Consider the following 72,089-nt stretch of genomic DNA (forward strand, 5'->3'; position numbering starts at 1 on the left):
CCAGCCAGATACCTGCCATGGACTGCCTTGTGCCAGGGCTTGGGGGTCTCACTGCAGGTTCATGATAGGGCTTAGATCTTCAAGGGGTGAGCATGGGCTACTTTTCTGTTAACATAGGCAGGATCTCAGGCTCTAGAAGTTGACTTGGGTCCAGGTTCAGAACCTGGAGCAGTATGGGTGGGTGAAGGCCTTGCTGATGGCTTCAGCCAATACTTCTTAGTGTGGTCTCGTTGCTGTCTGGGTGGCCTTGTTGCTGGCTGGGTAGCCTTGTTGTTGTCTGGATGGTTTTCCTGAAATTCCCTCTCACCCTCAGGTAAACAGACCTTCTCTGCCCACCTTTCAAATGGTTTTCTGCAGGAAAACTGCTTCACTCTGTCTCCTTGTTGGTTATATCACTCCAGTGTTCATTTTGAAGTATTATTTTAATGTATGTGTGGAGGATTCTCAGAGCAGGTTTGAGCTTTCCATGTTTTTACTCCACCATCTTGGCTCCACCCCTTTGAAAATCACTATGTATATTTTTATGTATATATTTTATATGTCTATTACTATGTCTATATTTTAGACCAGTCCTATATTAGTTTTTTTGCTAATATGATCAAGTAAATAGGAAAAAAAAACCCTTTAAGTATTTTGAGTAATATGTGTATTATTTAACAACATGACAAAAAAGAAAATGTGTACTATGTGGTAATATATGTGCAACCTATATCATATTACCTATCTCCTTAGAAAGGGGGTAGTGATGGAATGGAAGTAGAAAAAGAATGAAACAGAATTTTGGTCATAGATAATGTGATAATTTTTTTCTATTGGATAAGAATATTTATAATAATTTATTCCATGTTTATAACAAATCATAGTGTTACATATTATACTATGTGATATAAGTGAAAAACTTAAAATCACATTATAATAATAGATGTAGAGAAAGTTTGTGGAGTGCAGTACCAATTTATATATATATATTTAATATTTTATTTCATTCCAATCACATGCAAAAATAGTTTATAATATTAAACATTGAATTTCAAGTTCTCTATTTCCCTTCCTTCTCTCCTCTTTCCTGGAGAAGACAAGTAATTTGATATAGGCTATACATGTGCAGTCATATAAACCATATTTCCATATTAGTCATGATGTAAAGGACAACACAGACTCCCAAACCCAAACAAATCCTGAAAGAAAGTTATGAAAAAGTATGCTTCATTCTTCATTCAAATTTCATCAGTTTTTTTTCTCTGGAGATGGATAGCTGAACTAATTGAGGTTATTAGGACAAGTAGTTCAGAGTGGGAATTGAATGAATCACACTGAGTCCATCTTGTGATTCAATTCAGGAGCCAATTTAGTTGCTTTTCTGTTCAGTTATGGGTCTAGTCCAACTTCTTCCTGTGAGAAAACTTTATCCAACTGTGTTAACTGGAAGAAAACCTTTTTTTTTGTTTGTTTGTTTGTTTGTTTGAACTTAGCTCTGAGTGCCTGGGAACCAGAACCATTCATGCTTTCTATTGAGAGACATTTAACCAAGGACATAGTTTAAGTTGATTAGAAATGCAGTCAGATTCTAAGATTGACGTAAGGATTTTTCTCATAACTGCATGTCTCAAGTAAACCATATATTTGTTTTATCTGAAAACTGGCCCTATACTAATAAATCAGTTATTGTTTCCATGCTCTTTTGATTGCTTATAGTCACTTAGGAGAAGCAGGACACATCATTTTCCTGAATTCAGGGAATTGCACCTATTCACTTTCTCTCATTTTGGAAAGTTCCTAATCTTTCATCCAATTAGACATAAGATTACTTAATAATGTATTGTTTCATTTTAGTTAATTAGTCTTAATTGACTATTTTTAATATAAAAGTCTATCTCCTGCAGTATTGCCAGACTAAGTTAAGGAAGGGGTCTGGTCCCAATTTGGTAGGTAATAAGCATTCATTGCTTGATAAATCTTTATGTGTCAAAGATCAAACCTTCAATTCTCAGTTACTTTATCTTTTGCTTTTAAGATAGCATTTTTTCATCTCAAGTCCTGGAATAGTAAAGTGTTTAACATGACTAAAACAACTAATTAACAACTACAAACATTCCTACAATATTGCTGTTACTATGTATACTTTTATGCTCCCTTCATTTTCCATCTTTTTTCACTTTCTATCCAGTCCTTAGTAGATGTTAAAATTGATGTGAAAATGATTTTCTTAGCATAGCTGCAATGATTTTGTTGGTGCAAGTTTTTTAATGCTATCTAATTGAGATAATCTATTTTCCTTTAAGCTTAACTATAATTATGTGATTTTTTGAAGATCACTTAATGTTTCTCAGTTTTATTTTTTTACCTCTAAAGTGAAGGCAACAAATCCTACCCTAGTTTCCTAATAGGGATGTTAAGAACATGAAATGAAATGATGGATATACATTATTTTTCAATTGTAATGAATTATGAAAAATTTAGGTTTTATGATTATAAAGATGATTAATATGAAATCCATTTTTCTTTTTTTCCTCAATGTGACAGTCTAAGAACTGAATCTAGTCTTCTGCTAAAGATAATTTCTTTTTGATGGACTGGTTCACAGAGGGAATTAAACTTTTTTATCAAGGAGTTGGCATTTAAAATTGCTTTTAATGAGTGCCAAAGACTAAAATGGATGCCAGAAAGGTATATGACAAAATGCCTGATCTCAAGGGACTTAGAATCTAATCTACTTACATTTGTTTGGAGCAGAGAATAATACATAAAATTATATAAATTCAAAAATTTTAAACATTTTGATCTGCAAAGCATCTAATATATGTTATCTCATTTGATTCTCACAAAAACCCTGTGAGGTAGGTGCTATTATTATCCCCACTTCAGTGTTGAGAATAATAATGCTGAGAGAAGTTAAGGGACTTCCCCAGGGTTACGCACCTAGCACCGTAATGAGGGATTTGAACTTAGGTTTTCCTGATTCCAATTCCAACACTGTCCATTGTGACATCTAGTTGCATGAAAATAAAACATATAAAAAATATAGTTTCTGAGAGAATTTTGGTAGTAATTTGAGGTGACGATAGAATCAGGGCTTTATGCTACAGGATATAGGAATCAAGTTGACCTTTGGATAAAACTAATGATTCTTCAAAATGCTGATGAAGAGGAAGTGAATTCCAGGCATGGATGATAGACTGCAAAGTCATAGAGATGGGAGATGGAAAATTGTGTATAGGGAACAGCACATAGGCTACTTTGCATTGACAGTAAAGTGCATAGAGAGTATGCTATAAACATTGGGGTTGGTTATAGCTAGATAGTCAACTAGAAAGGTTTGCATTTTATCCTAGAAGCAATATGGAGTCCCTGGAGCTTCTTGAGCAGTGAAGTTGTATGATTAGAGCTGTGCTTTAGAAATATCATCTAGAAGATGTATGGAGGATGGAATGTAAAGGGTCTATAAAAACAATTTGACAAGATGCAAGATTATTAATAATGAAGTTGGTATATATGGAAAGGGAGAGAGAGAGAGAGAACGAGCGAGCGAGAGAGAGAGACAGACAGAGACAGAGAGACAGAGAGAGACAGAGACAGACCGAAAGAGACAGACAGAGAGACAGAGACAAGGAAAGAAAGAGACACACACAGAAAGACAGATAAAGAGACAGTGAAAGAGTAAGAATACATAGTACAGTGGAAAGAACTCTGAAAATGTAGGCAGAAGACCTCAATTCAAATTCAAGTTTTGCTCATTTCTACCTCTGGGGGAAATCCTTGGGAAAGCCACAAGTTTTCTGTAGTGATTGATTCTTTCTTATAGATCATTGGTGGTGATTGATGATATATCGAAAATATAAAAAATATATAATTTTTGAGAGATTTGTGTAATTTGAGGTGAAGATGTAATCTTCAGGAAGATGGAATCAGTCAGGGAAGCAGGGCTATTCATCTCTTTGACTCCACTCCTTTTCTTGAGAAAGCCTGCTCTTTCCTTGGGATAAGACTTCCTCCATAGCTACATCTTTAGCCTCTCTCCTTTAGTAGAGCAGTGTTTTTCCTTTAAAATTAACTTGAGGTAGTGACAAATGCCTGTCTTGAGCCAAGTGCATATAGTTTTCAGCCCTGCCGTGATTGATAAATCATTTGTCCAAAGAGAAGGTTGTGTATTTTCCACTACTGGGAAGTTGTAAAAGTGAATCAGTAATACTCTCCAATAACTAGGCACCTAGCCAGAAATGTCGCTTTGGGAAATAAAAAAGTTTTCATTCCAGAATTTGAATGCAAGCCCAGAGACTTCATGTTCAGTTCTCTTTCCATTGCATCATGATGTCTTTTAATTTGGCTATAGTCCAAATAGACTATAGAAGGAATTCTCCAATTAAAGAGGTTACTCTTATTTCTGCCTTGATTTTTTAATGGTTTCCTGAATTTCATTGTCATACCTAGCAAGGAATGTTACATTTCTTTTATGTTAGCCCATTTCTCTGAGGACATTTCTACAGCTGTCTGTGATAAGAGATACAAGAGATGGATGGGCAAGGCTGGAAAGAATCACACACAGAATTTTAAAATGTTGATTCTGAATGTTGATTTTTTTCTTGTTGTCTCTTTTGACTGATATACGACAGCCTCATGTTTTCTGTGAGAAGACATTTTTGCTGAGCTTTTTCACAGCTGCTTTCACATCCTTGTTCCTCAGGCTGTAAATGATGGGATTCAACATGGGAATAACCACAGCATAGAAGAGAGCAATCAGCTCATCTGTTGCATGAGAATCTTTGGATTTGGGCTTCATGTACATGAAAAGGATGGTCCCATAAAACATAGTCACCACAGTCAGGTGTGCTGAACAAGTAGAAAAGGCTTTTTTCCTTCCCTCTGTAGAATTGATCCTCAGAATTGTAAAGAGGATGAACAAGTAAGAGATGATTATAAGCAACACTGGAATAACCAGTAAAATGACATTTGATATGACCATAATAATCACATTGAGGGAGATATCTGTACATGCTAGTTTCAATACAGCCAGGATCTCACACGTGAGATAATCGATCACATTGTTTCCACAAAAGGGCAGCCCCATTGCAAGAATTGTTTGTACCAGTGAGTTTAGCACACCTGTCATCCAAGAACTGGCTGCCATCCATCCACAAAGTCCCTTGTTCATGATGATGGGGTATCTCAAGGGCCTACAAATGGCCACATACCGGTCATAGGACATTACAGTCAGGAGCACACATTCTGTCGACCCCAATGCAAGAGAGAAGAACATTTGTGCTCCACATGCCACAAAAGAAATGGATTTTTCATCTGAAAGGAAGTTTGCAAGTATCAGTGGAACAGAAGAAGATGTGTAGCAGATATCCAGGAAAGAGAGGTTACTGAGAAAGAAGTACATGGGAGTGTGGAGATGAGAGTCCAGGATGATGATTGTAATGAGGAAACTGTTACCCAGCAATATTATAATATACATGACAAGGGACAGAAGAAAAAAAACAAAATGAAAGATGGGGTGAGCAGCCAGACCATGAAGAAAAAATATGGTCATCAATGTTTGGTTTTGATGTTCCATTTATTGTTTCTTTTACCTGTAAAATTTTAAGTTTGAAAACATGAATTTTATCTAATTAAAATGAGTTAAAATGTAATTTATACTTTTTTGAGCTAAATTTCTAGAATAGGAACATACTTTTAAAATTTATATCCCCTATACCAAATTAGCCATTAGGTTTCCCTCTTCAGTAAACCATGCTCAGAAATACCTATCCAGAGAACCCTATTTTACAGTAATCCTCATTCAGAAAGCATTTTTGGAGTTCAGTATACTACCTCTAACCAATAGCCACTTCTGGGTATGTTTTTTTTTGCAAGGGCAGGCTGAGTTCTATTTCCTACATAACTGAACAGTCCATAGGGGTATAGATCTAGAACTGGATGGGACCTTGAAGGCAATAGGTGAGAAAACTGAGGTCCAGGGTGGTCAAATGACTTTCCTAAGGTTATAGTCAGCAGTATAGGTGGGATTTGAATCTTAGTGGTCTTACCCCAGAGTCAGAATTCTTTCCATTGTTAAATATGCTTGAAGGAAACAGAGAGAGATGTGGAAAGGAAGAAAGGCATTTAATGAAAAAAAAAGCCTATAAGTAAAATGACTTTCAGGAAAATTTCTATCTTACTACAAATATGAAACTAAGATAATTCCTATATAGTGAAAATATTATTTAATGACATTCTGAAAGATAATAGATCTTGTAGTCAGTCAGTAGGGAATATCTGGGTTCAAATCTTTGACACTCAGTAGTTTTGTGACCCTAGAAATAATGCTTTAACTTCTCTAACTTAGGCAAAAAAAGCACATATTAAAATATTAAACTGAGTCACAAGACTGAGATTGAATATAAGCTTTGTTAATTAGTTTCTCAGTGGCTGCTAAGGTTCATTTCAATTTTAGAACTATGACTGTGTAAACAAACCTATGAGCTACTAAGTTTTGGGCATATTACAAGCTGCATCAGGGGAGGGGATTCCTAGAATGGAAAATATCCGCCAGAATAACTCCTTCCTCCTTTCCATATTTTGGCTTAAAAATGTACCTTCAGAGATATTATTAAAAATAGGATGGACTTAAGTCCCAAATTAATATTATATTATATATCTTTAAGATATAATTTTCCCACGCAACTTCTGCCTTATATCTATGCATATAAGAACCCCTAGACTAATTGATTTTCAAAGTTCCCTCCTAGTTGTTAAAGAATGAATGAGTGTTATGGGTGCAACTCTAAATGGGAACAAGAATTCCCAACATCCTAGCACTGCAGAGCATTGTTTAACATAATCTATGTTATGCTTGTGTTTGGCACATAGCATATACTTAGTAAATATTAGTTGCTTGATATTTTTCTATAATAATTTGCTATCTGTGAGCAGAAGCAGGTGGCTAGGTAGAACATTTGCCCCATGTCTTAAGTTGCTAGATTTCATTCTGAGCTAGTGTGGAGGTGGGGGAAGGAAATTGCCTCTAGATATAGACTCCTCAACTATGTGATTCCTTCTGCTTTTCTTGAATATTCTCATGTAATGTTTTCCATCTCCCAGCTAGTTTTGATAACTTCTTCCTCGTGTTATCCTTGTTTAGTGTAGTTGTGGCTGAGCTCATCATGGTTTCCTGGCCATTCACTTTCCCCATAATTCAGTCCTGTAAGGTAGATAATGCATCTATTCATTTATTGTCTACACCTGGGATTTCCTCCTAGTGAGCGAACTAGCTTTACCAATGCTTAGGATTGGCACCTGCTTTAGAATTACAATTATAGAGGTGCCTGCGACCTTGTGAGTTTAAGTGACCCAGGAAAGGTCAATAAGCTTATTTATATTGAACCTCAGTATCATTACACCATGCCACCTATTCTTCTAAACATGATTATCCTCATTTTTATAGATGTGGGTCCCAGCACTAAAAGAGGGTAAATGGTCATAGCATTATGAAGTGATGAATTCAGGTTTTAAATCCAAACTTCAGCTCCGATGTTCTTTCTACATTTAGCCTTTTGCAGAGCGTGAATTGCTCTTGAGAGGCATGCAACTTTTTAGATGTAGTTTGTGATTTTGGGGACTCCAAATTTCTATTTTAGAAGTTTGTATTTTTATTAACTTAGTTAATAATGATGGATAATAGGGTCCAGGATTATTAACTAAGATTCTTGCTGTAACAACTGGTACTGAGTAGCTCTGCGTTTTGTTAACATCAACCTCTCCTGGATGTTAATGTGTCCTACTCTTTCTTTCTTTCACCTCTCTACCCCCAATTCTTTTATTGCTTTGAGACATCTCAAATGAACATTTTGAAAGTTTTGTGCTGTTTTATTTTCAGCTCTCATGTTTTCTCCTTCCCTTCCCACCTTCAAATTCACTACATCTACTCTAGCCTTCTGTTCATCATTTGGGCATTCAGGTAATTGAGGAAAGTTGAGCTGTAATAGTTCTGTCAGGTGGCCACTTTCATTCTGGAATCAACAGGATTACTGTGGGAGTGACTCAGGGGACAGAGAATATGGGAGGTCCTGGGTTCAAATTTGACCTGAGAAACTTCATAACTGTGTGATCCTGAGCAAGTCACTAATCTCCCATTGCCTATCCCTAACTTCTTTTTTTTTTGCCTTAGAACCAAAACAGTATTCATGCTAATACAGAAGGCAATCAAAAATGCCCAGCATTACTGGGAGGATCTAGCATGCTACTAGCTTAAAAAGAGCTAAGGTGGTCCTTTCTCCTTATCAAACTCACTGTCTTTTAGTCTTACAAAAAAGTAAAAATCTCTCTCATCAAGTGATGTGTATGAATGCATTTTCCACTTTCATCAAACAGTATTCTATTATTCCCCATGTATAATTCAATAATTTATAACCTGCAGGTAGGATAAATATTTCCTTTTTCTATTATTCAATGTGATGAAGGAAAAGTGATAAGAAAATACATTGAGGAACTTGGAAACAAATGACCAGAGTTTGGTCCCAACTTACCTGAATGAGCTTCTGTGACTTCAGTTTTCTCATCTACACAACAATCTCTATAAAACCCCTGGTCTTTTCAATATCTATGTACTATAAGTCATTTTTCCTGATTAGTAAAGGAGGAATGATCTTTCCTAATCTATTTTGAGCATCATGTAAAAGGTCTCATTGCTGCATTAGGATAAAATATTTGCAATGCACTTAGTATTGTTTGTGTTGTAGCTATAACTTATTCTCTATTTGTTCCAAGTGAAATAACCTGTATCCTTTTCTTTGCTGATATCGAACTGAGACAGTCTGGCCAGAGGTGGTTGAAAAAGCCATGCTATCCTCACACACAATAATAATTCCCAAGAAGGGGCAGCCTGACACACACACAAATTCATTAATTTCTGCTGGATGGCCTCAGACACTTTCTATCTGTGTGGCTCTGGACAAATGAATTTAACTCCTTTTTTTCCTAGCCCTTGCAGCAATTCTGTATTAGACTTATTTAAAAGGTAAATGTTTAAAAACTTCCTTTGGGCTAAGTTTTAGAAGCTCTACTTCATCTGTGCTGGGTTTCTGATTTTCATTTCCTTTGAATCTGCTGGTACTGTGCCTTTTGTCATTCTCCAACTCTCCTCCTATACTCTCTGAATAGTCCTTCAAGCCAAATTTCTTTTCCTTGCTTACAAAGTCCCTCCCACCAAGGGAAATTCCATCATCAAACAATATTTTAGTTTAAGAACACTATAAGTTAGTCTTGCTCAGGCTTGAGTGATCAGAAGCTATGTGGCCATCATAATAATTTACCTTTAAGAAAAATGGTGTCTCACTTCCTGGATTCAGCAGACAGCAGATGGCTTTTCCTTGTCTCAAAAAACTGATTTTTGCCTGCTTTAGAAATTCTGGGTGATGGATTTTCACAGGCAATCCTGATGGACAGTTATGAAATTCAATTTCAAAGCCTTAGAGACATATCGGGTGAAATAGTTATTAGGTCAAATGTAACTCTCTAAATTGAGGGATTTACTTCTTCCACAGTTATAACTATCAAATGTAGAATATTAGACTTCTGACAGTCAAAAATAGGGAATAGAGAAAGAAAAGAAGACTGATTTGTACTTTTGTTGAGTTGGACCCATTTATTTTTCAGTGGGCTCAGGTAGAATCACCTGCCCCAAAATAGAAGCCTGACAATTTTTGAAGAGGCACACTCTGGAAAGCCATTTTAACTTCTTCTTGGGGGACATCTTTTGTCCCTGAAGCAATTTAAAATTCTGACATGGAAATGTGCCAGAGTTGAAAACTTTTAGATACTTAAGAAATAATACCCTAAAGGTCTAATTACTTGGAACTAATTATATTTCTCCATTTCAAGCAAAAAACTTTTCTGAGTTTCCATTTTAGTTTCTAATTCTCAAAAAAACTACCAGCAATTGCATTCTAAGGACATTGACTTCATACCTATTCTGTGGTTGACTATATATCTATTATACTAGATTGAGAGGTGGTTGTTGGTGACAAGGAATCAATCTAAGATTAAATAAAGCATCAGCCCTTTGAAGCATCAAAGAACTTTAGTAGGGGCAATTAAATATTTCATATAGTTTTTGAAAAGCATTAAAATTTTAAATTACATGTAGAAACAATTTTTGACAACTGTTTTCTGGCATTTTGTGATTCAGATTCTCTCCTTCCTTACCTCCCTCCTTCTCTCCTTTCTTGAGGTAGTCTGATATAGATTATGACAGTGTCTTCATATAATATATATTTCCATATTCCCCATGCCATTTCAGAAGACACATATCATACATACAATAAAAACTCATAAAGGAAATGAAGGATGGCATAAATGCTTTTATCTGCAATCAGATTTCAACAGTTCCCTCTTTGGCTGTGAACAGCTTTTTTTTTTAAATTCTCAAACCCTTGGGGCTTTGTTTTGCTGATAATACTTTAGTTCTTCACTATTAATTTTTGTATAATATTTCTATTACTGTATATACTCTTTTCTTGGTTCTGTTCACTTCATTTTCTATCACTGAATATAATCCTTTCCATGTTTTTCTGAACTCATCCCATTCATCATTTCTTATGCCACAATAGCATTCCATTGCAATCATATATCACAACTTGTTCAGTCATTCCCTAAGTTATGGACATTCCCTCAGTTTCTAATTCTTTGTCACTACAAGAAGAGCTGCTAAAATATTTTTGTATGAATAGGTACTTTGCCCTATCTCTGATCTCCTTAGGCTACAGACCCAGTTGTGGTATTACTGTGTCAAAGAGTATAGTTTTATGGTTCTTTGGACATGGTTCTATATTTCTTTCCAGAATGGTTATATCAAAAGTATATATGGGCGAATGACTTGAATATAAAGAAGGAAACTATAAGGAAATTAGGTGAACACAGAATAGTATACATGTCAGACCTTTGGGAAGGGAAAGATTTTAAAACCAAGCAAGACATAGAAAGAGTCACAAAATGCAAAATAAATAATTTTGACTACATCAAATTAAAAAGCTTTTGTACAAACAAAACCAATGTAACTAAAATTAGAAGGAAAACAACAAATTGGGAAACAATCTTCATAACAAAAACCTCTGACAAAGGTCTAATTGCTCAAATCTATAAAGAGCTAAACCAGTTGTACAAAAAATCAAGCCATTCTCCAATTGAAAAAATGGGCAAGGGACATGAATAGGCAATTTTCAGTTAAAGAAATCAAGACTATTAGTAAGCACATGGAAAAGTGTTCTAGATCTCTTATAATCAGAGAGATGCAAATCAAAACAACTCTGAGGTATCACCTCACACCTAGCAGATTGTTCAACATGACAGCAAAGGAAAGTAATGAATGCTGGAGGGGATGTGGCAAAGTAGGGACACTAATTCATTGCTGGTATGACAAGGAAATCACTTTAAAAGACTGATATATATTAATTTAAGGTTGCCAAGGAATTCAACTATGTAATTCCTAAATGAAACTCAAGTCAGCAGTCAACCTTTTATGGAGTTTTTAATTACAAACAGGAGGAAGAAAGGTATGAGAGAGAGAGAGAGAGAGAGAGAGAGAGAGAGAGAGAGAGAGAGAGAGAGAAGGGGAGAGAAGGGAATAGGGGTTAAATACCCCCTCTGTTTAGGCTGGGCCAAAATGCCCAAGCCCTTAGATAGCTGAGGCAAAGAAAAGAGATCAGTCCCTATCACTCACGTGACAAAAATGGAGAAACAATCTCAGGGGCCTCCACCTTCAGCTTCCTTCAGAGCAAGCTTCTCAGAGCACAACCTCTCAGAGCAAAAACTCTCCAACCAACTCCCAGTCCTCAGACCCTGCTCTCTTTAAGGAAAACATCCAAGTTCCTTCCCCTCAGTTCTCACATCTCCCAATCACTGTCCATGTCTTCCCAGTGCCAATGGTGGCTCTAGCTTAACCCAGGACTGCCCAGAGGTCTGTGGCTTTGCACATGTCTGTTGAAGGTCATATTCTCAAATAATTAAATCTTGATCCTTTGCTACAGCCCTTCCTAAATCCTGTTATCCTGAGTAGGGTGGAGATTGGAATAATTAAATTTTGATCTATGCTGCAGCCCTTTCCATTGTTCAGCAAAAGGTTTCTGTCCTAAAGTAATCTTAAGAAGGGAGGAGGAACCTCCCTTGCCAATGGGGTTCACATTCCAATAGAGTTCCCACTATCAGTAGGAAATTCCCTACAAGCATGAAACCTTCCAATGGTGAAATTTCCAACATTCACAAGGCTAAGAAATTTTAAGGTTTACACTGGTGGAGTTGTGAATTAATCCAACCATTCTGGAGGGCAATTTGGAACTATGCCCAAAGGGCTCTAAAAGACTGTCTGCCCTTTGATCCAGCCATAGCACTGCTGGGTTTGTACCCCAAAGAGATAATAAGGAAAAAGACTTGTACAAGAATATTCATAGCTGCGCTCTTTGTGGTGGCAAACAATTGGAAAATGAGGGGATGTCCTTTAATTGGGGAATGGCTGAACAAATTGTGGTATATGTTGGTGATGGAATACTATTGTGCTCAAAGGAATAATAAAGTGGAGGAATTCCATGGAGACTGGAACAACCTCCAGAAAGTGATGCAGAGCGAGAGGAGCAGAACCAGGAGAACATTGTACACAGAGACTGACACACTGTGATACAAGAGAACGCAATGGACTTCTCCAGTAATGGCTTTGCAATGTCCCTGAACAACCTGCAGTGCTCTCTGAGGAAAAAAACAAAACAAAACAAACAAAACAAAAAATTCTATCCTCAAGCAGAGGACAAACTGAGGGAGTAAAAACACTGAGGAAAAGCCACTGCCTGACTACAGAAGTTGAGGGGACATGATCTAGGAGAGATGCTAAATGAGCACCCTAATGCAAATACCAACAACAAGGAAATGGGTTCAGAGCTAGGACACATGTGATACCCAGACGAATCGCGCCTCAGCTAGGGAATGGGTGGCAGGAGGTGGGGGTTTTGGGGGGGAAGAAAAGAAAATGATCTGTTTCCAATGAACAATGTATGAAAATGACCAAATAAAATAATGTTTTAAAAACTAAAAAAAAAAAGAAAAAGAAAAAAGTATATTCGTATTCCTATTTTGGCATATCACCTCCAATATTTCTCATTTTCCTTTTTGGTCATATTAGACAATGTAACAGGTATGAAGTGGTATCTCAGAGCTGTTTTAATTTTCAATTTTCTAATCAATACTGATTTGGAGCATTTTTTCATATGACTATAGATAGTTTTTTTTTTTTTAAATTAAAGGGGACAGTTGGGTATGTCAGTGGATTGAGAGCTAGGCCTAGGCCTGGGTTCAAATTTGACCTCAGACACTTCCCAGTTGTGTGACCCTGGGCAATTCACTTGATCTCCATTGCCTAGCCCTTACCACTCTTCTGCCTTAGAGCCAATACACAGTATTGATTCCAAGATGGAAGGAAAGGGTTTAAAAAAAAATAAAACCTCCTACCTTCTGTTTTAGAATCAATATTGTATATTGGTTCCAAGGCAGAAGAGTGTTAAGGGATAGGCAATGGGGTTTAAGTCATTTGCCCAGGATCATACAGCTAGGAAGTGTCTGAAGTCAGATTTGAACCCAGGATCTCCCATCTCTAGGCCTTACTCTCAATCCACTGAGCCACCCAGCTGCCCAGCTGTCCCCTACTATAGATAGTTTGAATTTCTTCATCTAAGAACTTCTTGTTCATATCCTTTGGCCATTTATCAATTGAGGAATGCTTTGTAATCTTATAATTTTGAATCAATTCTCTATATACTTAAGAAATGAGCCCTTTGTCAGAGAAACTTGCTGTTCCCCATTTTCTTGTTTCTGTTCTTATCTTGGTTGCATTGTTCTGTTTGTACAAACCCTTTAAAATTTAAAGTAATCAAAAGTATCTATTTCATTTTTCATTATATTCTCTATGTCTTATTTGGTCATAAATTCTTATCCATAAATCTGGTAGCAAAATTTTCTGTATTCTCCTACTTTGTTTATAGGGTCACCCTTTATCTCTAAATTGAATATCCATTTTCATTTTATCTTGGTGTATGGTGTGAAATGAAGTGAAATATTGATCTATGCCTACTTTCTGTCATACTATTTTCCAGTTTTTAGAAAAGTTTTTGTCAAATAATGAGATCTTCCCTCAACAGCTTGTATCTTTGAGTTTATTGTATACTAGGTTATTATGGTCATTAACTGCTATATGTTGATTTCTTAACCTATTCTATTGACCTACTATAATTCTTAGGCAGTGCCGATTGTTTTGATGATGATTGCTTTATGGTGTAGTGTGAGATATTTTTTCTTTCAGATGAATTTTGTTATTTTACTAATTCTAGGAAATAATTTTTGAGTAGCTTGATTGGTATGGCACTGAATAGGTAAATTAATTTAGGTAGGATTGTAACTTTTATTGTATTGTATTAGTCTATCCATGAACGATTAATATCTTTCAAATTGTTTAGGTCTGACTTTATTTGTATGAAATCCATTTTGTTATTATGTTCATTTGACTGCTAGTTTTCATGTGTGTATTTTATATAGGATTTTATTGTCTACAAGTATTTTATATTGTCTACAAGCATTTTAAATGGGCTTTCCTTTTCTAAGTCTTGCTGTGGCACTTTGTTGGTGGTAAATGGAAATGCTAATGAATTATGTGGTTTAGTTTTGTATCTTGAAACTTTGCTAAAGTTCTTAATAGTTTGGTTTTTTTTTTCCTAGGGTGCTCTGTGTCTACCATCACATCATCTGCAAATAGTGATAGTTTTGTTTATTCTTTACTTGTTCTGATTCCTTCAATATCTTTTCTGCTCCTATGACTATAGCTTGAACTTCTAGTACAATATAAAACAGTAGTAATGAAAATGGGCATCCTTGTTTCACACTGATCTTATAAGGAAGAGTTCTAGTTTTGCCCCATTATGCCATTTATCATTTTAATGAAAGCTCCTTTTATTCCAATGCTTTCTGCTTTTTTAATGTGAAAAAACTATTTTGTATGTATATATATATATATTACAGCATTGATACTTCATTGAAAAATATAAAAAAATGAAAATTCTAAATTCTTAAATTTTTTAAAATTTTAATAAAAAGTTTCACATAACTTTTCTGAAATTATATGGTCGATATTATCTCCCTTCCCAGAACTGACAGGCAGTTCAATGTATGTTATACATGTATTATCATGCAAAACATATTTCCATATTATCCATTTTTGTAAGTGAATAATCTTATAAAACCCTAATGTCCAAATATATACCCAAATAAAGAAGTGACACATGATATGCTTTCATCTGCATTCCCACTCCACAAGTTCTTTCTCTGGAGGTGGATAGCATTTTTGCTGTTAATAGCAAAGTCTGTCACATTTGATCATTCCACAATATTGTAGTTACTGTATATAATGTTCTACTGGTTTTGCTTATTTCACTCTGCAATCATCTTGTTCATCATTCCTTATAGTATAATAGTAGTCCATCACCATCATATACCAGTCGAATAGTGTTTTTATCCCCAAATCTGTGATCTTTGGGTTTATCAAATACTAGATTGCTGAAGTCATTTACTCCTAGTAATGGAATACCATTAATCCAACTTTTATTTCTTAGCAAGTACCAGACTGTTTTGATGATTATTGCTTTATTGTACAGTTAAAGATTTGGTACTGCTAGACCACAATCCTTCACATTTTTTCCCAATTAGTTTCTTTGATATTCTTGACTTTTTGTTTTTCTAAATGAATTTTTTATTTCTTTTTCTAGTTCTATAAAATAACTTTTTGGTAGTTTTATAGGTGTGGCACTGAATAACTAAATTAATTTAGGTTGGGTTGTCATTTTTATTATATTAGCTTGGCCTACCCATGAGCAATTAATGTTTTTCCATTTGTTTAGATCTAGTTTTATTTGTATGAAAAGCCTTTTGCAGTTGTGTTCTTATAATTCCTGAGTTTGTCTTGGTAAATAAATTCCCAAATATTTTATATTGTCTAGAGTAATTTTAAATGGAGTTTCTCTTTCTAATGCTTGCTGCTGAATTTTGTTGGAAATATATAGCAATGCTTGTCTACTTTAATTCCTTCTATTTATTTTCTTCTCTAATTTCTACAGCTAGCATTTCTAGTACAGTATTAAATAATAATAGTAATAATGGGCATCCTTGCTTCACTCTGATCTCATAGGGAAGGCTTCTAACTTATCCTCATTGCAGATGATACTTGTTGATGGTTCTAAATAAATACTACTTATTATTTTAAGGAAAGGTCCTTTTATTCCTATGCTTTCTAGTGTTTTCAATAGGAAGGGTGTTGTATTTTATCAAAGGCCTTTTATGCATCTACTGAGATAATTGTATGATTTCTGTTAGTTTGATTATTGATATGGTCAATAATAAAACAATATATAAAACAATATAGTTATCCTAATATAAATAAGCCTTGCATTACTGATACAAATCTCACCTTGTTATAGTGAATAATCCTTGTGATATATTATAGTCTCTTTGCTAGTATTTGATTTAACATTTTTGCTTCAATCTTTATTAAGGAAATTGGCCTGTAATTTTCTTTCTCTGTATTTGGTCTTCTTGGTTTAGGTATAAGTACCATATTTGGGCCATTAAAAGAACTTGATAGGACTCCTTCTGTGCTTATTTTGTCAAAGTATGTATGGCATTGTGATTAACTGCTCTTTTTAAAAAGTTTTATAGAATTCAGTTTTGAATCCATCTAGTCCTGGGAATTTTTCCTTGAGGAATTCTTAGTGGATTTGTTCAATTTCATTTTCTGGGATGGGATTATTTCAGTATTCTACACCCTCTTTTGTTAATCTAGGAAATTTAATTTTTTGAAAATATTAATCAATTTTACTTAGATTATCAGATTTATTGTCATATAATTGGGTAAAAATAGCTCCTAATAATTGCTTTAATTTCCTGTTCATTAGAGGTGAAATCATTTTCATTTTTGAAATGGGTAATTTGATTCTCTTCTTTTTTTGTAATCCAATTAAACAATACTCCATCTATTTTATTTTTTCTTTTTCTATAGAATCAGCTTGCAGTCTTATTTATTAGTTCAATAGTCCTTTAACTTTCAATTTTATTAATTTCTTCTTTGATTTTTAGATTTCCAATTTAGTCTTTAATTGGGGATTTAAAATTTGTTCTTTTTATAGTTTTTTTTTATTGTATGCTAGCAATTGTCTGTCATAGGCCTTCCTTCCCCACACCCAATCCTTAAGCGGGAGGGGGGGTGTAAATTCTAAAGACTAATCAGGGTGGAGTGAAACTAAAATTCACAAACCCCTGATGATGATTGGAGGACCAGTCTCCCCAACTGATCACTAAACATAATCATCTTGTATGTCTGAAACCTTCAAACTGCAGGTGTATACAAAATTTTACCTGCTAAGAGGAAACTACAATAGAGATAAGAGGGAAATAAAAGAGAGAGACAGTAAAACCAATGTTTTGCTGGGCACATTGACAAAAACCAATTAGGGGGCAGTCCCCTTTTGTCATAAGAGTGTATATTCAAAATAAATGTTCAATCAACCTTCATTTCAATCAACCACACCCCAAAGTTCATTCTGGATCCTCCTGATGTAGTGTAGGGCTTCAGGTATCTTTCTGCAAACAGTTCATTCTCTGGATTTTAGTAGTTAGCAAGCTTCCTTGAAGATCTTTCTTGAACAAAATTTTAAATCTTGGATTTTATGAAAATGCATCATATTCTAGAAGAATAATAAATAGAAAACCTAAATAAAATGAATATCTGAAAAATAAAAATAAATAAACAATATTGAAGACAATGTTTAATTGATAGAGGTTTTTTTTTTTATTAAAATAGGACTAATTAGACAAACTACTAGTTAATTTGGTAGAAAGAGAGAAAACCAAATTACCAAATGAAAAAAGGAGAATTTATATAGGAAGATAAAGGAAATAAACTTATTAGATGATATTTTCTCCAATTACATCAATACATATAAAACTTATAAATAAAATGAGGTATCACAGAACATAAAGCATCTAGATTTAAGAGCAAAGGAAAACTGAAGAGAACTTAACCCAATCTCAGAAATTTAAATAAAAATATGAATCTTCAAAGGAAACAGAATGAATTTATAAGTAAATTTTATCAAACACTGAAAGAAAAATATTAAAGAAATTATTTTTGCAATAGTAGGAATAGAAATATTTCTTTTAAGCAAATATGACTGTGATGCCAAAAATAGAGATAAGCATAAAAAGAAAATCTCAGACTAATATCTAATGGATATTAATGAAACATTTAAATTGTAATAAAGAAGCTACTGTATCATAGTAAAAAGGTTATACATTTATACAGATTTTTTCATATATTGAGTTGAGTCAATATTAGGAAGACTAATAATATACCAAATTAATAAAAATTATAAAAATAACTATAAATTTCATCTAATAACAGATGTAGAGAAAGTTTGTGAAGAAAATAATACCAACATATAGACATTTTAAAATATATTTTATTAGTATTTTACAATTTTTAAAACATTTTTTAAAGATTAATTTGAAATTCTTTATCTCCTTCCCTGCCCTCTAGTTATGTGATATAGCAAGCAAATTCATATAGGTTATACATATGTAGTCATGCCAAACATATTTCCATATTAGCTATGCTACAAAAGGAAATGCAGATAAAAATATCTAAACCCAAGAAAAATAAAGAATGTAATAGAAAGTATGCTTCAATCTGAATTTTGACTCCTTCAGTTATTTCTTATATGTTGATAACATTTTTCATCATTAATCTTTTGGAGTTGAATTGTATCACTGTATTTCTTTTTTTTTTAAACCCTTACCTTCCATCTTGGAGTCAATACTGTGTATTGGCTCCAAGGCAGAAGAGTGGTAAGGGCTAGGCAATGGGGGTCAAGTGACTTGCCCAGGGTCACACAGCTGGGAAATGGCTAAGGCCAGATTTGAACCTAGGACCTCCCATCTCTAGGCCTGGCTCTCAATCCACTGAGCTACCCAGCTGCTCCCATATCACTGTATTTCTAAGGTTAGCTCAGCCTTCACAGTTGGTCATTGTACAATATTACTTTTACTGAGTATACCATTCCTTTGGTTCTGCTCATTTCACTTGCATCAGTTTTTTCAAGTCTTTCCCAGTTTTCTACAAATATCCTGCTCATCATTCCTTATAGCATAATGATATTTCATCACAATCATACACCACAATTTATTCAGCTGTTCTCCAATTAATGGGCATCCTCTCAATTTTCAAATCTTTGTCACCACATAAAAGATCCCTTTAGAATACAAATCTAAGTATGACTGTGTGAAAGGGTGTGCATAGTTTTATAGCCCCTTGAGAATAGTTCTAAATTGTTCTCTAGTTCTAAATGCTCTCTAGAACACTTGTATCAGTTTATAACTCTACCAACAGTTCTTAAGTGTCCCGATTTTCTTATGTCTCCTCCATTTATTAATTTTCCTTTTCTCTCACATTAACCCTTCTGACAGGTCTGAGGTGGTAACTCAGAGTTGTCATCTTGACTCCACCCCAGTACCTATTTGTATTTAAATTTCAATCATAAGAATAAATGGTTATTTTCTTATTACTATAGGCTATCTTAAACAGAGAGTTAATATTGTTTGTAATGGAAAATCCTAAAGCCTTTTCAATAAGAATAGGGGTAAACAAAGGGATTGCCAAATTTGCCAAACTGAATAACTGAATAATTTAGTTCTAGAAGTGATATATATCGTAAGAAGACAAAACAGAAAGGAAAATGAATGAAATATCCATAGTAAAAAAAGAAAGAAAATAATTTCTTTTTGCAGATGATATGGGTAAATTAAATAATTTTATAGACTCAACTGATTTTAATTAAAGCAATAATTTCAATAAAGTAGCAGAATAGAAAATAAATTCACAAAAGCCTCAGCTTTTCTGTATAATACTGACAAAACTGACAAGAAATATATCCTGCTCAAAATAACTACTAAATGAATAAGATATTTAGGAAACTACATAATGAATAAAGTACAAAACACTCTTCACACCATTTAAGATATTTGGGAGAATACCTGTCAAGACACCTCCAGTAGACATAAATCTTACACCACAACATTCATTACAGAGATAAAGATAGGTCTAAATTGAGAAATACCAATTACTCAAGGGCATATCAAGCCAATATGATAAAAATGATAATACTGTTGCATTAATTTATTTATTAAAACTTGTACCAAACAAACTACCAAATAATTATTTTATGGAGATAGAAAAAATAATAATGACACTCATTTGGAGGAGAAAATAGCCCAAAATCTTAAGAGTATTAAAGAAATTAGTTGTGAAAATCTAGAAAATGAATTACAATGAAACACAATGGACTCAATTTAAATAGGTCTTCTTTTTTTGACAGGGTTATGGTCATTGATGGTTCAATGTCAGTTTGGTAAAGGACCTCTTAGGGATCTTTTTTTGTTTCTGTGTTGTTTGACAGTTTTATCAATGACTTAGATAAATGCATAGATAATATAATTATAAAAAAAACTGCAAATGACACAAAGTTGGACAGACATCTAACACACTGGATGGGACAAACAGAAACCAAAGAGAACTGGTCCATATTGGTCCAAAATGAATAAGTGAAAACAATAGGGTCTAAATGAAAGTCATAATAAGATAAAATAGACTTAGCAAATGTGGTCAGGCAACTATTTGGAAAAGATCTGAGAGATTTAGTGGAATTCAAATTCAATATAAGTCAAATAGTGACTTAGAAGGAATAAACATTTGGTTAGTTTGGGATGCATTGAAAGGTATAGCTTGCAATAAGAAGGAGGTATTGTACTCTGTCCAGATCAATTTTTTATCTGGTCTATTTTCTTTAATTTGACTCCAAATTATAAGAGGGAGATAGATAATCTTAACTATATTCAGAAAAAGGCACCCAGCATAGCAAAGACCCTCTCTTTTGTGCCAGATAAGAACCAGTTGAAGGAACTATTTGTCCATTCTAGAATAGATTAGACTTGAGTAGAAACATCACTTCAAGTACTTGAAAGCAAAAGAGATATCTGGCTAGTTTTCTTTGGCTTCAGAAATCAGAACTAGGAATAGTGAGTTGTCAGAGCAAAAGAAGTGAACTTAGTCCTGATGTCAAGGAAAATTTCCTAAAAATAAGTAATGTCTATAAGCATAATGGACTCGGTTGATGTGGTAGGTTGTACACAAAGTACACAAAGACCTCTTGTTCAGCATCTTGTAGGAGAGACATTGTGAAGTATGAATTACACTCAATTACCTCTTAGATTCCTACCAACTTTGAGGTCCCCTACAATAAGGTCATAAAATATTCCTTAACATATGTAAGTTGAAGTTCAGTGACTTTTCTGAGTATCATTACTTGACAATGCTTAAAATAGAGGGTTATTGAGGATGTTGCAGAATATAGTTAAAATATGGGTGAGTTTTGGACCAGACACCTTTGAAGAACATTTAAATTCTAAAGTTCTATTATTATTAAATGATCTTTTAGTCATTAAATCTCCTATTTCATTGTTGAAGTGAACTGGATGTAGAATTCATGTTTCTACTGACCTGTGTTTGGTGAAGTCAGATTTCTTTGCTTACTCACATAAGAACTGGAAATGTTACATATAATTATTAAAGGGGAAGTAGTTCATAGAAAAGGACACATTAACCACAGATTGTTTCATTACTCACATTTCCTTTATTGACAGGGATTCCAGAATTGTGACATTAGGCTATAATTTGAGTTGTGTTGTTTATAAGATTATAGAGATGGTATCTTCATTAAAATGCCTTTTCAGGCAACATATGGAATATTGCATTAAGTACTGCTCATTATATTTTAGGAAGGAGGTTCATAAATTATGGAGTTCACAGAAGAGAGTGATTAGGAGGATGAGTGATATTGAAGTCAACACATATGAGAAAAAGTTGAATGTGGTGGGAATATTTAGCCTTGATTAAAGAAGATGTGGATGAGATCTAATTGCTCTCAATTATTTGAAGGGGTATTATATAGAAGAGGGTTTAGATGAAGTGTACTTTTTCAGAGTGAAGGATATATTTTCATACTATATTCTTTTCATCTCTAATGCTCAGTATAGCGCCTTGTGCATATGTATTTAATAAATGTTCATTTATTGACAGAATGTTTTGACTTGGAGAATAGAACAAGGAACAAACAATAGGAGCTGAAAAAACAAGGTAAATTCCCTCCTACTGTTATTTCCTTAAACAGTAGATAGGTTTAGAGTTATCTAAATAGGGGATGAGTTGATTTAGTAGGTAGTGGGTTACTCTTACTCTAAGATGTGAAATATGGTTAAAAATTGTTTTTTGTATGATAGACTTGATTATTGGTGGAATATGAAATAGACTAATTGGAATTAGAAATTGTTGCTAATTCTGACTTTATTTGGTTGTATGACTTGTCTATATGATAAACTACAGAAGAGAAGCCATATCTTTTATTATTTTATTAATATTTTCTTTATTGTTTCCTTTTTAAAGACCTAATACATTGACACATCCAGTAAATGAATATATACATACAAACCATAAGTTTGACACAGAAATATTTTTAAAACTCTTTCTAATACTTTTATGAAATCAGAAATTATGTCTTTAGAAACAATGATTGGAAAGTACAAAGGTAACTTCTCAACTAACAAAAAATTGTGAGCAACATGTGCATGGAGATATGTGTAACAGTTTAAAGAAATATATCACAAAGACCAGAAAAATCAGCATAGGTAGAAGTGGGGGAATTAGCAGGCTCTAATCACATAACTATACTTCAGAAATATTCATTTTGTATGAAAAAGAATGAGGATCCCATTTGAGATTTTTCAGTCACTCTTACACTACTGATCCTAGGTATAGGGGTGTTGGGTTTGAATAAAGAAGACAAAGTTCCTCTGCACAATATGAGCCAACAGTCAGTCTCAAAGTTCACATTCTCCTTAAGTACAGATTTCTGATTAGTACTTTCTCTACAGCCTCTTTTACCTCCTTGTTCCTCAGGCTATAGATGATGGGGTTCAGCATTGGAGTGAACACCCAGTAAGACAACCCAAAAATTTCATCAAAAAGCTTAGTGTCCTTAGATTTGGGCTTCATGTACATGAAAAGAGCAGACCCATAGAACAAGATCACCACTGTCAAGTGGGCTGAACAAGTGGAAAAGGCCTTTTTCCTCCCTTCAGTAGAGTTAATTTTCAGGATAGTCAGGAGGATAAAGACATAAGAGAAGAAAATAAGCACAAGAGGAGTGATTAACAGAATAATGCTTGCAATAATCATAATAAATACATTGAGAGAGATGTCTACACAGATAAGCTTCAAAAGGGCTAGAATTTCACAGACAAGATGGTCAATAATGTTCTGACAGAAAGGTAATATCAATGTAAGTACGGATTGTACCAGAGAGTTCATAAATCCTACTATCCAGGTCCAAGAAGCCATCTGTACACAGAGCCCCTTGTTCATGATGATGGTGTATCTTAAAGGACTACATATGGCTACATATCTGTCAAAAGCCATTACAGCAAGGAGAAGACACTCGGTGGACCCAAGTCCAAGGGAAAGAACCATCTGCAGGCCACATCCAATGAAAGTGATGGATTTTCTTTCAGATGCAAAATTAAATAGCATTTGTGGTATTAAGGAAGAGGTGTAGCAGATGTCCAAAAAAGAGAGATTCCCAAGAAAAAAATACATAGGGGTATGGAGGTGGGGATCCAGGATGCTGATGATAATGAGTATACCATTTCCTACTAGAATCACCAAGTACATCAAGAGGCAGAGCACATAAAGAGATATCTGGAGGCCTGGGTAATTAGAAAGACCCACCAGAAAAAATTCTGTTACAGCTGTAAAATTCCCCATTTCCAAGTTATTGCATTTAGATCACCTAAGGGATTTAGAGAAAGAGCTTATATAAATTTTTCAGTGAAAAGTAACAATAATTTACATTGATATTATTTTTAAATTTTTTCTCTTTTCTCCATTATAATACTTTATCTTATTGCTATTTTTATTGATGAGTTAAAGCTACGTATATACAAGCAAAACTATAGAAATAAAGAAAATAAAACAATGAATATGCTGATGATTGAAATTAAGGTAGACTGAGGCACAAAGTTCTGAGCATGATCAATTTATTGGTAAGGCTAGTAATTTATCAATAAATGGTCTGTTAGCCTCTTGGTAAGCCAAAAGTGGAGTGAACTAGTTTTTTTTCCCCTGTGGGAAGCATAGAATAAGGAATAATATTCATTGCAGGTAGAAAATAATGTGACTGATTACAAAGTCAGAACCATCAGAAGTGGTAAAAACAATATTATACATTGAACATTTGTGGCTAACAACAGTTTTTCTTTCCATTCTATTGTCAGGAAAATCTGATTGTTTGATTCGATTTACTTTTTAATGGAACCGAGATAACAGACTTCTTTGATATGGAATGATTCAGAGGAAAGCTAAAGTTCAGAATATAAGAAGTAACACAATTCTAGTAATAGTCCAAATGCAGACAGAGGTATAGGGACAACATATTTCCTTCAATTAAAAGTGGCATAGGAAAACTATACCATGAACAGAAGCTAGGCATAGACCAAGATCTCATACTATACACCAAGATAAAGTCAAAATGGATAGATGATCTAGCAATAAAGGGTGATGCTATAAGCCAATTTGTTGAACAGAGTAATTTATCTGTCAGAATTATGGTAAAGAGAAGAAATTATGAAAAAAAAACTATAGAGAACATTAGGAGAATTAAAACAAATAATTTTGATTACTTTAAATTTAAAAAGGTTTTATACAAACAAAACCAATGCAACTAAGATTAGAAGAGAAATTTAAAAAAATTGGAAAAAAATTTATAGCAAGCAACTTTGGCAAAGGCCTCACTTCTCAAATATATAGAAAACTCATTTAAATTTATATTAATACAAGTCATTTTCCAATTCTTAAATGGCCAAAGTATATGAACAGGTAATTCTCAGGTGAAAGAAAAACTATATATAATCCTATGAAAAAATATTTCAAATGACTATTGGGTAAAGAAATGCAAATAAGTAAAATTCTGAAATACCACCTCATATCCAATAGATTTGCTAATATGACCAAAAAGGAAAATGACAAATGTTGGAGGGGATGTGGGAAAATTGGAACATTAATCCACTGTTGATGGAACTGTGAACTGATACAACCATTCTGAAAAGTAATCTGGAGCCATGGCCAAAGGGTCAAAAAGCTATCTGTATATTTTAACCCAGCAATGTCATTATTAAATCTGTATGTGAAAAGAAATAAAAGGAAAATGAAAAGAAACTATATGTATGAAAATATTTTAGCAGCTCTTTTTATAGTGGAAAATTATTGGAAACTGGATATTCATCAATTAGAGAATGGCTGGACAATTTGTGGTATTTGGTCATAATGGAATATTCTTATTTCATAAGAAATGACAAACAGGTCGAGTTCAGAAAAACCTGGAAAGACTTATGAACAGAGTAAAATGAGCAAAACTAGAATACCATTGTGCATGCTAAAGAAATACTGTGTGATCCAGTATGAAGACCTATACTCTTACTAGCAATGCAAGTTTCCAAGTCAATTCCAACAGACTCAGAATAAAAAAATGCTATCTACAGTTGTAGGAGGAGCTATTGGAGTCTGAATGCAGATAGAAGCACATCATTTCCCACTTATTTTCCTTCATAAGTTTTTTCTTATATGCACAATATATGTCTTCTTTCATGACATGGGGAATGAGAAAATTTGTGTTACATGACAGCACTTGTATAACCTATATCAGATCATTACTGCCTCAGTACAGGGGATGGAGGAGGTAAGAGAAGGAGGGGAGAATTTGGATTACAAATTGTGAGAAAATAATCATTGAAAATTATTTCTACATGTAATTGAAAAAATAAAACAAGAAAAAAGTGACACACTGAAACTGAACTCTTAAACTTAACAAAGCAGAGCTTCCTTGAAGCTCTTTTTATTCTATTTATTATTTATTTATTATAAGCTTCCTTAAAGCATTTTAAATGGGAAATTGAATTTTTAAACATAGAGACAAAAACTTAGTCTTTGAATGTGTGAATTTATTAGCTGAATTAAAAGATAAAGAAACATGGTTTAGACAGTTACAGAATAGAATGAAATAAAAAATATCAAATCAATATCTTATCTCAGCAAGGTGAAACAAAAAAAGAATGCACATTATTCTACATGCTATTGTTTATTGTTGCTCACAAATCTTCAAAATAATTGTATATTGACGTAAACATAGAAATTCTTCTACTCTCTGATTCTGTGAGTTTAGACTTCCCTTGATATTTTAAGACACTGGTTCATTTTGAATAATTTAATCTGTAGCTCTGTATTTAATTCAACTCAACTCATCAAACATCTTTTGAAAACCTGTTATGAATAAGATCTATACTTTATTTTAGAGTTATAAAAATGACAGAAGATATATTTTACCTTGGAATAATTTCTAATCTAATTTGTTTGGTGGAGGTGGCAGGGATAAGATTTACATGCAAATAACTATAAGATGACACAGGTATCTTTAACTTCTTTTTTGTGAAATGGTCCCCTTAGAAATTTTGGTGGTTGTGAGCAGATGGGTGGGTGGGTCAGTGGATTGAGAGCCAGGCCAAGAAATGGGAGGTCCTGAGTTCAAATCTAGCTGCAGACACTTCCTAGCTGTGTGACCTTGGGCAAGTCACTTAAGCCCCATTGCCCAGACCTTATTACTCTTCTGCCTTAGAACCAATACACATTATTGACTACAAGATTGAAGGTAAGAGTTTAAAAAAGAAATTCTGGTGGTCTATGCACCTTCTTAGAATAATCCAGTTAACTGTATAACAGATAACACACTGGATTTCAAAGGAAACCAGTTATGTTGAAATAGTTATCAAAATATTGAAAAAATATTTACAGATCTGTTGTTATGAAGCTCTGACAAAAGGTTTGATACACATATAAATACGAATGAGTGCCTGGCAAAACATCAATAGAAACTGGAGGAACATGTTTAGTTTGGAGGATGGGCAAGGGAAAATTAAGGATGAATTCTTGGATAAAATTATACCAGAATTGTACCTTCAAGGAAGTGTGGTATTTTGACTGGCAAAAATAAATAGGAGGAATCCATTCCACAACTCTGGGACAGAGTGACTAAAAAGGATTGGGTAAAAGCAGATAATAGTGAGTATTCCACATTAGCATGAATGGAGAATATGGGAAAGTTAAAAGTGAGATAAATCTGATAGGTAAGTTGGAACTAGATTACAGAGGTCCTTGAATGTCAATCTAAAGATTTAAATTTTGTTTAACAGTGGTCACATATCAAAGGTTTATAAGTAAAGAAACTACAAAATAAAAGCAACATAGATGGGAAAATGTTTTTGTGGTAGTATTTTGAGGTATGAATATGAGATGGGAGAGAGTAAAGTGATAGAGATATGATCAAAGGAGAGAAGAACTACAGAAAATGGAGATGGCATCAAGAGCACAGGTGGAGAAATTAGTCTTGGGAATAAGAAGAGGAACCTATCCCTCTGATAATATATTGAGGAGAAGAGAGAGCAGGACAAATTCTTATGCCATTGTACTAGCCCAAGTCAGAGATGGGAAGAATAAAAATAAAGATGTTGTTTGTATTGTGGAAAGTGGGGAATATATGCAGAAGATAAAACAGAGCTCAAATTGATAGTACTCAGCAACTGATGCATGAATAAAGAAAAATTAAAAGTAATTGATACATTTCAGATATTTATTATGAAGAGAGATGACAGGAATATCAATAGGAAGAAAAATTTTAAAAAAAGGATTTTTTGGGTTGAGTATGAGTTCAGTTTTGGAATATTGAATTTAGGGTGATGGCATGATGATAAAAATCAAGGAAGTGAACACAGAAGATGCAAGCTTTTGGAAGAGGTGGGAGCAGGAGATAGAGACTTACGAATCATCTACACAAAAGAGTTAATTAAAGAAATAGGAGCAAATGACATCAACAGGAAAGAAAATGTGGAAGTAAAGGAGAGAATGAGTCATGAACAGTTAGAAAGAGGTTGAAGAGCCAGGAAAAGAGAATCTGGTTGAAGCTAGAAGTGGAGAACTGTGAATCCAGTACCATCAAAACCAAGGGAGTTAAGAGTATTTGGTAGAATTTGGTGATCCACAATATTAAATACTTCAACAAAATCAAGGATATGACAGAATAAAGGTAATTTCATATTAAAATAAGTTGAACATTAGTTACCTCAAAACAGAGATTCTTAACACTCATGGGAACTATTGGAAATTTGATTGTCTATTGACCTCTTCTCAGAATAATGTTTTAAATGTATAAAATAAGACATAAAGGAAACCAATTATATTGAAATATAGTTGTTAAAATACATTAAAAAAATTCAGAGACCTCTTGAAATTTATACATGGACCACGTTGGGATTTGTGTATATCAGGTTAAGAACCTCTGCAATAGAGAAAGAATTTTCAGCAATGTTGTTGGAATAGGAACCAGATTATCAGGTTTTTAGATGTAAGTGCTCTTTAGAAATATAGACAAGTTTTTCAGAAGTTATACAATGCAGAGAAACAGAAAAATAGGTTGAGAGGGGGTAGAATGGAAATTTTTTCTTTCTTTTTAAAATATTGTGATGTGAAGATTTATTGAAGACAGATGGGAAGGGATCTATAGAGAAGGAGATTTTGAAGATGCAAAAGAGAAAGAGTGCTTATTGAAAAGGGATCAGGACTGTTTCCCCTGAGAAGAGATTTAGGAGAAGAGAAAAGAAGACAATGGAAGCTTTAGAGGAATAGATATTCAAAGTTGAGACAGTTCAAGTCATATGAAATTGATCCTTGTCAAGTAGGATAGGAAACATTATCTTCTAAGAAGAAAGGAAGGTGGAACTGGAGCTTTAAAGCAAGAAGGTAAATTTTACATCATCTTCTGTAGAAAATGTGATAGGATATCAGTCAGAGATTAATAAAATCCTGTATTTTAGGAGGAGCCTCATTGAAGTTATGGAGGATACCTCTGAAGGAGATCTAGTTAATAAGGTTGCATGATTTCCTTCATGACATTTGTATGGTTCTGTCATCCAGCAGGGAGTGAATGGTACGTGGGTAAAAGCAAAATATTTTAATGGAGTGAATAGATAAAACTATCAATAAGCACAAGAAAAAGTGTTCTAAATTATTCATAATTAGAGAAACGCAAATCAAAACAACAATGAGGTACCACCTCACATATAGCTGATTGACCAATATGATGGTAAAGGAAAATAATAAATGTTGGAAGGGTTGTGGAAAAATTGGAACACTAATGCATTGCTATTGGAGTTGTGAATTAATCTAACCATTCTAGAAAGCAATTTGAAATCATGCACAAAGGGCTTTAAAAGAATGCATACCTTTTGATGTAGCAATGCCACTACTGGATCTGTACCTCAAAAAGAGAACAATGAAACAAGTTTGTACAAAAATATTCATAGCTGAACTCTTTGTGGTGACAAAAAAATTGGAAAATGAGGGGGTGTTCCCTCAATTGGTGAATGACTGAACAAATTGTGGCATCTGATGATGATGGAATACTATTGTGGTGAAAGGATTGATGAACTGGATCATTTCTTTCTGAACTGAAAAGACCAGCAGGAATTGTTACAGAGTGAAATGAGCAGAACCAAGAGAACATTGTACACTGAAGTGAAACATTGTGGAACTAGCCAATGTAATGGACTTTACTACTAGTAGTAATATAATAATCCAGGACATTCCTGAGGGACTTATGAGTAAGAATGTTATCCATATCGAAAGAAAGAACTATGGGAGTAGAAACACAAAAGAAAAACTTATGACATGACTTATCACTTGTTTATATGGGTATACGATTTGAGGCTTCAGCTTTAAAATAATGCCCTATGGTAAAAATGAATAATGGGGAAATAAAATTTGTACAAGCCAGTGGAAATGTTTATCGGCTTTGGGGAGGGAGGGAAAAATGAATCATGTAAACATGGAAAATTTTTTTTTAAATTTAATATAGAAAATAAAGCAGTGGATAGAATTGTTGAAAATGGATATTATTAGGTAAAGGTTGAGTAGGGAAGAAAATGAACATGGAAAGCCCTCCTTGCTTTTGCCTTTCCTCTGGGAGAAGTAGCAGAGAAGGGCTTTTAGGGGGCTGTATTTATCTTAGCATACATGTTCTGCACTGTGCTGTTGAAGAAGATGAAGAAAGTGTGTCTCTGTTCTCCAAAAATCTTTTCTAGTGTTCCCAATCATTTTTTCAGAATAGGGCAGTGTAAGAAACAAAGAATATGTAGTAATAATAATGATAATAACAATTAACATGAAAGTATAAAAATAACTTTTAGTTGGAGAAGTCAAAAGAATGTCTACTATTTCACCTTTATTTGGTCTTTTCTTGAAGTAAATGGTATCTTCAGACTTTCATAAATAAATCTCCTCTGCTAATGATACCATATTCTTTTATCCCCCCCCTTTCATAGTCTTGCTTCATGAATGAGTAACAGTTTCTTTTTCTCTCTTTTTCCACTGGATCCTTCTCATCTCAAATATCTGTTCCATACCATATAGGAAACTATTACATGACCTTGTTACATTTTTTGTATTTTATCCTATTTATCTCTTTCTCCTTTGCCACTCAGTTTGTTCCCATTACTCACAAGAAATTATTTCTAGATGCCTTGTCCATGCCCTTGATTCAGCTAATGTTCATGATTTTTCTGATTTCTATACTCCAGTTCTTACATGCCATCATTACATCTGCTAACCCTCCAAAACAAAAATAAAATCTCACTACAATATTTTTGATCAGTTCTTCTACAGGTTTATAAAATACTCTGTGTGTTCATTGGAAACAGGCTGATTTACAACCATATACTCTCCCATAAAATATGATTATAGCAAATACTTGTTGCTATGCAGATTGTTACTATGAGGATCACATGAAACAACATATCTTTGTTTAGTAAAAACCTTAAAATTATATAAATGCTAGCTATTATTAAAATTATTATACTTGTCTCATCAAGTGAGAAGTGAGACCTTAAGAAGAACCAAGGATAATCACTTTTTTCCGTCTGAGTTATTGCTACCTGACCTCTGATTTAGATACCAATTTCTTCCATTCAGTAACAGTGAAACAGAATAATAAAATATTAGAACTAATGAGGAAACTAGAATATACAATATTGTATGTCATACCTAGAAGGTGTCTTAGAGTCCAAAACACAGAAAGACAGACTATGGGGAACAAGAGTATGGAAAGAAATTAAAGATCTAGAAGGAAAATAAATGTTAGATGTAGAAGGGACCATAAGACATAGAAAATAAAATTTCACAGCTGAAAGAGGTTAGAGAATTATGGAGTTTTCCAACTCCATATTTCCAATGTGATTAGCATAAGGAATGCCAGAAGTTTTCCAACTCCATGTTTCCAATGTGATTAGCATAAAGAATGCCAGAACTCAAAGAAACCTTAGAACACACAATTTAGTGCTATATGAAAAGCAGCTTGATATCCTTATCCAAATAACTAATTTCATAGAAGAGAAATTGAGGACCAAAGAGAATCTAGGGTTTAGTTAATACCAATGATATAATTTAATAAAAAATGATTTTATATTCTAATTATTCATGAGTGCTATAGAATGAAGAGATCTCATATCAACTGGTTCTTTCTGATTCAGAAACAAACATTTATGTATGCCTCCCTTAATTTTCTTTGCATTTTTCTTTGCTTAGAATTTAGATGACTTCTGTATTAGTTTTTTTATTTCATCTAATCTACCTTATATTCCCATTCTTCTTAACATTTCTAACCTAATTAAATATCCATTCCCAGTTGACAATACCACTTTCATCCTTGGAAAGTGTCCTTCCTAGTAAAGTACCCATGAACCTCATCCACCTTTTTTAGCTCAGAAGAATCTTCAAGTTATCTTCTATTCATGTTGTCATTTGTTGAAAATTGTCCAGCTTATTAATAAAGAAGTTGTTTGAAACATTTTAATGCCCTGGTGCCTTTAAACACCACAAATGTGTAATTTGAAAACTTATTTGTGTTACTTTTAACTGAATTGTATCTGATTAAATTTCTACACTTTGACCATTCCAGTTTGTATCTAATTTCTCATTATGTAGCATTTCATAAAGTCTGTGTGTCATGTTCACTGGTCTTTATGATTTGATTTTTGTGCTATAAGTAAAAACAAAAGGACTAGGTACATTACCGTGTAAAGATTGCACATAACTATATCCTATTGCACTTAATCAGAGGTATGTCAGGAATTGCAATCACTTGCATTGTCTCATAGAATAAATATCTCATGTCTAAAACCTGAAAAAAACCATTCAGATTAAAACACATTAATATATCCTCTATGTTTAACATTCCCCAGACTTTTATGTTGTTAAATACTGAATTAGTTATAATTGCTTCTACAAAAAATTATTTTTTCCATATTAACTTTTCTTCTGTCATTAGCTCTCTCATGATGTCAGACAAAGTGTTAGATTTATATAATTCATTCATTTGGCAAATTATTGCCAGTTAAGAGAGTTTTTCAACTTCTAAATGACTATATTAACTTGTGTGGGTCGGAACCCTACCTTTCTAGTTCTTCATTCCATGCCTGCTCTAGTCTGCTGCCTCTGGAAAGTTCCAAAGGCTCAACTATTGTATCAGCATGTCAATTTGTCCCTCCTCCCACTTCCTCCCCAATGTTCTTAGGGACTCTGTATTCCCTGAAGTAATTTAAAGTTGTAGGCAGGAACTGTGTGGGTTATAACAACTTTTAGAAGATTGAAGAATAATATCCTAATGATCTGATTACAACAAGCTTAGTAGGCTTTTCTACATCTAACCTTTTTTCCTATGCTCTTGATATCATCTTATTTTTAAAAAATCATTCTCCCTAAACTGTTTTCTGTCAAATATTACAATTAATTCCTAAGTCTCTCTTTCAACTGCTTCTTTGTTTCTGCAAAAAAAGTTCACATCCCTTCTATCTTGTAGAAACTTTTTCTTAATCATATCACTTTCTTCAGCTATTATTATTAATTTTTAAAAATGCCAAACCTTTATGGACTCAACTTCTATATTACCATTTAGATCTGTTTAAAAAAATTAAATCTAAGTATATCTGTTTCTAGCAAGTAACACTGACTTCTGTTTCTGTCTACTTGCTTTCTCACTGCCCATTCCATGTATAGAATTTGCACTTTTCAAAATTTGGCCTCATACAATTCCCCTCTTCAAGATAGAGCTTAACTATTATGTTATATGTGATTCTATTCTGTAAACTTCTTCTGACTTCTAGGATGTTGTACTAACTAGGCTGTATGTGGGATTTATGCATTCATGGGGATTGTCTTAATGTCATGATTGGTTTGCAGGTGGCACTGATAATTCTAATCTAAGATCTGACCCACCTCTCAGGACAGGAAGAAAGCAAAAAGCCACACTCATCCTGATGGGATGAGCAGGCAATGCCAAAGGAGCATCACTAAGGCTATAAACTTTTTTCCCGTTTCCCAGAGAGGTATTGAGTTAAACTGTATAACCTCGCTCTGACAAGTATTCCCCATGTTTGTGGGTTTTGTGTGCTGATTCATGCTACCTTTCATAAGTACTTGCCAGGATTCTAGCTTCTATGAACATTAAGCCAGAAAATTATAAGAAGACAGTCCAACTCTTTAGTGAAGAATTGCATCTTCAGTGACCTTTCTCCTCTTGGTAACATTTCTAACAAATACAATCAATCTTTTACTTCTTTTTATTGGTGTGATAATCTACATATTATCAACATTGCTAGATTTTCTCCAATATTACATCAGCTCCTGAATTCTAAATTAATTCCTTATAGTTATAGTCCAGGCTCTTAATAATAATTAGAGTCACTCCCTTTTAGGTTCTATATTAAAATGTGAAATTAAACTTACTGGCGTATAGTCTCCTTACCTTATGGTAAGTTTGGGCATCAGAAATCTGACATTTTTTTTCCATTCATGATAGGTCAGATATCATAAGAAAGTAGGCTTTGAATTATAATATACATATAAAACAGAGAATAGAGATCATAAATATTAATAGATTTCAGGTCCACACAAGGAAAAGTTACTTATAATTAGAAATGCTCAAAAATGGAACTAATTAATTCAGAAAATAATACTTTTCATATGAACAGAAGTATTCAGTCGGAAGTTTGCTACATATTTATTAGGGATTTTGTAGAGAAGATTCATAATTTGAATAGAAGTTATAGTAGATGATTTATGACCTTTCTAATTACCTGGTTTCTTTCTATCATTGAATTATCTTTTTAAAACAATTCAATTCATGGTAAATGAGTTAAAATTATATAAAAGACATATTTTTATTATTGATCTGTGTTTTTTAAGGTAAAATTCTTTTGACCCTCTCTCTTATTGAAATTCATGTCAAATGAAGATCCTACATATAACCTCCCTGGAAATATTATCTTACTTATGATATAACACCTCTTAAACATCTACCATATTCTTATTTGCTTCCTGATTATTTATATGCCTGTCTTCTCACCTTTTTTTTCTTTAGGGTGGAATAATTATTGTTTAGGAAAGGAAAATAAAAAATAATATGATGTTCAAAACCAAGATAAAGAAGTAGATAAGAGGAGGTAATATTTGCTTTATGTGATGAATTCAAATTCCTTGGTCCATTTGAAAAGCATTTATTGTTGAAGACTGTATAGAACCCAAGAGAGGTTATGAGACTGGAAAAGGAAAAAAATGTTCCAAATTTAAAAAAAAAAATCAGTTAAGGTGGAAACTACAGCCTATGGGTCAAAGAGTTTTATTTTCATTCTTGATTAAATGGTCAAAAATGTTATCAAAATGTTGGTCATTAAAGGGATGGTAATGGTGATTTCAAGCCTAGAGCAGAGAATTTAAAGGAGGAAATTATTTTGTGATACTTTTTACCAGGATACTTTTTGTCAGTTATTAAAGACTACCAGTGGCATGGATTAGAACTCACTCCACAGCCAAGGCACTTTGCTGGTACCACATTGCCTTAAGCTACCTACATTTGACCCATATAAGAGGAATTTAACCATCCACCTTTCCATAGCACTTTAAAATTTATGAAGTGCTTACTGAAAAATCATCCAGGAGGTAGGTAGTGTATCCATATTATTTCAGTAGTGTGGGTATTTTCCTTAATTTATGGATAAGAAAACTTGGTTTAAAAAATTACAACAGGAATAATTTGCCTTTTCTTTTTTGACAAGGTTAATGGATAGTTAGCCCAAGAGAATTTCAAAGACGTCATTTTCCTGGATTTTGTTAAAACATGTGATAAAGATTTTCATGCCTTTATTATGGATTAGATGAATGGTATCTGCTAGACTATAATCCAGTTAAGTGGATATACACCTTGCTACAAGACCAAACCCACAGTAGTCACTAGTGGTTCAATGTCACTTGGCAAGGAACACTCCAATGGAATATCCCAGGATTCTATATTTTTCTCTGTGGTATTTAACCTCTTTTCAAATGACTTGGATAGCGACATTGTAGATGATAGACCACCCTATCAAAGTTGTAGATGACATATAACTAGGTTTCTAAGTAGATGACAAAAATCAGAATTCCAAAATCCCTTCAGTAAGCAAGCATTCTGAATTGAATCTACAAAGATGAAACTTTAAGGAATAATATAAAACATTAGACTTGGATTCAAGAATCTCCTTTTACAACAATACTGTGAGGGAACTTTTGCTATATAGCAGTAAGTCTGAAACGTATTTGGTGGTTTTAAAGTACTGAAAGACCAAAATTTGGACCTTATGGCAACAGAAAAAGTTAACTTGTTTAGAAGTCTTTGAGAGTTCTACTGTCTAGAATTCAGGAAATAACAATCCCATTGTCCAAGCTAGAACAAGTCTAGAATATTGTGTTTTATTCTGCCAAACATATGTTAGTAAGAAGATTGATAAGCTACTTTTACATGGCATTGAGGAAGAATAAAATGTTAAAAAAGATTGTCCAGTGTTCAGAGGAAGAAGGCAAAGATGTTGAAAGGTCTTTAGATCATGCTAGTTCAGAATCAATTGAAGAAATTGAAGATTTTTTTATAGAGATGAGAGAAAGCATAAAGGATATTACCTGTCTTCAAATATTTGAAAGATAGTCAGAAGGAACAAGTATTAATCTTGTTGTGCTTGGCCCCAACTGTTAGGACTAGAACCAGTGCTTTGAAATTTGAGGCAGAGTTAAGCTTGCTGTAGTGAACAATTTCTTTATAATTAAAGCTATGTATAACCACTTATATCAGACTATTTACCACCTCAGGTAGGGTGGAAGGAGGAAGATTGGAAGACAATTTGAATTGAAAAACGCTAAATAATAGTTGTCAAAAATTGTTTCTAAATGTACTGAAAAAATGTTTAAAGTGAAAAAAGAAAAAATAATAATATAGAACCTCAGCTATCTAAATGTGAGATGGTTTAATTTAGTTGGTAATGTGTCATACCTCTTTGTGAAGTAATTACTGAAAAATGATTTGTTTGGTATAATGTTGATTGGATTCTTGGTTTAGTATGATATGGACAAGTTGATCTTTGAGATTTCTGCTGATGCTGACTTTATTTGGTTGTATAAGCTAACTATATTATAAACTTCTGAAGAATCAGTTATATTTTTCATGATTTGCTTTTTATAAGATAGTACACTGGTCATGCTCAGCAAATGTTGACTAAATGAATATACAAATACAACCCATACTTTTATGTAGAAATATAAGATTTAATGACTATTTATAATAACTATGAAAGCAGAGATTAGGCATTTGGAAGAAATGAATGGAAATTACAAAGGTAATCTATTAGCAAGAAATTATAAACAATATGTGTTATAATTTAATGAAAAACATTGTGAAACCCAGAAAAATCAAGCAGAAGTTGGAATAGGGTTATTAGCAAATTCTAGAGTAGAATTATGCTTTCAGAAATGTTTATTCTGTATGAAAATGGATGAAGATCTCATGGGGGTTGTTTCAGTCACTCTTACACTACTAATACCAGGAGCAATGACACTGGGTTTGAAAGAAGACAAGATTCTCCCATACAACAGAGGCCAACAGTCAGTCTCATAGTTCACATTTTCCTTAAGTACAGATTTCTGATTAGGACTTTCTCCACAGCTTCTTTTACTTCCTTATTTCTCAGACTATAGATGATGGGGTTCAGCATTGGGGTGATCACCCAGTAAGACAATCCAAAGATTTCATCAAAAAGCTTAGTGTCCTTAGACTTGGGTTTCATGTACATGAAAAGAGCAGACCCATAAAACAAGATTACCACAGTAAGGTGTGCTGAGCAAGTGGAAAAAGCTTTTTTCCTTCCTTCAGTAGAATTAATTCTCAGAATAGTGGAGAGGATGAATACATAAGAGAAGAAAATAAAGACCAGAGGAGTGATTAACAGAATAATACTTGCAATTATCATAATAAATATATTGAGGGAGATGTCTACACAGATAAGCTTCAAAAGGGCAAGAATTTCACAGGCCATGTGGTCAATAATGTTCTCGCAGAAAGGTAGTATCAAGGCAAGCACAGATTGTACTAAGGCAATCAGAAATCCTAGTATCCAGGTCCAGGCAGCCATATGTATACATATTCCCCTGTTCATGATGATGGTGTATCTTAGAGGACTGCAGATGGCTACATATCTGTCAAAAGCCATTATTGCCAGCAGCAGACACTCTGTGGACCCAAGACCAAAAGAAATAACCAACTGCAGGGCACATCCAATGAAAGTCATGGATTTTCTTTTAGATGTAAAATTAACTAGCATTTGAGGGATTGAGGAGGATGTGTAGCAGATGTCTATAAAGGAGAGGTTCCCAAGGAAAAAATACATAGGGGTGTGAAGGCGAGAGTCCAGGATGGTGATGGTAAGGAGGGTGCCATTTCCCAGGAGAATCACCAAATACATCAAGAGACAGAGCACATAAAGAAATACCTGGATTTCTGGGTAGTTTGAAAGCCCCATCATAAAGAACTCTGTTACAGGTGTATAATTCCCCTTTTCCATTTTATTGTATTTAGGTCACCTAAAGGATTTAGAGAAAGAGACAGTCCATATAAATGATAATGATAAGTAACAGTAATTTACCTTTCATAATCCTTTCTCTTTACTTTTTTCTTTTCTTCATTATTATGTTTCTTTTACTATTTTCTTGACCAGTTAAAACTATTTATGTTTAATTAATACTATAAAATATATACTGAAGCTATTCATATATATGCATATATGTGTACAAAATGAAAAGAAAAATAAAAAAAATGTATTCGAAGTTGTGATTGAAATTAAGGAAGAATGAGGTACAAAGTTCCAAAACTAATAAAATAATTTGTAAAGGCTAGCAATTACCTATGAATTAGATGTCTTAGCTTCTCAGTAAACCCAAATGGGAAGAAATGAAGTCAGCTAGCTTTTATAAAGGTTTCTAGAAAGCACAGAATAAAAATATATAGGAATTTTTAGGTGGGGATCCAGGATGCTGATGATGAGCATGCTCTTTCCCATTAAAATCACCAACTACATCAGCAGGCAGATCATATAAAGAAACATCTGGAGGCCTGGGTATTTAGAAGGCCCCACAAGAAAAAACTCTGTCACAAGTGTATAATTCCTCTTTTCCATGTTATTGTATTTAAATCACCTAAAGGATTCAGGGAAAGAGACAGCTCATGTAAATGATAAATTACAATGATTTACTTTGATATTATAGTTTTTTTTAAAAAGCCTTTCTCTTTTTTCTCCATTATAGTATTTTATTTTATTATTATTTTCTTTGACAATTTAAAGCTATTCAAGTATAAACAAAACTATGAACAAAGGAAATATAAAAAATGAGTATGCTGATATTGCAATTGAAATTAAGGTAGCCTGAGGCACAGAGTTACATGACTATTAATTTGTTGGTAAAGCTAGCATTTATCAATAAATGAGTTTTGTTAGCTCCTTGGTGAGGTGGAAGTTTCCAGGTGAGGAGAACTAACCTTTTTAATATTTTTTCCCTGAGAAGAACAGGTTAAATCACAGATGAAAATAATATGATTGGTTAAAAAATCAGAAACATCATAGGTGGCAAAACCAATATTATTAGTTGGACATTTGAGGTTAGTAACATCCCTTCTTTCTATCCTGTTATCAGGAAAATTAATTTGATTGAGTTCATGTTCTTGTTGGTAGAACAGAGATGACAGATGAACTTGTTATGCAGTTATTGATAGGAAAGCTAAACTTTGAAGCTAATAGATAACATATTTCTATTAATTATAGGACACTCAGAGGTGTAGAGAACATAGGTTTCCTTCAACTAAAAGTGAGTTGTAGCAAAATTAAACTCTTCAACTGAAAATAGCAGTCTTCTTTTAAATAAAGCATTTTAAAGGGAGCAACTTTTAAACTTATCCTAGAGAGGAAGACAGAACTTTTGAACCTGTGAATTCTGAATTGAACTGAAAGACCAAGAAACATGGCTTAGTTACAGAACTGAATAAAATGCACAATGGGATCAAATATCAAATAAATTGGTCTCAGCAACTTCCAACAAAATATATAATAGAAATTACTCTATTTTGCTGGTAGTCATTTTTTGGTTATGACAGTCTTTTTGTGACCCATTTGGGGTTTTCTTGACAAAGATTTCAGAATAGTTTGCCATTTCCTTCTCGAGTACATTTTACAGATAAGCATACTGAAGCAAATAGGTTTAAGTGACTTGTTTATAATCATATAGCTAATAGGGGTCTAAGGCCAAATTTACAATAAGGTCTTTCTGGCTCCAGGCCTAGCATTCTATACACTGTGCCTTCTATTACTATACAGGATCCTAGAAATTGTTTGTATGTATCTAATTTATTTTATTTACTTTCACATATTCTCAAAATAATTGTTTGTTTGCTTGAACATAGAAATTACTCCACACTCCATGATTCTCTGATTTCATGCCTTCCCTTGGTATCTTAAGACACTGGTTCATTTTAGATAATTATAATGTATTTAATTCAAATTATTTCAACAAGGGCCTTTTGGAAGCTTATTATTAGTAAGACCTTTATTTGATAATAGGAACATAAAATGAAAAAGCATATATTTTGCCTTAGAAAAATTTATAATCTAATTTGTTTGGTGGTGGTTGTGAGGGTAAGATGTTCACATAAATAACTATAGTATGGCACAGGGGTCTTTAATCCATTTTATGCATAATGGATCCATTAGAAATTCTGGTGAAATGAAGAAATCAAAATTATCAATAAGCAAATGAAAAAGTGTTATAAATCCCTCCTGATTAGAGAAATACAAGTTAAAACAACACTGAGATACCACCTCATGCCTAGCAGATTGGCCAATATGACAGCAAAGGAAAGTGATAAATGTTGGAAGGGATGTGGCAAAATTGGGACACCAATTACAATATTTATTGGGAGAGATGGGGAGGATATGAAAAACCAGGGAATATTGGGAGGTTTGTATGTGGGTATGGAGGAGTTGCGGGGAGAGAGGGAATATTGCTTGGTGAATCAAAGGAGAGAGATTCCCCCTGCTGAGAGGAAGCAGCAGGGGTCCGATAAAGACTGTTTGTTGTTGAATGACTGAACTAAAGTTCAGCTCCCTCTATGCCTCAGAAAAGATAGTCCACTTATCTGACTGCAAATTCAAATAATATAAAGTTTAATTACCAGTTGGGATTGGAGATTTTTCCTCAGCTTCAGAGTTGAGGTCAGGCCCCAGAGGCTGGTGGAGGATTTCTCCCACTCCCATCTACTCTATATTAGTCCTCGCTTTGTCTAATAGCAGTAGACAAAAAAGCAAACAAGAACAGTTCTGACCTTAAGAAGTGATTGCGCCTGAATCTTCGGGGCTGAACCAAGAAGAGGCACACCACACCAGACTGGGCTGAACAAGCTCCTCCCTCCTCCAACATCAGGAAGCCACTACTGCCCTGCAGGAAGAAAGTGCTAGTCACAAGACCCAACTGCCACTCCCAGTTGCCCCTTCCCCCACCAACTATCAGTCTTGTTTCCTTTCCATACAATACACTGCTGATTGAGTTGTAAATTGCTTCAACCATTCCAGAGGGCAATTAGGAATTATGCACACAAGGCTTCAAAAGACTAACTGCTCTTTGATCAGACCATCCTACTGCTGGGTTTGTACTCCAAAGAGATAATAAGGAAAAATACTTGTACAAAAATATTTATAGTTACACTCTTTGCGAAAGCAAAAAATTGGAAAATGAGGGGGTGTCCATTGATTGGGGAATGGCTGAATAAATTGTGGTATCTGTTGGTGATGGAATACTATTGTGTTTAAAGGAATAATGAACTGGAGGAATCCATGTGAACTGGAAAGACTTCTAGGAATTGATGTAGAGTGAAAGGAGCTTAGAACCAGGAGAACATTGTACACAGAGACTGATACACAGTGGCATAATCAATTGTAATAGGCTTTTCTACTAGCAGCAATGCAATGATCCAGGACAATCTAGAGGAACTTATAAGAAAGAATGCTATCCTCATCCAGAGAAAGAACTGTGGGGGCAGAAATGCATAAGAAAAAAACACATAATCGATCACAAGGTTTGATGGGGAGATGATTAGTGTTTTGATGTCAAATGATACTTGTTACAAATATGAATAATATGGAAATAGGGTTTTGAACAATGGTACACTTATAAATCCAGTGGAATTTCTTATTAGCTCCGGGAGCAGGGAGGAAAGGGGGTGAATCATAAATCATGTAACCATGGAAAAATCTTCTAAATAAATAAAGAAAAAGAAAGAAATTCTGGTGAAATTTATGGAGCTTCTCAAAATAATGTTTTTAATTGTATAAAATAAAATACATTGGATTACAAAGGGAACCAATTATGTTGAAATAGTTATAAAATATTTTTAAATATTCATGGATCTTTAATTATGGACTAATAGCTATAAGGGAGTGCCTCTGACAAAATACTAAGAGAAATAAATTTGAGGAGGAAATGTGGAGGTTGGGTGAGAGGAAATTAAGGATGAATTCTTGGATAAGATTACACCAGAATGAATACTTGAAGAAAGGTTGACATTTTGATTGGCAGAAATAAATAGGATCAATAAATCCCACAAATGGGAAAGAGTGAATAAATAGTTGCTATGCATAAAAACACAGGATAGTGAGTATTCCTCATTAGCAGGAATTGAGAATATGGGTAAGTTACAAGTGAGATAATACTGGCTAGATGTTAGAACCAGATTATTGAAGACTTTGAATGTCAGTCTAAAGAGTTAAAATTTCTTTTAGAAAATGGGCATCAAAGGTTTATAAGTAGATAACCTATAGAATAAAAACAACACAGTAAGAAAAAGGTTTTTTTTTTTGGCAGTAGTGTCAGGTACCCATAGGAGAATGGAAAGAGTAGGGTCAGAGAGTGCTCATTAAAGGGATAAAGTTCTAGAGGAAATGGAGATGGTGTCAAGCGCATGTGGAGAATTTAGTCTTGGGAGAGAGAAAAGAAGCCTATTCCACTGAGAATATAATGAGACAAAAAAACATGAGGACAGAGTATGAGGATAATGCACTTGCCCAATGCAGAGGTAGTAAGAACCAAAATCAGAGTGGTGGAAGTATTGTGGAAAGGGTGAAAAAATGTATAAGATAATGCAAAACACATCTTGATTACATTCATCAATTGATGAGGGAGAGAGAATAATTATACATGACTGGTCAGTTTCAGATATGGATGACTGGGAGAGATGTCAATAGAAATAAAGGAACTGAAAGATGAACAAGATATTTTTAGGATGAAAGGTGTTTAGTTTGAATTCAGGATGGTTGGCATAGTGATATAGATTAGGCAAATGAACTTGGGAGACTGGAGCTTTTGGAAGAGGTGTGAGCTGGGAACAGAGACTTAGGTATCATTTATACAATGGAGTTAATGTCATAGGAGTAAATTACATCATCAGTGGAAGAAAATGTAGAAAAGAGACAGTGAACCCTGAACACTGTATTTAAAGGATAGATAGATATTTAAGAGCCAGCAGAAGAGGGGGTTGAAGATAGTGGAGAAATATGAGTACAGTATCATCAAAGCCAAGGGAATAAAAATATAATATAGAAACTGATGGTCTGCAATATCAAATGCTTCAATAAAGTCAAGGATAAAACAGAACAAAGGTAATTTAATTTGGCAATAACTCAAGGAATGACAAGATAATGATAATTTGGATTTGGTATTAAACTGAATTTGATTTACTTCAAATGAGGGGTTCTTGCTGTGTGTGTGTGTGTGTGTGTGTGTGTGTTTTGTCACACAGGTCTCTTGGGGAATTTAATAACAACTACAGACCTCTTAGAATATTTTAATGTATAAAATATGACCCTCAGCAACATAAAGAAAACCAATTGTATCAAAATCCAGTTGTCATAGATATGAAATTTATGTATAGATTCTTTAGGGATTTATGGACTTCAGGTTAAGAGCCTCTCCTTTAAAGAAAGCAATTGCAGTTAAGTAGTGGCAATGGAAGTCAGATTATCAGGGGTTTAGGAGTGAGTAGTCCCTTAGAAAGTGAAGACAAGTTTTTCAGACTATGCTTTTTAGAAATTTGACAATTCAGGGAGATAGAATCATAGGCTGAGGGCCATAGCATGTGGTGGTTTTTTTTATTGCTTTGCAAAATAGTAAAACATAAATTTAGTTTGAAGAATGAAGGAAGGAACCTATTCAGAGGGAGATACTGAAGATGCATCAGAAAAAGGATATTGATTTAGGGAGTGAAGTCATAGAGGAAATAGAATCAAGAGCATTGATAGAAGTATTGATTTGGGGAATGAGGGAAGAAAAACCACTCTCCCTTTTAAAACATATTGAGAAGAGGAGAGAAGGGGACAAAGGAAGATTTTAGAGTCATGGTTAGAGAGAGTTGAGGCAATTCAGGTCAGATGAAGTTGATCTTCCACAAGTAGGATAGAAAACATTATCTTTTAAGAGGGTAGAGCAGAGCCTTGAGGCAAAAAGTGAAATGAGGTCATTTTCAATAGAGAATGTGATAGAAAGTCTGTTAAAGAGAAATAAAATCCTGTATGTTAGAAAGTCTAGTTGTAGTTATAGGGGATCCATTTTATAGGATATCCTGCTAGCAATATTTCATGATTTCCTCAGACAGTACTGAGTGGCACTAGAGTAGTAGAGAAAGAGGAAGATGGTGGCAGATTCAAGAATGGTAAGTGGGCAATAGGGTGAGGATCCCAAGGTGGAGTGGATAGAACTGTTGACATAGGTAATGACGGGATCAAGATTGAATAGGGAAGATGCTGAGAACAGAATGCTTTAGTTTTCTTTTGCCTCCCCTCTGGGAGGAGCAGCAGAGAAGAGCACCTAAGTGGCTGTGTGCCTGGTTATTTGTATAACAAATGAACTCTTTCCCTGTTATCTTAGCATTTGTGCTCTGGACTGTGTTGTGGAAGAAGATGCAGCAAGTGTGACTCTGGTTTCCCAAATGCTGTTCTCACATTGTCAGCTATTTTGACCAAAAACAGGGAACACTATGGATAAACAATGACTGGGAAAGCATAAGAAAAGATTTCTAGTCAGAGTAGTCAAAGAATTATCTACTGCTTTTTTTATCTTAAATCATTTGGTGGGTTTTCAGTTTAGTTTCTACTAATTTTTTAAATCTAAAAATAACTGGATTCTGCTTTGCACATAGGATCTATACTATGCCAGACAAAGAATATTACACTATGTTTTAAAAATTAAATGCATTGTCTTATTTAATTCAGAAAAATAACACTTAGAAGAAAGAAGTTTTGTTGGTGTTATATAATTTTTCTTATAATTTTAAATGTGAGTACATAAAATTTAGAAAGATGAAGTGCCTTCCTAAGCCATTTAAGATTCTATTTCATAATTTCATCTTCACCTGGAATTATGTGATTTCTTTAGGCTTGATGAATAACTCTTCTGCCTGTGCTGTTGATCCCATCTTCTATTCCCTTTTCCAAAGTCTGGCTGCATTAATGCCTCCGTTTTTATTTTCCTCTCTACCTTTCCTCTGAATCCTTCTCATCTACTATTTCATTTCCTTGTTACCCTCTCAGTCAGCTGGCTTGTTTATTTCTTTCTCCTTTGTCCCTCAACTTGCCCCCATTACTTGAAAGAAATTCTTCCTGATCTTCATCCCACATGACTTGTGTATGTCTCTTAGTTGAATAGATGTTCAGGATCTATCTGATTTCTATAGTCTGTCTTTTGAGTGCATTTATGACCTGTCTCCATTAAATCAATGAACCCTATCTGTTCTGGAAAAAAACCCCAGCAAAACAAAAACAAAAATACCACTGCTTTTATCAGTTCCTCTCTAGGCCTATTATGAAATACTCTCTTCATGTTCATAGGAAACAGAATAATTAACAACCACAGTCTTCTAAAAATGGGATAATAGCTCCTATTTCATAAAATTGTTGTGAGGATCAATAAGATAATATTTGCTATTGTAAACCTTGAAGAATGATATAAATGTGAGCTATTATTAAGGCTGTTATACTTGCCCCACCAAATAATACTTTGTTTCCCAATATTTTATTTTTTCCCAACACAAAATCACTTTCTTAACTATATTTGAGAAGCTAGAATTAAAAGTCAGGAAGTAATTTTTTTCTCTGTGGTCTCTGATTTAGATACCAATTTTTTCCATTCAGTAATAGCAAAATACAGTGTAATTAAATATTAGAACCAAAATAAAACATAGTTTGTAAAATATTGAATGCCATACTTAGAAGCGATCTTAGAATACAAAACAAAGAAAGGGAGGACTGCTGGGAACCTGAGAATATGTAATGTAAAATGAAAGACTTGAAAGCAAATTAAATGATTGAATTAGGAGAGATCATAGAATATGGAACATAAAATGTCATAGCTAAAGGGGCCTTAGAAGAGAGACTATAGAATGGTGGAGAGTTGAAATGTAATTAATACCTAGAATTCCTGAGCTGGAAGAATCTTAGAACATAGAATTTAACTATAGGAGAAGAAATTTTATTTATATTTCTGTGCAAATAACTGATTTAATAGAGAGAAGCTGAGTCCTGAAGAGAATACAGGGCTTAGTTAATACCCATGAAACAATTTAATAAAGGGTGATTTAATATTATAGTTGTTAATGAATAGAAGAGATGATATTTCAAATTAGTAGGTTCTTTCCAATTCAGAAAAAAAAATTTTTTTCTTCATGGCTTCCTCTGTTAACTTTGCACCTTTTTTTACTTGGAATTTAGATTGCTTCCATATAAATATTTTTCATACAGTCCAATCTGTTGTACATTCCTATTACTCTCAATATTTCTATCCTAATTCAATATCCATTCCCAGTTCATAGTACCACTTTCATCCTCAGAAAGGGTACTTCCAAGATAGTACCCATGATTCTCATTTACCTTTTAGCTTAGAAGAGTTTTCATCTTCTCTTCCATCTATGTGAAGTCATTTAGTTGTGATTTTCCAGCTTTCTGAAAAAAAAATCTACTTTAAACATTTCAAGAGTGCCTTACTATCTTTAGACATCACTAAACACATAAACACTTATTCTATATTTAACATTTCTCAGGCTTTTGTGCAGTTATATTCTGAATTAGCTGCAAATGGTTTTGCAAAAAAACCTATTTTTCTGCATTAAACTTTCTTATGTCATTATTCTTATTGCATACTTTCAGATTGTTTGATTTATACAATTCAAGAATATGGTAAAATATTACCAGAATAAAAGATTTTCCAATTTTTACTCTGTAGTAATTATATTTATTAGCTTGTGTGAAGAGAATCCTTACCTTGTTAGTTCTTCTTTCCTTGTCTGCGCTAGTCTGTTGCCCCTGAAAAGTTCTAAAGGCTCAACTATTGTATCTGCCTGCCAATTTGTCCCTCCTCCCACTTCCTCCCCAATGTTCTTAGGGACTCTCTAATCCCTGAAGTAATTTAAAATTGTAGACAGGAACTGTGTGGGTCTTAAGTTTTATAAGGTTTAGGAATAAATATAATGACCCGATTGCACTAAGTTTATTAGGCTTTTCTAAGTCTAATCTTTCTGCCTACTCTTTTTGATATCTAATTTTATAATCATCCCCCCAATCCCATCTCCATTAAATATTACAATTCATTTCAATCCTCTCCCCTGGTTCTTTGTCCTCACAAAAATTTCCAATTTCCTCTATCCTATAAAAAACTTTCCCTTAATCACACCACCTTCTTAAACTATTATTAATTTTTTATCCTTTACTGCCTCACCTTCTATAGCACCATTTAAGGTTGTTTTTTTTTTTAAACCCTTACCTTCCATCTTGGAGTCAATACTGTGTATTAGCTCCAAGACAGAAGAGTGGTAAGGGCTAGGCAATGGGGGTCAAATGACTTGCCCAGGATCACACAGCTGGGAAGTGTCTGAGGCCAGATTTGAACCTAGGACCTCCCTCTCTAGGCCTGGCTCTCAAAGCACTGAGCTACCCAGCTGCCCCCAGCACCATTTAAGTTTGTTAGTTAAATCCATGTATTTTTTCCTTTCAAATAACACTGCATTCATTTCCCATATCCTTGTATTTGTATTGCCCATTCCCCATGCCTAAGAATGTAAACTTTCCTTAAGTTTGCTTCACAGGATTCTTTTCCTCCTTCAAAACACAGCTTAAGTACAAGGTTACTCTAAGCTTTTACAGCTGTTTATTGCATGTCTATACTGTCACACTGATTTACTTTTCTATTTCATGGTCAGTAGTCAAGTAGTTTTGATCATTAGTGCTTCATAATATAATTCAATATCTGGTACTGCTAAATGTCCTTCCTTTATATCACCCCCCCTCCCCAATCAATTCCTTTGATACCCTTGACCTTTTGTTTTTCCAAGTGAATTTTGTTACTTTTTCTATTTTATTCTATTTATTGGACTGGTCCAATAAAATAAATTTTGGTTATTTAATTGAGATTGCATTGAATAAGTAGATTAGTTTAGGTATGATTTTTAATTTCATTATATTGATTCTGCCCATTCATGAACAATGCAGATTTCTCCAATTATTTAAGTCTGCCTTTATTTCAAAAAAATTATAATTTCCATTTTTTTGACAGATATTATACTTTTAAAATTATTTCTGTGATTAGTTTAAATGGGTTATATCTTACTATCGCTTCTTTTAGGATATTGTTTGCTAATAACTGTTTGCTAATAATATTGCTAATATATAGGGGCTTATATCCTACTATTTTGCTAAAATTGTTGATAGTTTCAACTAAATTTTAGTCAAATATTTAAGATTGCCTATACATAATAATGTAATATGTGAAAAGAGATTGTTTTGTTACCTATTTGCTTTTCTGATTTCTTCAGTTTCTTTTTCTTCTTTTACTGTTATTGCTAACATTTTAAAATACAATATTAAATAATATTGGTGACAATGACCTTCTTTGTTTTACACCTGACCTTATAGGGAAGGCTTCTAACTTATCCCCATTACAAATAATGTTTGATGATAGTTTTAAATATATATTTATTATTGAAAGGAAAATACATTTATAGTTATGCTTTTTAAAAGTTTAATGAAGATATGTTATTTTATCAATTACATGTAATAATTATTATATTAATATTATTATTATACATGTAACAATATATGGTTCAAATTGTTTCCCTCCCTCCCTTCACACCTTTCTACCAGAGATGGCAAGCAATCTGACCTAGGCTATACACATACTGTTATGCAATACACATTTCCATTTTGTTCATTTTTGTAAGGAAATAATCACATAAAGCCCAAACCCCCAAATTAAAACCCAAACAAACTAAAGTAAAAAATAATATGCTTTGATCTGTTTTCCCGTTCCAACAGTTCTTTCTCTGGAAATTGATAGCATTCTTTGTCATAAGTCTTTCAGAAAATGTCCTGGATAATTGCGTTGCTGTGAGTTAATTTTTATCAGAGTTGACTATTTTACAATATTACTGTTTATAATATTACCAATTTACAATATTACAGGTATGGTCAAAGAAATTCCTGAAAAGGAAATGGTGATTTCAAGTCAGTATGGTTTTATCAAAATCATAACAGGAATATTTTCCTTTCTTTTTTTGACAAGATGAATGGACAGTTAGCCTAGGGGAATATTATAGATATAATTTCCCTGGATTTCCATGACTCTCATGCTCTTATTATGAATGAGGTGAATAGCATGTGCTAGACTATAATCCAACTAGATGGCTATATACTTTGTTACAAGACCAGAGCCACAGTTGTCTTTAGTGGTTCAATGTCACCCTGTGTTCCAAGCTATATTAGCTAGAGCTGGTGCATGTGTAAGGCAACTGATCAAATCCATAAAAGTTGTTTCACTTTTGTCAACTGAATAATTGAAATGGTATTATTAGTGTATCCCTGTCATTCTTTAGCCCATACTCAAGAAGTAGAGTTTCTTAAAATTGAATTTTACTTAGATTAGCTAAGAATCATGCTTAAATATTTTACTCTTAAGAATGACTGCCTCTAAGTTAAGCATTTACCCTTTGTTTTATACTAGATATGCCTTTAGTCCAGAGAAATTCCCCTTGTCCATTTTGGTCATTCTGACTATGTATGCTTTGGGGTTGCATGATTCTTTCTTTAAAAAAATCAATCCTGATCATCTCTCAAATCTCTTTTACTATGTATCTGATATGAGACAGATCATAACTCGAATTACTTCTATCACTGCTAGTACTGTCTTCTCAGTTCTGTAAGCCTAGTACCACTATTCATTCATCTCAGTATAATAGCAATAGCTCAGGTTCTCGGAAAAGTTCTCTGAGTTGGAATTCTTCTTTGTTCTGAATGGTATTACCAAAGCTAGCAAATGCCATCTCAGAATTTATAGTAGGGTCATGGCACCATTCTAGTCTTTATAAACACTCTTGATACATGATTTTGGGTCTTTCTATTATCAGATTTCTAAAATTCAGATGTGGGTCAACTGGTACATTCCACGAAAGCATTGTCTAGCTTAGAAGCCTGTTAGGCTTTTAATAATATCCTAATATTCCAATTTAGTAGTTCTATAGTATGCCCAGTCCAAACATCTTCTGATACTATCCTGAAAAAAATTTCTAAACTAGGCTCCTAATATATTTGTGGTATACAAAGCCTTTACTCATTACTACTGATGTAGAAGACATATTCATTTAATTTAAGCTTGGCTTAAAGTTTTTCTGAAAAACCCTCTCACACCATAAAATCCTTCCTATGTTTTATTTAGCTCCTCTCCTTCAGAGGATGCTTTCCAGATAAATTTCCAGAAAATATTTCCCAAATAACCCTCAATCAGGCATTTTTGAATCTGGGAACAAAATATTGACTGAATTGTTTTCAGGTTCTGTCCTGCTAATTATCATTTGGGATTTTCCTAAATTCTTTTCAGTTCAAAATCATATAATATGCTTATAATAATAATATATTTATAATATTAAAAGAATCCTTTTTTATATCCATTAAATCACCATGCCTATTAAACATGTAAGGATCTATTTTTCAAGTCATTATAATGTAACATTTGCTATAATGTTAGAAAAAATGATAGACTGATCACTAAAATGCAGCATATATGGTAATAATCAACAAAACTTTATGTGTAATAAATAATATGTAAATAAATTATAAACAGGCAAAGATTGTAGCATCTATTATAATACTAATTGAGTGGCATGAATTCCAACCTAGTTAATGAAATACTATTTATTAAATATTTTATTCCCATACTCTTTTTTGCTTTTTGATATGGAATAAGCTATTTATCTATCTCCCTCTCCCTCTCCCTCTCCGTCTCTGTCTGTCTGTCTGTCTGTTTCTCCCTCCAGCTACCTACCTACAAATCAAATACCACTTCAATGTATCAGCAGTGAAAGAGATAATGGCCTGAATTAATTCTCACTCTCACTGATATTGACTTCTGAATTCTATAAACACAATCTCAATACTCAGTCTTCTCAGCATAGCAGCAAAAGTATTTCAAGGATTCTTTTCATAATATTTTTCATTATATCCTATTTAAAGAAGATCTCAGAGTCATTTATCTCTATACCTTATTCAGTGTTCTTTTAGACATCATAGTCAAAAAATTCTAGAATAACAACAAAACTGAATCTCATAGATTTATTTCCTATAAAAAATAGAGTAATAGTATTCATAGACCTTGCCAAAGGAGTATAAAACTGTTATTATATTTATCCAGGAAGCTTAAGTATTTTAACAACCATTTCTATTAATTCCTCTGAATCAGACATTCTGTAGTAGGAAATTTAATTTTCTGTCAACAATGCATGCTCATTCAGCTAGAATGTGTGTGCTTATTTTAATGAAAGGCACTGCAAATTCCAGGATAGAGAGTAGCAAAAGGGCCAATGCAGTACAGAAGTAGAGGAATGTAGATATGTTACCTGTATACAAAAGAGTGAAAATTATACATTCTACTTTGTAGTCATGCTGACACATGTTTCTAGGGAGAGCAGTACTTCATTTAGTTGCAAAGAATAAACTCCCCATACAAAAGAAAGGGACTGAAAACCTCAGACTTTCATATTTTTCTTGAGAAGAGATTTCTAAAAAGAACTTTCTTCATAGCCCCTTTCACCTCTTTGTTCCTTAAGCTGTAAATGATGGGATTCAGCATTGGGGTCACCACTCCATAGGATAGTGCAATGATCTCATCTGAAGTCTTTGTGTCCTTGGACTTGGGCTTCATGTACATGAAAAGAGCAGACCCATAGAACAATATCACCACAGTCAGGTGGGCTGAGCAGGTGGAAAAGGCTTTTTTTCTCCCCTCACTAGACTTGATCCTCAGGATAGTGGAGAGGATAAAAACATAAGAGAAGAAAATGAACAGTAGAGGACTTATCAAGAAAATGATACTTGCAATTGTCATGATAAATACATTGAGGGAGATGTCTACACAGATAAGCTTGAGAAGGGCCAGGATCTCACAGGTAATATGATCAATAATATTCCCACAGAAAGGCATCATCATAGCAAGCATAGTCTGTAACAGGGAATTCAGACACCCTATAATCCAAGTCCAAGCAGCCATTTGTACACAGAGTAATTTATTCATGATGATGGTGTATCTTAGGGGATTGCAGATGGCAACATATCTGTCATAGGCCATCACTGCCAGTAGCAGACACTCTGTGGACCCTAATCCAAGGGACATAAACATCTGAAGTGCACACCTAGTGAAAGAAATTGATTTTCTCTCAGACATAAAATTAGCCAGAATTTGGGGAACAGAGGTAGATGTATAACAGATATCTAGGAAAGAGAGATTCCCAAGGAAAAAGTACATAGGAGTGTGAAGGCGGAGATCCAAGATACTGATGATAATGAGGATGCTGTTTCCCCAAAGGATCACCAGGTACATCACTAGGCAGATCATATAAAGAAACATCTGGAGGCTTGGGTACTTAGAAAGTCCAATCAGGAAAAACTCAGTTACAGCTGTGTTATTCCTCTTGTCCATGTTATTGCTTCTTGGTCATCTATGGGAATGATGGAAGGACACTGGTCATAGCAATAGCAATAGTAACTTACATTTAGATTGTATATATTTAGCAATATTTCTTTTTATATTGGTTAGTAATTTCTTTGGTTTCTATTAAGAGCTGTAAATGTTCAACTAAATGAACATAAATGGGAATAAAAAAGAGAAGGAAATGTGCATTGAAACAAAATGTTTATTTCATTAATAATTATACATATTCTTAATATCACACAGAAATACCTGTAGTTTCTTTGATCTTTTGCCTTCTTTATAGTTTGCAGAACATCAGTTTATTGTTATTATTATCATTACTTCTTTTACCACGTTGTTTTTTCCTTCTTTTGACTCTTAATATTTTTTACTCTTTATCAATTCATGCATTTTGCAGTTTTTCAAATCTTTTTTACATATGTTAAATGATTGTCATACTATCTCATGGAATGGGATAGACAAGTGCTACAATATTCATTTTGCAAATGAAGATATTGAGGAAGAGAAAAGCTAAGTGATTGCTAAGGGCCAGTGACTTGGTTAATAGTAGTTAGAATTCTGACTTTCTGACTTCTGGTACATTATCCTTTTTACTTTTTCATGTTGCCAGTAATCTTCAATGTCGATATGTTACGTGGAATCTGAAGGTTTGATTGGAGGCAGCAAGATAATGAACTATGTGAGAGGCCTGAACTTGAAGTCAGGAAAACCTGAGTTCACAATCCTGCCTCATACACTAACTGATACCATAAGATAAATTAGACATTTGTGAGAGAGTGGAGACCTATCCTAGGTCAATGTGACTAACTCCAAGAGTCAGAAAGGGCTTCCGTATCTCTTGCAGTTCCCTGAACGTTCAGGAGCAAATGCTCCCTAAATTGATAGTTTCATCATAAACATAACCTCCCTGCCACTAAAAGGTAATATTCCTCACTGCCTTTTTTCTTTAAGGAAGTCCACAGAGTCAGTAGTGATTTAACTTTCCTGTCCTATGTCAAATTTCCTTTCCTTGAGCATATCTTCACTGTAAGCCTAAAGAACTATTTGGGGATTCTTGCATCCCTGACACCACTGGGTATATCTATGAGATAACAATTATTTCCATAAAAATACCAAAGTATTATTTGACAATGACATCATCTTCTTAATCCTCCTCCCATTTCTAATTAAATATCTCTATAATGCTGGAATTTTTCCCACATACTTCAACAATAACATATTACAACAGATTGAATGTAGAAGATATGAGAAACCAGCTATCTTCTATTAAGCCAGACTTTGAAGCAACTTGAAAAAACATGCAAAATAATAGTGTTTTTCTTTCTGTTTTTTAAAAATAACATTCACTTTCCTCAAACATATGCTATGCATGTTAATATATAATAGACCAATTAGTGTTAAATCTATAAACATTTGAAATTCAATTTTATTTTCTAATATAGTAAATGTGGATAGACACAACCCTAATAAATAATAGCTCTTTGGGGTCCTTAATAATTTTGGAGAAGATAAAGAGGTCCTGACCAACAACCATTAGAAATGCTTCCCTAATACTTTATTTTGTTGCTATCTGTACCTGGAGGACTGCAATCTATCTTCCATGGGCTTGAAGAAGAAATAGGTAATGATAAAGTAGAAATAAGCTATACAGACTAAACTTTCTGCAAGTTTGACAAGGAAGAAGAAGGATGATAAATGACTGTTGAGTTGTTCAATCCTGTCAGACACTTTCATGAGCCCATTTGGAGTTTTCTTGGCAAAGATACTGGAATGGTTTACATTTACTTCTCCAGCTCATTTAACAGATGAGAAAACTCTGTTAAACAAACTTTACTGACTTGCCAAGGTCATATAGCTAGTATGTCTGAATCTCAATTTAAATTTAGGACAATGAGTCTTCCTGACTCCAGGCCCAACATTGTATTCACTGAGCCACTTAGCTGCCCATTATTGCTTGAGGAGAGTGTATAAAAGTACTGTACAAAAGGGAAACATGAACATATTTGATGGTAATGGGAAAAAAATCATATACAAACATTAAAAATTTGTGAGAGTGGGGCCACAGCCTAGGTTACATGGACTAATTCCAAGAGTAAGAGATGATTCCTTATCTTCCATAGTTCCCTCAATATTTAGTAGCAAATGCTCCCTAAATTAATAATGTTGTAAGCATTACACTACTTCTAATGACCTCTAATAGGTAAAAATAAAGACTAATGTACACATCACATATTTTACATCTGATTCTTGAAGGATATAAGGCACAATTAACCAAATTTAGTATGAATAATATATGTAGAAAATAAGAATGTTGTTAAGGCTCCTTCGGGTATCTAAAGATGAAGCACATATTTTTCTTGCCTTTGCAATTCCTGGCCCTACAAGAGTCTTCAGATGAGTCTTTGGAAGATGTATGATTTGAGATTGGGTTATTCTTTTTATTAGATGGAAAAATGATAAGATCAGGAGTGAAACAAGAATGCCCATTATCACCTCTATTACTTAACATTGTACTAGAAATACTAGCAGTAGCAATTGGAGAAGAAAAAGAAATTGAAGGTATTAAAATTGTCAATAAGGAGACTAAACTATCTCTCTTTTCAGGTGATATGATGGTCTATTTAAAGAATCCCAGAGAATCAACCAAAAAGCTAGTTGAAATGATCAACAACTTTAGCAAAGTTGCAGGATACAAAATAAACCCACATAAGTCATCAGCATTTCTATATATCTCCAACCGATTTCAACAGCAAAAATTAGAAAGAGAAATTCCATTTAAAATCACCCTAGACAATATAAGATACTTAGTTTTTCATTACTTCTTAAGAGCCTACTTTTAAACTTTTATTGAAGGTTGTAGCCAGTTGTTCAGAGTGCCTTTGCCTAAAATGGCAGGGTTTTTTAATGAGCTCATCACAGTGTTTCTGAGGAAGTTACTGTTGGTACACATTAAAGACACTCAATATCCTCAAAATTAGCAGGTGCATAATACACAGTTAGCGACCTCAGAAGGTGGTAGTTTTCTTATGGTCGATGCCTGCTCTCATTGGATATTAGTAGTTGTCATTAGAACAACTTTGAAATAAGCTACTGTTTTCTAAGAATGACGGGTGGGGTTTGGCAAGCCATTTTGAGAAAGTTACAAAGAAATAAATGAATCCACTGGACACTGAGCAGGCAAGTTATCAAGCTATAAGCAAATATAATTTTAAAAATCTTTAACATATAATGTCTTGGATCTAATATTTATATAGCACTTTTTATGTATCAGGCTCTGCACTCTGTACTTTACAAATATTATTTCAATTGATCCTCATTACAATCCTAGGAGGCAGGTGCTATTATTGCTTCCATTTAAAAAATGAGGAGACAGAGGCAAACAGTGCTTAAGTAGCTTGCCCAGGGTCACAAAACTAGTGTCCAAGCCCAGATCTGAACTCATGTTTTCTTGATTCCAGGACCAAGGCTCTACTGACTGTGCTACTTAGTTGCTCCTTGTAATATGGAATAAAAATCATTATAATAAAAGGAAATACTACAGCTTTTTTCCCTACCAAGGAAAGAAGTCTCCCTAAATGCTAGGTATATTTGTAGTTTCAAACATACAAGTAATAATAATAACAACAATGATGATGATGACAGTCATTTTGTTAATCCATCATTTAGCCTCATTTCTAGAGGTAGAAAGTTAAAGCAGGCTATTTTGCCCTATTTGGGGGATAGGCTAAATAAAAATGGCAGAGGAAAAAATGGCCAATAGTAGACTGAAGCAAGAAAATAATTTATACAATGAGCAGAAGAATGCACAGGAAAATAACAGAGAAAAGAATTAGAACTCTGATCAATATTGTAATTCACATCTCAGCAGAGAGATGATTCTATGGCAGAGGAATGAGGAAGGTAAACATTTTTTAAAAGGCCAATGTCCTGATCTGTTCTGTGTGACAACCTTTTTGTTAACCAAGGGAAATCCTATGGGATAGGGCAGCCAAATGAGAATGAAAATCTTATATAAAAAAGAAAAGAACATAAATGAATTATTATTATTTTTAAAAAGGTGCTCTGGGGTAAGAGATTGAAAATGTGTCCTTTTCTCCTATATTTTCATGGAATAGGAAATATTTTCCTGGATACAGGTCAGCTCAAGTAAAGATAAATGAGAGTATTGATATTAAACTCTTATTTTTATGTGGCAATCAATTATTTATGAAATATCTCCCATTATTCTCTCATTTTATTGTTACAATAAGTCTGCAGTGTTTGACCAGGCATGAATTTAATAAAAATTGAACTGATACTATAATCATTCCTGAGCAAGATACATAGAATAGAAGCAATGGGCAGAAATCCATTCTTCCCACTTCAACAAAATATCTATTCAAGTTTTCTGTTCAATTTGCATTTTCTTTGCTTAAAAATACTTGACCTTCCATACTAGTGTTTCTAATTATCTTACATTTTTTTCAACATTCCCTCCCAAGTTACATTACCAATTCCCATTTTCTTTTTCATCCCTGAAAATCACCCTTCCAAAGGTTCTGTCATTTACCTCTCCCAGTGAGATCCAGGCCTTCTCCTCTGTTCTTAGTCACTTACTTGATGTTTCTTCTGCATACTGAGCAAAGAAACTATTTTTAAAGAATTAAAGTATTCTTAAACATTCCAAATATTTATGTTGGCTTAATAGTAGCAAACATATAAATGTCCTTTCTGATACAATATCCCTGTTGTATGTGAGGCAGAAATAAATTTTACTGAAGGTACTTTACCACTTCTCCTTTCTTTCTTATGTTCTCATGGGATTATATGGACAAAGGATCAGCTTTTTACAATTTAGAAATACTATGGAAAATTGGCAACATCAAGAGGATGCCTCCACTTTTGCTACTCTCATGACAATAGCTTGTCTAGAGAGGGACAGTACATTTCCAGGTCTACTACAAATGTGTTACAACTTGTGGTCCCTGGAAATTTCCAAAGGATCAACCATTAGGTATAGATGCCAATTTAACACTCTTCTCCCCACCACAACCCCGCCCCAGTGTTTTTAGAGACTCTTTTTAATTCCCTGAAGTAATTTAAAGTGGCAGGAAATAACTGCATGGAAGTTAGCAACTTTTTGATGCTTTAGGGATAAAGTCCTAACAATCTAATTACAACATTAATAGGTAAAAGAAGTGGCAAATATAAACAATGTAAAACAGGAAGACTAAAGTTTTTTTTTTGTTTGTTTGTTTCATTTTTCCCCTGCCTGGTCAAACATCGAGGGAATACCACACTTATCTCCATGATTCACACCAGATTTCCATTTTTCTCTATTAGCACCTTTCAAAGACTCTTCATCAAACTTACTATCATCATCTGTTTTGTGGTATTCTATTCTCCAATTCTCTTTCTCTTCCACCTACACTTGGATATGTGCATCAATATCTGCTGTATTATATAAATCTTACTTTGTTCACTCAAGCATAGTTATCTATGCTTATGGGACATATTGGTCTATAGTTTTTTTTTTGGTTTTGATTCACATGTGTCAATTGTTCAGCAAGCATTTTTAAGCACCTACTCTGTGCCAGGCAGTATGCGAAATATTAGAGATTAAAAAGAAGGCCAAAAGTAGGTGTTGCTATTAAGGAGCTTGGTTTTATGGAGAGGGCAACATGCAAACAGCTATGTACAAACATACAAACAGAATAAATTGAGAGTAGTTTTGCCAGCAAGGTATTAATATTAAGAAAGAATGGGAAAGGCTTTCTGTGGAAGATGAGATTTAAGCTGAGACTTGAAGGCAAGGAAGCTAGGAAGTAGAAAGGAGGAGGGAGAGAGTTCCAGGAATAGGATGACAGCCAATGAAAGACTTGGAATCAATAGATAAAGAGTGTTGTGCATGAAGAAAGCAAGGAAGTCAGAGTCTCTGGATCTCAAAGTATAAGAATAATAGAAAGCTCCAGGCTATAAAGGGCTTTCAAAGCCAAAAGGGTTACAGATAGCTAGTTCCAAAAGAGTCTGATTAGTAACTCCCCTAAAGTGCTGACATTAGTTCAATTTGCATTGCACATTTCCATGGGGCTGGAACCAATTATTATATTTTACAGAGTTATAACTTCAAACTGCATGTGTGAATACATACAACTACTTTAGTGAGTTCATTATTTGTTGGGAGTCACTAGAGTTCATTGAAGAGGAGGGTGATATAGTTAGACCTTTGTTTTTGACAGATACATTTGACAGATGCTTGGAGACTGGACTGGAATGAGGAGAAACTAGCCAGGGAGAGCAATGAAAAGGCTATTACAATAGTCCAAGAATAAGGTGATGAATGCCTGTAGTAGGACGCTTATGGTGTCAAAGGGGAGGAGAAATGAACATGTATGAGACACTGTATAAGTGATAAGATTCAACCATGGTTTTGCTGTTGGGTCAGTGGTGAGGGTTGGAGAGAATGAGAAGTTGAGAATGGCACCAAGGTTGGGATCTGAGATGATTATTGCATGGATGGTGGGGTTGCAAGGCCAGTGGGTGTGACCTGAGGGAAGAGCCAATAAGCTAGATAGAGAAGGAAGGATCAGAGCAACAGGAGGAGTGCCAATAGAGAGTAGCGCCATGAAACCCCTGAGAGAAGAGTTTATGGATATATAGAGACTAGGGCTGAAAGAGAGTATAGAAAGTTGAATTGAGAAGTGAAGTACTAGAGTCATTGAATGAGTGAAAGCTCAGTTTTGGGTTCTATTAAAATCTCCCTTTTTATTCATGTCTGGAATGCTCATAACATTTGTGGATCACTCTAAGTTGGGAGGAAGAGACTGTGCTGAACAGCAGAACTGAGATCTTCAAAGATCTTGATAGGCAGTTAGGAGTGAAATGGATTGAGTGTTGGGCTTGGAGTTAGGAACAGCTGAGTTTAAATCCTGACTCAGACATTTACTAATTGTGTGACCTGGAGCAAGTCACTCAACCTTTCATGTCCTCAGTTTCCTTATTTTAAAATGAGATAATAGCATCTACTCTCCAGGTTTATTGAGGATCATATGAGATTTTACACACACACATGAATCTGTACATACATGTGTATATAGAGAATCAAATGAGATTTTATACACATACATGAATATATATGTATGTCTATATCTTACTTTGAAAATATCAAAATGCTATAGGAATGCTTTGGTGGTGGTGGTCAGTCATTTTAGTAGTGTCTGACTCTGTGAACTTGTTTTCTGGGTGAAGGTACTGGAGTGGTTTACTATTTCCTTTTCTAGCTCATTTTACAGATGAAGGCATCAAGCAAAAAGAGTTAAGTAACTTGTCCAGGATCACACAACTAGTAAGCATGATCATCATTCTATCCACTGTGGCACCTGGCTGCCCATGGAAATTCCACCGATAATCATTATTGCTGTTATTGGTTTTATTTTTAGAAATATGAATCATTTCATTAATTCTCAAATCTATGGCTTTATACTAAAAATAAATTGTTAATTAAAATCTAAAAACTGTACATTGGCACCATCCAATAAACTTTCTCAGTAGTTAGATAAGTTTTAACCCATAATTTATGATAAAATTATTGTTATGAACATATGCTTAGGATTCTTCCCTCTCCCAATTAATTCTTATTCCCTTTTCCTCTCTTTTGATCATATGTACTATGTCTTCATTCTTCTGTCTTTTTTCCTTTTTGCATTACTTGATAAAAATATCTTTCCATATTTATTTCTATTTCTCATACTAACCTTTCTTATTTTCTTAATTCTTTTCTATTTATTTCTATTTATTTATTCTATTTATTTCTCTGGAAATCTTAAATTTTTGAAAATGTAGAGCCCTTAAATTGTATAATACTTTGAAGATATATTTCCAACATTAGAATTATCAGGCCAAAAGGATTTGAATGTTTTCATTTCTTTTCTTTAGTATTGTTAAATTTAAAAAATATTCTACAAGTTTGAATTTCTATGAGAAATGAATGAGTCTACCTGGTTATCTACAACCATTTCTGCTTTTAAATTTCCTTGGTTTAATTTTTTTTTGCCATTTTTATAGGTGTAAGGTATGTCTAAGCTGTCTAAATTTGGACCTCTGATTGTTTAATTGCACACTTTTCAAGTGAATATTAAAAATGTGGGTCTCATTGTGTAATACTAATCTATGTCCTTTCACAATATACTTCATCAAGGATAGAATCATAATCATTAGTGAGGGGTTTTTTAGCATTTATTCATACCTTTTGCATATCATGTTTGGATCTGTCATAATTGCCACAAAGTTTCCCCCAATCCTTTTCTAAAGATGTGCATATCTACTTCATCAGTAATAATTTGTTCCATTTCCTGAATAAAAATCTCCACATAATCGAGAAAATACCTCATTCCATTTTATCCTGCTTTCCATCTATCAATATTTATATTTTCTCTTCTCTTCCTGCAGTTCACTGGGGCACATTTGTGGGCATTTTACCTTTCCTTACAGAATGTCAAATAATCTTTCATGTCCTTTTGTTGGATGATGCATTGTTTCACTGTTTTAAATGCTCTCTAAGTTTTCAGATTCATTTCTCATGTATATTCAAATGAATATGTTTACTCTTTATTTTGTTCCATTGAAATATTTCTTTTTTTTTTCTCATTTGGGTGACAGATAGTTATGGTAATTATTCCTTTGTGCTTCATTTTTATGTTTAGGAAAAATGATTGATTCTCTTCAGCTTTTCTCTTCAGTGTATATCTTTCTGACCTGCAATTTTTTTCTATATAAATTGATCATGATTTTGTGCAATTTTATTAAAAATCAATTGATATTTTCATTAACAACAGATTAAATAATTATGAAAATATTAATTTTCTCTATTAATGTAATTCATTCATGAAGATTGGGCTTGCAGTTAATTCCTCTTTTATTTTGATCTGTATAATTAAAAAAATGATTATTATCCAGATTCCATGTATTCCTAGTTTAGTTAATTTTAAAATATTTTATTCTTTATGTATACATATACACATAAACAATGAATAGGATTTCCCTTTCATGGCATTTTCTCGATTATTATTGTGAACAAATTAGAATACCTATTATCTACTTGTGGGTAAATCTTATATCTTGACAAAATTGCTAAATTCAGGAATTGTATTCTTTAATTTTCTTGAGGCTAGATCATTTTGCCATGTTATCCACAAGGAGCGAAATTTCAATCTCTTCATTTCCAGTGTTAATCCCATTAGTATTGGCTTTGTGTCTTTTCATACCTGCTAAAACCTCCAATATTATATCAAGTAACAGGTAAGAACGAAGTGCTTTGCTTTTTGCTTGTTTTTAGGTGAATTGTTCTAATCTTTATCTACTGTATGCTATTTTGACTCTTGGGTTAAACTAGATTCTGTTCATTATGTTAAAGGAAAACTGTCTCAATACCACTTCTTTTTAGTGTTTTATCTTGAATAATCCCAAGTTATCCAAAAGTGTTATTTTTTCCTTCATGCCTTTATAATAGTGGTTTGCTTTTGTGATAAGATCAATATCTTCCAGAGTTCATACTTTCCAGATCCCAATATGATTTAGTCTAGTTTTCCCCTAAAAACTGAGTTAAGTGGTGGGGCAAAGCTCAAATTCACCTTTCTGGTATTTGCTGCCCAAATTGATGTTGCTTGCTTCTCTCCCACCTTAGGACTTTAAAAGACCTACCCTCTCATTGGAGTCATTGCTTCTAATTGTCTTCTCTTTAATTTAATTTGTATTATATATTGATCTTTGTTCTATTTAATTGAATCAGTTCTTTGTAATTTCCACAATAATTTTAAAATTTTAGGCAATATTTTCCTCCTTCTGATTACTTAATTTATTTTTATTGTTTAAAACTTCTTTAGAGCACCACTTAAATTATTTTATTATTATCTAATTCAATATTCCCATTGTTTCCTCTTAAATATCCTTCATTGATGCTTCAAAAATCTGTAAGATTATGAGCTCCTTGAACTATCTTTCCCCAATCTTTGGACTGTCTGCACTTAACTCAGTGCCTGGATCATAGAAGGCACTTAATAAATACTTATTGAGTGCTTTCCTAATGATTAATTTGCTATTCTGGAAGATGATTTCATACCATGCTTTTTTTTTACATTGCAGAAGCTCTTTATTGATTTGTAGTGTTTATTTGATGTTTCTGATCACATATGGAATTTGTAAAAATTCTTTAGGTTTAAGGTGCTAACTTTGTGCCAAATAGAAGACTTTAGGCTGTGTACTTCTTGTGGTCTTGTTGATAGAGAAGAGGAAGATATAGAGCTCTTCTCATTTTAGGGACCAATGGGAAAATGGGAAAATTTACATTAGGTAAGAACTGAATAACCAAACCAGGTATCCAACTGGTGCTTCTCATTCCTGGGGTTAGTTCCTTGACATTTTTTTAATAACATTATTTTATTTGGTCATTTCCAAACATTATTCATTGGAGACAAAGATCATTTTCTTCCCCCCACCATGCCCCCCGCACCTATCCCATAGCTGATGTGCGATTCCACTGGGTGTCACAAGTATTCTTGATTCGAACCCATTTCCATGTTGTTGGTATTTGCATTAGAGTGTTCATTTAGAGTCTCTTCTCAGTCTTATCCCCTCAAACCTTGTGGTCAAGCAGTAGCTTTTCCTCAGTGTTTTTACTCCCACAATTTGTCCTCTGTTTTTAGATAGTGTTTTTTCTCCTAGAACCCTGCAGATTGTTCAGGGACATTTCATTGCCACTAATGGAAAAGTCCATTACGTTCGATTGTACCAGTGTGTCAGTCTCTGTGTACAATGTTTTCCTGGTTCTGCTCCTTTCGCTCTGCATCACTTCCTGGAGGTTGTTCCAGTCTCCATGGAATTCCTCCACTTTATTATTCCTTTGAGCACAATAATATTCCATCACCAACATATACCACAATTTGTTCAGCCATTCCCCAATTGAAGGGCATCCCCTCATTTTCCCATTTTTTATGCCACCACAAAGAGTGCATCTATGAATATTCTTGTACAAGTCTTTTTCCTTATTTTCTCTTTGGGGTACAAACCCAGCAGTGCTATGGCTGGATCAAACAGCAGACAGTCTTTTATCGCCCTTTGGGCATAGTTCCAAATTGCCCTCCAGAATGGTTGGATCAATTCACAACTCCACCAGCAATGAATTAATGTCCCTACTTTGCCACATCCCCTCCAGCATTCATTACTTTCCTCTACTGTCATGTTAGTCAATCTGCTAGGTGTGAGGTGATACCTCAGAGTTGTTTTGACTTGCATCTCTCTAATTAAAAGAGATTTAGAACACCTTTTCATGTGCTTATTAATAGTTTTGATTTCTTTATTTGAAAACTGCCTATTCATGTCCCTTGCCCATTTATTAGTTGGAGGATGGCTTGATTTTTTGTACAATTGATGTAGCTCTTTGTAAATTTGAGTAATTAAACCTTTGTCAGAGGTTTTTCTTATGAAGATTGTTTCCCAATTTGTTGCTTTCCTTCTGATTTTGGTTACATTGGTTTTGTTTGTAAAAAACTTTTTTAATTTGATGTAATCCAAATTATTTATTTTGCATTTTGTGACTCTTTCTAAGTCTTGCTTGGTTTTAAAATCTTTCCCTTCCCAAAGATCTGACATGTATACTATTCTGTGCTTGCCTAATTTTCTTATAGTTTCCTTCTTTATGTTCAAGTCATTCAACTATTTTGAATTTATCTTGGTGTAGGGTATGAGGTGTTGATCTAAGCCTAATCTTTCCCACACTGTCTTCCAATTTTCCCAGCAGTTTTTATCGAATAGTGGATTTTTGTCCCAAAAGCTGGGATTTTTGGGTTTGTCATATACTGGTTTGATGAGGTCACTTACCCCGAGTCGATTCCACTGATCCTCCTTTCTGTCTCTTAGCCAGTACCAAATTGTTTTGATGACCACTGCTTTATAATATAGTCTGAGATCTGGGACTGCAAGGCTCCCTTTATTTGAATTTTTTTTCTCATTATTTCCCTGGATATCCTTGATCCTTTGTTCTTCCAAATGAACTTTGTTATGTTTTTTTCTAAATCAGTAAAAATATTTTTGGAAGTTCAATGGGTATGGCACTAAATAGATAAATAAGTTTGGGTAGGATGGTCATTTTTATTATATTGGCTCATCCTACCCATGAGCAGTTAATGTTTTTCCAATTGTTCAAGTCTGGTTTAGTTGTGTGGAGAGTGTTTTGTAGTTGTGTTCATATAGTTCCTGTGTTGGTCTCAGGAGATAGATTCCTAAGTATTTTATTTTGTCTAAGGTGATTTTGAATTGGATTTATCTTTCTAGTTCTTGCTGCTGAGCTGTGTTGAAAATATATAGAAATGCTGATGACTTGTGCGGGTTTATTTGTATCCTGCAACTTTGCTAAAGTTGTTGTTTATTTCGATTAGTTTTTTGGTTGAATCTCTAGGATTCTTTAAGTAGACCATCATGTCATCCTCAAAGAGTGATAACTTGGTCTCCTCCTTGCCCATTTTAGATGCCTTCAATCTCATTTTCTTCTCTAATTGCTACTGCTAGTGTTTCTAGTACAATGTCAAATAATAGAGGTGATAATGGGCATCCTTGTTTCACTCTTGATCTTATTGGGAATGCATCTAGTTTATCCCCATTGCAGATGATATTAGCTGATGGTTTTAGATATATACTGTTTATTATTTTTAGGAACGACCCTTCTATTCCTATGTTTTCAAGTGTTTTTAATAGGAATGGGTGTTATATTTTTATCAAAGGCTTTTTCTGAGTCTATTGAAATAATCATGTTATTTATGTTGGTTTGCTTGTTGATATGGTCAATTATGTGGATGGTTTTCCTAATATTGAACCAGCCCTGCATCCCTGGTATAAATCCTACTTGATCATGGTGAATGACACTTCTGATCACTAGATGAAGTCTTTTTGCTAGCATCCTATTTAAGATTTTTGAATCTATATTCATTAGGGAGATTGGTCTATAATTTTCTTTCTCTGTTTTTGGCCTGCTTGGCTTTGGAATAACTACCATGTTTGTGTCATAACAGAAATTTGGTAGAACTCCCTTTTTGCCTATGATGTCAAATAGTTTATATAGTATTGGGATTAGATGTTCTTTGAATGTTTGATAGAATTCACTGGTGAATCCATCAGGTCCTGGGGATTGTTTCTTAGGGAGTTCTTTGATGGCCTGTTGGATTTCTTTTTCTGATATGGGATTATTTAAGAATTCTATTTCTTCTATTAGTCTAGGCAATTTATATTTTTGTAAATATTCATCCATATCACCTAGGTTGGTATATTTATTGCCATATAGTTGGGCAAAGTAGTTTTTAATGATTGCCTTAATTTCTTCTTCATTGGAGGTGAGGTCCCCCTTTTCATCTTTGATTCTGTTAATTTGCCTTTCTTCTTTCTTTTTTTTAATTAGATTGACCAGTACTTTGTCTATTTTGTCTGTTTTTTCAAAGTAACAGCTTCTTTTCTTGTTTATTAATTTAATAGTTCTATCACTCTTGATTTTATTAATTTTCCCTTAATTTTTAGGATCTCTAGTTTCGTTTTCTTCTGGGTGTTTTTAATTTGTTCACTTTCAAATTTTTTGATTTGTATTTCCAATACATTGATCTCTGCCCTCCCTAATTTGTAAATATATGCACTCAAGGATATGAATTTTCCTCTGAGTACTGCTTTGGCTGTATCCCATAAGGTTTGAAAGGATGTCTCACCATTGTCATTTTCCTCAATGAAATTATTAACTATTTCTATGATTTCTTCTCTAACAGATTTTGGAGTATCATATTAATTAGTTTCCAATTAATTTTTGATTTGGCTCTCCATGTACCTTTACTGATCATTATTTTTAGTGCTTTATGATCTGAAAAGGTTGCATATATTATTTCTGCTTTTCTGCATTTGAATGCCATGTTTCTGTGACCTAGTGTATGATCTATTTTTGTGAATGTGCCATGTGGTGCTGAGAAGAATGTGTATTCCTTTTTGTCCTTATTTATTTTTCTCCGTATGTCTATTAACTCTAATTTTTCCAAGATTTCGTTCACCTCTTTTACTTCTTTCTTATTTATTTTTTTATTTGATTTATCTAAATTTTATAGTGGTTGGTTCAAGTCTTCCACTAATATCGTTTTACTGTCTATTTCCTCCTTCATTTCTCTTAGCTTCTCCATTAGAAATTTGGATGCTATACCATTTGGTTCATATATGTTGATTATTGATAATTCCTCATTGTCTATACTTCCTTTTAACAGAATATATTTACCTTCTCTATCCCTTTTGATCAGGTGTATTTTTGCTTTGGCTTTGTCAGATATCATGATTGCAATTCCTGCCTTCTTTCTATCAGTTGAGGCCCCAAAGGTCTTACTCCATCCTTTAATTCTAGCCTTGTGAGTGTCAACCCACCTCATATGTGTTTCTTGAAGACAACAAATGGTAGAGTTTTGGGTTCTAATCCAATCTGCTATTTGTCTACGTTTTATGGGTGAGTTCATCCCATTCACGTTCAAAGTTATGATTGTCACTTGTGGATTCCCTGGCATTTTGATATCTTCCCCTAATTCTGACCTTTCTTCTTAACTATAACCTTTTGAACCAATGATTTACTTTAGGTCAGTCCCCCTACTCCCCTCCCTTGATTTGCTTCCCTTTCTAGCCCATCCCTTTTTATGTTCCCTTCCCCTCCCCCCAACCTTCCCTTCCTTTTATACTCTCTCTCCCCTCCCCCTTCTTAATTTTTCTTTCTCTCTTACCCTGTTACATAAGATAGAATTCAGGATCCCAATGGGTCTAGATGTTCTTCCCTCTCAGAGTTGATTTCACTGAGTGTAAGGTTTAAGTAATTCCACTTCACTCTCTCTTTCTCTCCTTCTCATATGAGAATTCTTCCACTCCCCTTCCCATGTGTATCTCTGTGTTGGAAAGATTATTCTATTTAGTTCCCCCTCCTTGACGTTTCTTAGTTTGATAACATATTAAGAACAATGTTTTTAAAAATTAAAAAAAGGAGGAGGGGGAAAACAGGAAAACTGAGCAACACTTTAAAATATGCTATATTCCACTGGTCCTAGGGATGAAAGGAGGGAAATGTAAGGGATGTGAAAGCTAGATGAAATTAATATATTAAAAATAAAAGGAAAACAACTACGGAATTTTACATTGACCAGTGAGAAAATACATATAGCAAAGAGAAAATATATACTCAAAAGCTCACCAAAACTTCACATGTAGAAGGGTTGAGGGGTTGAAACCACTACTTGTAGCCTGGGGGGTCATAATAACACTTTCCTTTAATGCTACTACCTCATTTTCCTTTTTTCATTCTTTTAAAATATTTTAAAATTTATTTGTTTGTTACATTAAAATACCCAGTCAACTCCCTCTCTCTCTCTCCTCCCACATTATAGAAGGCATAGTTTGACAAAAAGACATTTGTATATATAAAATTATGTTTTACCTAATTTTATTTAACAATTCTTTCTCTGGAGGTCTGCTTCTAAGGCACTCATGTAGTATAATATGAATGTTGTTCTTCAGTCATGTCTACTTCTTTGTGATCCTGTTTAGGGTTTTCTTGGCAAACATACTAGGGTGATTTGCCATTTCCTTCTCCAGTTCATTTTACAGAGGAAGGAATTAAGACAAATAAGTTTAAGTGACTTGTCCAGGGTCACATAGCTAGTAAGTGCCTGAGACTAGATTTTAATTTAGAAAGAAGTATTTTAGCACTCTCTCCAAAGTACCACCCAGATGCTCTCGATAATCTGACACTTCTACATTAATTATTAAAATTATATCTCAATAATTAATCATTTAGCTCAAGGTTCCAAAACAGTTTATTAATTTTATTTAAAAATAAATAATCTGCAAAGATTTCTTTTTCACTGCTTTTTGCTAGTTTCTATCTCAACTCTCTAACTTTCTAGGCTTAATATAAATATCAAGATTACTGGATATACAAATTATTAAGAATGTAGCAAACAATGAGAGCCGCAATTAATTGTTTAAGGATTTCCTGAGAGGAAGATTACAAAACAGAGTAACCTCTAGCTGTCATTGCTACTGTTGTCTTCTCAATTCTTGTTACCGTTGCACCATTCAGTGCTTCTAGTCCAGGATATATCAAGAATTCTCTTCATAATGCTTCTTCAACTTATAAAAACTGATGCAGTGGGAAATGAAAGCAACCAGGAGAATAATGTAAACAATAATAGAAGTAGTGTAAACATCATCAACTGTGAAAGACTTAGTAACTGATTAGTACAAAGATCTACCAAAATTCCATAATGAAAAATGTTATCTGCCTATAGATAGAGAACTGGTGAAGTGAGAGTAGAGATTGAAGAGTATATATTTACTTTATTTTTTATTGTTTGCTTTTTTTGAGAACATAGCTAATGGAGAAATACATTTTGCATGATTTTATGCATATAGTAATGGGTATATTATTTCTTGCCATATCAATAGATGGAAGAAGGAGAGGAAGGAAGAAGAAAATGTGGAACTGAAAAATTAAAATAAAACAAATGTTTCTTCACAAAATAAGATAAAAATACAAAATATATTTAAATATATTCTCAGGAAAAATTCTTTCATGTATCTCAGTATCACTTCAGACAGTATAGTTTATAGACTATAGAATGGCAGTTAAATTGAGTCTCTGGTAGGTCTCTTGAAGCTATTAAAGATTAATAACACAATTTTCCTGAGAAGAGAAAGGAAGCGAATAAATTATTCCAAAGCTTCTACTCTGTGTTACATACTATGCTAAGGACTTCATAAATATTTTCTCATATTTTCTTTACACCATTTTGTGAGGTAGCATTATTACCATTATACAGCTGAGGAATTGAGGAAGAAAGAAGTTAAGTGATTTACCCTGGGTCACAGAGTTAGTAAGTGTTTAAGACAAAATTTGAATTCAAGTCTTCCTGACTCCAGTTTCAGTGCTCTCTTCACTGTGAGATTTTGCTATATTCATAGAGAAAGCTTAAATATTTTAACAAGTTTCTGATAATTTCTCTAAGTATGATATTAATTAATAGATATTTTTCTCATTAACTAATGATCATTCAGTTTGTGTGTGTGTGATTAATTTTAATGAAAAGTCCCCTAAATCTCAGGATATGAAGAGGCAATGTCCAGAAGCTATAGAATAGCTGAACCAGTAAATAAGACATCTTTCCAAAATATGTAAAGTATGTGCAAAATATTAATAATTCCAAATTTGACTTTTCAGCCAGTCTCATGTGACAATAGGGACAATGGTGCTATCTTTGAGTACATAGCAATACATATTTCCAACAAGGGAGGGGCACTGAAAACCTCAGAATTTGTCATGTTTTCTGTAAAAATAGAGTTCTGAATAGGACTTTCTTCACAGCTCCTTTCACCTCTTTGTTCCTCAGGCTATAGATGATGGGGTTCAGCATTGGGGTTACCACCCCATAAGAAAGCACAATGATTTCATCAGATGTCTTTGTGTCCTTAGACTTGGGCTTCATATACATGAAAAGGGCAGACCCATAAAACAAAATCACCACAGTCAGGTGTGCTGAGCAGGTGGAAAAGGCTTTTTTCCTCCCTTCACTAGAGTTAATTCTCAGGATAGTGGCAAGGATGAAAATGTAAGAGAAGAAAATGAGCATCAGAGGGGTGATTAAGAGAACAATACTCCCCACGGTCATGATAAACACATTGAGGGATATATCTACACAAATCAGCTTGAGAAGTGCCAAAATCTCACAGGTAATGTGGTCAATAATATTCCCACAAAAAGGTTTTATCATGGCAAGTACAGTTTGTATCAGGGCAATTAGAAATCCTGCTACCCAAGTCCAAGCCGCCATCTGTGCACAGAGTCTCTTATTCATAATGATGGTATATCTTAAGGGATTGCAGATGGCAACATATCTGTCATAGGCCATCACAGCCAGGAGGATACATTCTGTTGATCCTAGTCCAAGAGAAATAACCATCTGTAGTGTACATCCAAGGAAAGATATCGATTTTCTTTCAGATGTAAAATTAATCAGAATCTTAGGAATAAAGGAAGATGTATAACAGATATCCAGGAAGGAGAGATTCCCAAGGAAAAAGTACATAGGGGTGTGAAGGTGGGAATCCAGAATACTGATGATAATCAGGATGCTGTTTCCCAAAAGGATCACCAAGTACATTAATAAGCAGAGCACATAAAGAGATATCTGGAGGCCTGGGTAATGAGAAAGACCTACCAGAAAAAACTCAGTTACAGCTGTGTAATTCCCTTTGTCCATATTAATTCCTCTGTGTCACCTGTGGGAATTATGGAAAGATACTTGTCATAGAAATGAGATTGAACAGTAACAGTGGTATACATTTCTATCATATATGATTTGTTCTTTTTATTTTTCTTTTGGTTAATATCAATTTTATATGGATTTCTATTGATAGACACAGATTTTCAAATATATGGGCAAGAGGGCGGACAAAGAAAGACAGAAATTCAAGCTTATGTTTGGAAACACAGAGCAGAGCTGGTTAATGATTTTATATGTATATAATTTCTGTTCTTTACTGAAACCATTTTTCACATAAAAAGACATACAAGATCCTCGTTTCCTTGACTTTTTTTACTTTTAGTCACTCTCTGAAGATTACTTTGTTGCTATTTTTGCATTTTAAGTGAGTGTTGGCTTTTTGGATTATGCTTTCCCCACTTCTTTTTCACCTCATATATTTTGTACTTTTTCAGATCTTTTCCTTTTTATCATCATCACTGACTCCTGATTTTTAGTCCAATAGTATTTTCTTTCTTCACTTTGCTGCCTTCCAGTGTCTCATAGGAAACATAACTTTTTGCTGTGTGCTTTTACCCTAAGGGAGGGCCTAATATCAATGGACCTTTCTCCAAACCCTGATAATGTGCCTGGACTCATTCCTCAAAGGTTAGCATGCTCATACCCAGTCAAACATGAAAGAGGAAACTTAATTAAGTTGTCTTTAATTACTTATTAAGATTAAGATATAATAGAAGTGGAATAATATTAAGAGTTTTAGAAATGTAGAAAAATGTCTATATCAGTTCCCTTACCTTTCCACACAGTCTAGAGGTTGTACCATAAGGAAACTGAACACCTAGCATTTTGGTTTCTTGACTGAACCACCTGAGAAAAGGAATGGTAAAAAGCCCTGTTCATCATCCCTGATAAGAACCTGAATACCTCGTTCTGACCTGTAACCTCTGTTCATTTGTTTGAACAGTGTTGGATCACTGCCTATGCTTATAAAATTTGTAAGAACTTAGACTATATTGAGATTCTGTAGACCCTGGTTTTTTAATCTGCAGCTCTACAATCAAACCATTTCATTCAGATCTTTGCCTAGTTCTCTCTCTCTCTCTCTCTCTCTCTCTCTCTCT

General features: G+C 33.8%; 5 protein-coding genes across 6 annotated transcripts; all 5 read right to left on the reverse strand.

Annotated features, from left to right (window-relative positions):
- Positions 1–4,522: 4,522 nt before the first annotated feature.
- LOC100013504 (olfactory receptor 13D1) lies at positions 4,523–5,554 on the reverse strand. The gene has a single exon (XM_001367851.3). The coding sequence runs from the start codon at positions 5,552–5,554 to the stop codon at positions 4,613–4,615; it is 942 nt and encodes a 313-aa protein (XP_001367888.2). The 3' UTR covers positions 4,523–4,612.
- Positions 5,555–17,163: 11,609 nt separating this feature from the next.
- On the reverse strand, positions 17,164–47,012 carry LOC100012450 (olfactory receptor 13D1-like). Of its 2 annotated transcripts, XR_008913573.1 has the most exons (5): positions 46,969–47,010; positions 46,579–46,650; positions 40,989–41,101; positions 38,110–38,200; positions 17,164–17,744 (listed from the first exon to the last, which is right to left on the reverse strand). XR_008913573.1 is itself a non-coding variant. In XM_007499023.3 (4 exons), the coding sequence occupies exon 4, from the start codon at positions 38,179–38,181 to the stop codon at positions 37,240–37,242; it is 942 nt and encodes a 313-aa protein (XP_007499085.2). In that variant the 5' UTR covers positions 38,182–38,200; positions 40,989–41,101; positions 46,579–46,650; positions 46,969–47,012; the 3' UTR covers positions 34,606–37,239. The 2 variants fall into 2 exon arrangements, 1 of the variants encoding a protein (XP_007499085.2); XM_007499023.3 differs by lacking the exon at positions 17,164–17,744 and having other exon boundaries at positions 34,606–38,200; positions 46,969–47,012.
- Positions 22,468–23,929, reverse strand: LOC100616880 (olfactory receptor 13D1-like). Its single transcript, XM_007499022.2, has one exon. It carries the CDS (start codon positions 23,927–23,929, stop codon positions 22,994–22,996), a length of 936 nt encoding a protein of 311 aa, XP_007499084.2. The 3' UTR covers positions 22,468–22,993.
- Positions 47,013–51,724: 4,712 nt separating the features above from the next.
- LOC100617534 (olfactory receptor 13D1-like) lies at positions 51,725–52,669 on the reverse strand. The gene has a single exon (XM_003341669.2). The coding sequence runs from the start codon at positions 52,664–52,666 to the stop codon at positions 51,725–51,727; it is 942 nt and encodes a 313-aa protein (XP_003341717.1). The 5' UTR covers positions 52,667–52,669.
- Positions 52,670–70,023: 17,354 nt separating this feature from the next.
- LOC100013367 (olfactory receptor 13D1-like) lies at positions 70,024–70,965 on the reverse strand. Its single transcript, XM_001367727.2, has one exon. The coding sequence runs from the start codon at positions 70,963–70,965 to the stop codon at positions 70,024–70,026; it is 942 nt and encodes a 313-aa protein (XP_001367764.2).
- Positions 70,966–72,089: the final 1,124 nt, after the last annotated feature.

Source organism: Monodelphis domestica, chromosome 7 (genome assembly GCF_027887165.1).
Source record: "Monodelphis domestica isolate mMonDom1 chromosome 7, mMonDom1.pri, whole genome shotgun sequence".
NCBI classification, from domain to species: Eukaryota; Metazoa; Chordata; class Mammalia; order Didelphimorphia; family Didelphidae; genus Monodelphis; species Monodelphis domestica.

What these genes read in the sequence shown, in the direction of transcription:
- LOC100013504 (XM_001367851.3), bottom strand. Translation starts at nt 5,554, where the DNA reads ATGGAACATCAAAACCAAACATTGATGACCATATTTTTTCTTCATGGT.
- LOC100617534 (XM_003341669.2), bottom strand. Translation starts at nt 52,666, where the DNA reads ATGGACAAGAGGAATAACACAGCTGTAACTGAGTTTTTCCTGATTGGA.
- LOC100013367 (XM_001367727.2), bottom strand. Translation starts at nt 70,965, where the DNA reads ATGGACAAAGGGAATTACACAGCTGTAACTGAGTTTTTTCTGGTAGGT.
- LOC100616880 (XM_007499022.2), bottom strand. Translation starts at nt 23,929, where the DNA reads ATGGGGAATTTTACAGCTGTAACAGAATTTTTTCTGGTGGGTCTTTCT.
- LOC100012450 (XM_007499023.3), bottom strand. Translation starts at nt 38,181, where the DNA reads ATGGAAAAGGGGAATTATACACCTGTAACAGAGTTCTTTATGATGGGG.